Below are 72,089 nucleotides of genomic sequence, written 5' to 3'. Positions count from 1 at the left end.
CCACTGCCTTTTGGGTGTCACTGAATCATCCTACTCATCTTCAGGAAGCCTGGCCCTTCTCCAGTCAATGCAGCAAAAGCAAACTTGTTAGAAGAACAGGGGAGGGGGTCATCTCCCTCCCTCCCAGAAACTGAAGCAACCAGCCAAACAGTGCAGCACTGGAGTAAAAATAAAAATATGAAGGAATGTGGCTGCACCTGGGTAGCTCAGTCTGTTAAGCATCTGCCTTTGGGTCAGGTCCTGATCTCAGAGACCTGGGATCTGAGACCCACATCAGGCTCCATGCTCAGTGAGGAGTCTCCCTTTCCTTCTCCCTCTGCCCCTGCTCCTAGCTCATTCTCTCTCTCTCTCAAATAAATAAAATCTTTAAAATAAGAAATTTAAAAATGAAGGAATGAATCAAAATGCAGAATTCAGAAACAGAACTACAGATATAAAAACTACATATAAAAACCTGAAATATGACCCGGTGAATGAGGAAGGATTATTAAATCATGATACTGTATGAATTGATTGCCAATTTTTTCTTAGAACATAGAGCACACTGCACTACACGAAAACGAAAACACAAAATTAGGATTGAATACAAAAACAAAATTATCAGTGTTATTCCATCAAGTGTTTCTCTAACCTACTGATCAAAACCTCAGTTCATCCTCCAAAAGAATCTGGGCACCACCTCAGCACACATGAACACATTTTCAGGCCAAATTTCACACTGCTCCAGTCCTCACTCTAAGTCCTGAGCCATGGGCTCCTCCAGGCAAAGCCACCACCAACTAGGCCCCTGCCCTAGAAATCCCCAAACCCAACCACTTCACAACAGGGAGACTCAGGGAGATTCAAATGGGCAGAAACGTGGGACTTTGACTTTTTTTTTTTTAATTAAAAGAAAAATACAGCAAGAAACATTTCTAGCACAAAGTAAAGAGCTAATCTTTCACAATGTCGAGAGTATTAGAATTATCAATACACCATCAGTAGTTTGATAGGTCAAACAGGCCAAAAGCTGGAAACACAAGAGGAAATGCTCACAGCAAACAGACCTGAAAGCCAGGGCCTGGACCGGCTGACATGGCTCTGCCACTTACCACAGCGAGAAAGTGTAACTTTCCTGGGCCTCAACTTCCCTCCTGGCCAGCAGGAAAGTGGCAACACCACAAAATTCATATCTGGTCGGGGATTACGTGAAAGGAGAATGCTCAGTGAGAGCCCCGCCACACCGCCCGTCCAGCCACAGTCTGCGCCCAGTGAATGGGAATTTCCTCTACTGCAGCCACACGAAGAGCTGAAGGATCTGCACAGGATGCCTGTTTATTTACCAGTCACAAAACCACGTTCTGCCATAAACAGAGAGGGCAAGAGACCCCAAGAGATGGGAATATCCCTCACCCTTGCCTGGACCAGGCTTTCAAGACAAGTTGGAAAGCCCACAGCAGCTCTGCCATTGACTCTGAATGAGCCTTTGGAAGACAACACCATCCCAAACAACAGTTTAATTTACTTCTCTTTAAAAAGCAGTGAGACAAGGTCTTGGCCACATCTTCATAAATTAACAGCTTAGGAGGCTAAACCCCAATGAGTTAGTTATGTCCCCAGCAGGCACACCTCCACTCGTGGGCAGCTTCAGGGAGAAAGGGTGCCTCCCCATCCATGAGGACACCCTCTGACATTCATCTGAAGATGCTTCCTACCCATGGGCATTTACTCCCTGGAACCCCCCCCCCCCATCTAAGTTCCTCTCTGGATGCTGCACGAGGCAACTTCCTCACACCCCCATCACCACTGGTGACACCGCAGCTACCCCCGAGCCTTCAAGCAGGGTGCGCCTGTCTTTGCTGCCAAGCGTCCCATCAGCCCAGCTCCATCACTGATTTCTGTACCCATAATTAATTAACTTATGCATGTATGTATTTATTTATTTTTACAGCTTCATTTATTTTAGGGAGAGATAGACAGAGAGAGAGAGATACAGAGAGAGCACACACACACAAATACAGGGAGATAGAACCTCCAGCAGATTCTACACTGAGAGCAGAGCACACCTCAGGGCTCAATCCCACCACCCTGAGATCATGACCTTAGCTGAAACCAAGAGTTGGATGCCTCAACGACGGAGCCACCAGGCACCCCTCTGTACCCTTAATCTTAAGACAGACACCGCTTCTTTCTGTCAGCCATGGCCTCATAAGCCATCTGTCACACAGCCAAAGTTTCCAGAGGGTAGGACCAGGTCTGCAACACCAGTGATGCCAGAGTATCTCCATAAAACTACAATCTAGTGAGTACCAGGCTCTGCTCTAAGCTCCTAATATGGCCTTCTATTTTGTACCCGTCACAGACCTACATGCTAGGTATTATCCACAGTGCACAGAAAAGGACACTGAGGTCCATGGCTTACCCAAGTGATCTACTTTTATGTGGCAGCAGCAGGGGCCTGAACCCAAGTCTGTGACTCCAAGGCCCCTCCGTCAACTCTGTTACTCATGCAGCCCAAACACAGTCATCAAATACCTCCCTAAACCCTCATCCCTCCTGTGAAAAAGCATGGTCTTCTGCCATTTCCCATATGGGAAGAAAGCCGGCGTGAGCCAGATATAGTGACCTGCCCATGATGGTACAGGCGATGTCCCCTCTGTTCTCCCCCCAACACCCATGTCATTCTGCACGAGGCCCCATGGGGTCCTTCATGCTTCCAGTGGAAAACTCTGGTGAGACCACCAGTCTCCTGGCAGGACTTCAACTTGACCCTGGAGGACAGGACCAGTTAGGAGAAAGCGGCTAGTTAAGCCTCTGAAATGAGGTCCTACCACCCAGGAAAACCCCCTTATCTCCAGGGCATCGCCCATGTGAATTAACTGGATTTGTAGAGGGCTCCACAAGCACCAGCCTTGCTGAGTCACTTTCTCTAAGGTGGTGGCTGAGACAAAAAGGACCCAGGAAAGAAAGGCATAGGCTGTTGTGGAACTCCAGTGCCTTGGCATCAACAATTAATGTGAGCAGCTGCCTCTGCTCACCAGATCTGCATTTTATGTGGGGCACACTGTTCAAAGTTTACACCCCCCATCTCTGTAACCTTCACGACAACCCCTGGAGCTCCCTGCACCATCATTACCACCTCACAGACAAGGAGACAAGGCATGAGGGGTGTGTAGAATGATGCAGCTCTGTGCTGGGGCCAACCGGGGGAGGACTCCCACAGGCTTGCTCTTCCCACTGCTGCAGAAGCAGCTGAAAACAACGAGTTTTTCAGTTTGCATTATGTAGAGTGGAAAAGTCAACCATAAAGGTCATTCAATTTTTAAATGGGTTATTCCTCAGGATAAAAACAGTTCCAAAAAATAATTTCCGAGAAGTTCAACATATTTCTCCTTCCAGGTGCCTGGAATGTGATGGAATGTTGTTAAAATAAGTTCTGGCCCATCAGTATGCCAGACAGAAACTGGAAGTAAGCTGTTGCAGGTCCCCAAAGGCTCCGTCACAACCCTAAGGAGAAGACATATAACTTTCACTGTCCCAAAGTGGTTATGTTTAAAAAAAAAAAAAAGGCACAGGTGGAACATTTAAAATTACAGACTTTCAACGCAGGGGCAGTGGGGGCAGGGGGGTTGTCCCCCAACTACCCCCAAATGTTTCAGCTATATATAGTGACTTACCAAAGTGACTCATCACAAGTACCTACAAGGCGACTGACAGGCAACTGACAGATGAGGAAGGTATTCGGACTGCTTAACAAAACCAACACAACTTAGAATTTTCATTATTAAGAAGAGAAAACCATTTATTAAACACTCGCCAGGCACCAAACCCGCTAGGCACTGTCACACGCTCTACTCATCACAAGGCTGCCAAACTCAGTGCAGAAACTGAGGCTGAGTAAGTCACCTAAGATCATGCAGCACCAGAAACTGGATTCCAACCAGTTCTGACATCATAGCCCACCCCAGCTTGCTGCAATGCTTCAGAACCTAAGCTTTGTAATGATCAATAAACTGCATGCTTAACAATGTTTACACATCTCTGTTAGAATTCAGGGAAAGGTTTTTAAAAATGACATACACAAGGGGAAAAAATAATACAGTTTCTGGAGGCAGGCTGCCCAGGGTTCAAATCTTGGCCCCTCCACTTGCAAGCTGTGTGACCTTGGACTCCTTTAGCTCCCCTGTGCCCATATTTCCATGCATTAAAATGGTAGCCATAACAGACCCTATCTCCTAAGGCAAATAAAGCATTTTGGTATTGTTGTTCTTGTTTTAAGATTTTATTATTTATTTGACAGAGAGAGAGAGACAGGGTGAGAGGGAACACACACAGGGGGAGTGTGAAAGGGAGAAGCAGGCTTCCCACTGAGCAGGAAGCCTGGTGAGGATTAGATCCCTGTACCCTGGGAGCATAACCTCAGCTGAACAACTGAGCCACCCAGGTGCCCACAAATAAAACATTGAGAATCATTCCTGGCATGAGTTAAACCTCAGAAGGTGTGGGCTGGTGTTACTTCTTGCTGGCCACTAGATAGAGTCAGCAGCCTCAGGCCCACTGTTTTAGCAACTCATTTGCATAAACAAAGCCCAGGCTCAGCCACTTTGTGCTTACCCTATGACTTCTTCCTGTCACTAACATCTCTCCTCACTCCTGCTCTGTGGCACTAAGCTCTGGGCCTCAACTTCCCATCTGTCAAATGAGGTGAGGAGCCCAGCTGATCTATCTGAGGTCCTTCCAGCTGGGCAACCTAGGGTTCTTGGTAACTCAGGGCCCAGAAATTTCAGAACCATCCTAACACAAACATTACCAGATGACACTCACTCAATTTCCTCAAATCTTCTCTTCCGTGTTATGTATAAATGCTTATTTTCATGGCAAATCTTCTCCAAGATCCCAGAGCTCCACGAGCACCCAGAATAGGCTGGGCAGGCATCCCCAGTGCTGAGGCTGGGGACATGATGGTCAGAAGCTCTGACCTCCAGGGGAGATGGATTCCAAATCAAGCTGCTCTGATAAGCAGGTCGTCCCTGTTAGAGAGGATTTCAACAGAGCACAGTTAAGAGGAAGTGCAGGTAAGAAACTCAGAACTTGGCCCACCGGACAGAGGGCAGTAGGACAGTGGGCCGGAGGGGTGACAGAGGGATTGAGAGGAATGGCACGATCAACAGAGGCCAGCCAAGGCAGCACTGATGCTCAATGTGAGAGGGTGGGCTGGGGATACACTGTGAAAATGGCTTCAAAGGCAGGAAGCAAGCCCAGCTCAGCACAAAGCAAAGTCCTGAGCAGGAACCTTCTGGGACCAGGTTGGACACTAAGGTGAGCTGAAAATGGCTGTGGCACCCAGTGCAGTCTGAATCTCACCCATGCCTCTCACAGGCTGGGTGACCCCGGACCAGTTATGCTATGTTCTTTAATGTTTCCTAAAGGGTATATTCACTCCATAACCCTGAGCCATGTTCTCATTTCGGTGAGTGTGGGAGGCCGCAATAAGGCTTGAGACGAGAACCAAACCAGACCCTGACTTGTGCCTCCTTTAAAGTCCAAATAACCTAACAAAAGGTTTAGGACGGGAAAAGTTCAGTAGCACTGGGCAAGAGTCTGTGCTATGTGTTGTGCGCTCGCCTACGTGACTTCCCACACGCTTACTAAACAAATGAGAACAATTCGGTTGGGCTAAAAAGTTCGTTGCTGGTCCTTGCTGCCTTAGTACAACCCATAATTTACTTTCAGGTTTGCTGTATTTGTACTGGCATCAGCCATTTGGCGTCATGAGGAACCATAGTTGCTTAACTAAACACAGATGTAATGTCACTATATATATGGCCTTAAGGCTTTGAATAAACTTAGCACTGTTGGACATCCTCCTCAGTGCTCCTCCTGTCCCCCATCTCTCTGCTTCTCGAGTTCTTTTCTTCATCCTCTTACCCTCATGTTCCTGGTTGATTTGTTGCGCCGGCCACGACAGGTGAGGATCTGATGGTGCCCACTATCTACAGAGATCCAATATATACAACTAGGACAGCCTGGAGGGGGGTGGGCAACCCAGGCTGGACAGGGAGTTAAGAAGGAGTCAGGAAGGGCGCCTGGGTGGCTCAGTGGGTTAAGCCGCTGCCTTCGGCTCAGGTCATGATCTCAGGGTCCTGGGATCGAGTCCCGCATCAGGCTCTCTGCTCAGCAGCGAGCCTGCTTCCTCCTCTCTCTCTCTCTCCGCCTGCCTCTCTGCCTACTTGTGATCTCTCTCTGTCAAATAAATAAAATAAAATAAAAAATCTTAAAAAAAAAAAGGAGTCAGGAAGAAGTCATTCCCACACTTGAGGCATGGGTTGGTACTGACCAGAGACACTGGGCAAGAGACAGTGTCCTAGGACTGCTGTAAGACTAGCCGGGTCCAGGCAAAGCGCCTAACAGTGTGTAGATGTAACCCATCTGTAAAAGGTGGACGGGGGGTGGTGGTTGCAGCTGGTTGAGCATCTGACTCTTTGTTTTGGCACAGGTCCATTCACCTGGCCCATTCACCTGTGCCTGCATGTGTTCTGTGGTGTGCTCTTTATCTCTCTCTCTCTCTCTCAAATAAATAAATCAAAAAAAAAAAAAAAGGAAGTCAGGAAGGATCAGGAGACCTGCTGTTAAGGTCCCAAAGACTCCACCCTCCTCAACTAGCCTCCGGAAATAAAGTAAGTGGATGCCCAGGAGCCTCCTGGACACAAAACTTTCCAAAGCAAAGCTTTCAATTTCATACTGGAGAAAAGGTTGCTGTGCAAATTCAAGAAAAAAAGCCGGCCATGGTGGGGTGGGTTTGGACAGGGTTGGTCCTGTAGGGCTCTGGCCACTAAATGCCCACTGCCCAAGCCAGGAGCCTGGAGTCTGTGCAGCCAGTGCTTGCTGAGGCTTCCACATCATAGCCTCACTCTGAAGTTTCCTCCTGGAAGCTCCTTACCCAGGGAGGCCACCTGTGAGCACCCCCTCACACACACCCCAGCTTCTGCCCCTCCATCCAGCTGGAGTGAAGGATCCCCAAGCCTGCTCTCTCTGGTCTCTCCTGCACAGAGAGGAGTATGTGCCCCGGAAAGGAGGGTCCCTGAGGATACCTGAGTCCTTGGCCCAAAGACAGCTGGCTTGAGAATGTGGGGTTTCGGTGCTCTAGGCACAGCAGTTCCTAGAGGAAACAGGGTAGGGAGCTCCAAGGTGGAGGGGAGTCCCGGGTGTCTGGGATCACAGATGCCAGTGGCCCCCAAGTGGAAGGGTTTCAGTAACTCCAGAGGTGAGAGGGGCCAGGGGTCATGCCTGGAGGTGGACAAGGACCACCAACAAGGGGTAGGGGGCCGGAGATGGAAGTGATCCCAGGGTGGTTGCAGGCCCAAAGTAGAGGTGTGGGGGTGGGGGTGGGGGAAAGGGGTCCTTGGGCCAGAAAAAAATGGTATCCTGGGGTTCCTGGGTAAAAGGCACTTGAGGTGGAGGGGGCCCAGTGGGGCCCAGGCTGCGCGGGCAGAGCCAGCGCCTCTCAGGCTGGGGAGCCCGGCGATTCTGAGGGACAAAATTTTCCATCAAGTTCTGGAAAAGAAGCCTGTCAGCACAGGCGTCTCTCCGGGGTCCAGACGAGCCCAGTGGTGCTGGGCCCCTTGATGTCAGTAGGGCCCCACGGGTTCCCTGGATACCGAGAAGTGGAGCGAGGGCTGTGGGGCAAGGGCTACGGGGCGTAGGAGCACCAGGCCGCCAGGAGCCTGTCCGCCAGGCCCCCCTCCCGCTCCCTTGGATGAAGCAGCAGGTGGCAGCGGGCAGCAGGGCCCCAGTCTCCCTCTCTCCCTAGCGCCCCTACCCCTCCCCAGCCCCTCAGTACCTGAGTCAGCGGGCACCGATGCACTCCCCCGCGCCTTGCCCAGCCAGCCCAGAACCCCTGCCTTCCCCGGAGGCGCTACTTGCGCAGTGAGTTTGCTGGGCCCACAGAAGGCGGTGGGCGGGGCAGGCAGGTGCGGGCGAGCTGTGGCGGGTGGGGGGCGGCAAACAGCAGTGCAGGCCTCTCTGCAGGCCCGCGCGCCCTCGCCCAGCCTCCTGTTCTGTCCTGTCCGGTGAGGGGGCTGGCCGCGCCCCCTGCTGGTTCCCGCTGCTCTTCTGCTGACTCCAGGACCCCAGGCCCTGCCCAGTCCTGGCTTCCCTGCCGCTCCCTGCCGCTGCTTGAGCTCCAGGCTAGGCCCGCTGCTGCTCCTGGGCGGCCGAGCTGTGGCCCCGGTGAGGTGTGGCTGGCCCTTTTCTCTCCCCAGGGCACAGTGGAGCCACGAGGGAAGGCCTGAGGGGATCTTCCGTCTGCTCAGTGCCAGTGGACACTCTCCAGGGGCCTCTCTACCTGGTGGGCTCCACCCATGGCCATCTTGGAACCCCTGGAATCCCCTTCAGAGACCAGGTGAAGCCCTCCTTGGGGAATCCAGGCTCCTGGGACCAAGGCGAGTTGATCTTGTGTACTGCTGTGTTTGTTCCCTGGCCTGGCATGGATTGACAGTTGCTGAATTGATCTATTCTGGGGTCATCAAGGGCAGAGCAAAGAGTTCAGGGCTGGGATCCCCAGGCCTGGGGTCCACACAGGCTTGGAGCCCTCTTGGCTGTCCCTGACAGAATGACCAAAGAGGAACCCTCAGAAACATGGATCTGCCTTGAACTGGCAGAGCATTCAGGGACAGGAAGGGGAATGTCTCCTTCGCAGAGTATCTGGAAGCCTGAAGTGGAAGATGGATTTGTCTGAGCCATGGTCATTAGTGTTGGGCCAAGAAACCCCTGGCTTGCTTCTCCTACCTACATCCTAGGTCTAAAAGGGTGTCTGGGTGGCTCCCTCAGTGCAGCATCTGTCCAGGGTCCTGGGATCCAGCCCTGCATCTGGCTCCCTGCTCAGTGCAGATCCTGCTTCTCTTTCATCCTCTCCCTCTACTTGTGCTGTCAAAAAAAAAAAAAAAAGTTAAGAGGGGGGACAAAATGGCGTGGAATTAGAAGGCGTCTTTTCAACTTGTACCCCAAAATGAGCTGATTACCTACCAATCACCCATGAACTCCAATCACCCATGAAATCAGCCTGAGATCAAAATTATACATGTGTGGATCTCTACAGGGGGAGAAGAAGCCAGTGGGCAGGTAAAGCGGAGTGGGAACTGTGAACTGATATCAGAAGATAAACAAAAGGGGGAGGGAGCTACCAGAGGCAACCAGTTGGAAAGTAATACCCCAATACAAGCGAGAGTGCCCTGCGTCTGGGGACCAGCATTAACTCGGAGACTGGTTGAAAGCACTCCAAAAGAGCAAAGCATCTCTGGGGAAATTGTGGGAATCGGGGCAGCTAGGGACAAGGGCTTAAGTCCCTGGTCCCAGGACAGCCTCCCTTGGCACTGAGTCAGAGAGAGTGCGGCAGAGAAACCAGCTCTTGGTCCCTAAGCTGCCAGTGCAAGGAGAATGCATGGGGTCCGCTTCCTGTGAGGGAATGGGAGCCACACCAGGTGGCAGAATGCAAGAGTCCTGCTATAGAGCCTGAGATACTCCCCTGAAAGAGGTATAAAGGCCCAGCCGGTGCCCTTTGATAAACGCCCTTGTTTCAGAGCCTGCATCAAACTCTCGCCCCAGAGAGGTGCGCGAAGGCCCAGCCTGGTGCTCTCGGACCTGTGCCTCATTCTCAGAGCCTGAGACCCGCGCGCAAACCTCTGCCTTCCCTGAAATTGGTGCATGTAAGGTGGGCGCTCTTAGACCCAGAAAGACCGGGAACTCCCAGCCCGGGCAGCGGGAAAATCTCAGTGTGCGATTGCTGCTTGGAACCTCTCTAGCAGTCTAGAGGTGCCCAAAGCTGCTGCTGCCGTGCTTTTGGGTACAAGCAAAATATCCTCCATCCCCAGGGACAGCGACTTGGAACCTGCTCTGCCAGCGGCCAAGGGGGAACTTATTTGGGCTCTGCAGCCAGACTGAGGCTTCTCTCTGAGAGGGAGATCAGGGTGCGGTTTGTTTTCCTCTAAAACTACAAAAACCATCAAAAGCGGTCAAAGTGAGAAAAAAAAAAGTGAACAAACAAAAAACCGCCAGAGAACAAAAGCCTGAAAAAAAAAAAGTTTCCTCAGAGCCCACCCCCTTGAGGGGGGCGGTAGGACTTAAGTCAGGGAACATCATTGACTGAAAACCCACATGTCAGGTCATGATCCTAAGGTCCTGGGATCCAGGCCTGCACCGGGATCCCTACTCAACAGGGAGTTGGCTTCTCCCTCTCCCTCTGCTTCTCCCCTCCCTCTCAAATAAATACATAAAATGTTTTCAAAAAATAAATTTTAAAATAAATTTGAAAAAAATTAAGCAGTTGTTCTCAGCTGCAGGTGATTTGGCTCCCCAGGGGACATATGGCAATGCCTGGAGAAACGTTTGGTTGATGTAATTGGAGGAAAGGGCGCCACTGGGCATTTGGTGGGGAGAGGCCAAATTGGAGGTGGCCAACATCTGGCCATGCACAAGACAGGCCTCAGCAAAACATCACCCAGTCCACGAGGTCGACAGGGGAGACCCGCATCTAATCTAGGACCTGGAAAACCTTTTCCTAGGTTTACATGATCAAGGGAAATGTATCTGTCCATCAAAACCACAAGAATGTCTAAAGCAGCTTATCCTCGGAAGCCCCAAACTGGATGCCATGTAAAAGACCATTAACAGGAGAACGGATAACTGACTACAGTACCTACGTGATGGAAGACAACAGACGATAACGAAATTTAAGATGCCACATACGCGACAACAAGAAGGAATCCACAGATGTCCTGAGGAACCGAACCACCAGAGCAAGGTAACAGGCAAACTTGATCGCTGGTGATGGAAGAGAAGCAGGGGGCAGGGAGTGACTGACTGGGAAGGAGCAGGAGGGAACCTCTGGTGTGCTCAGAATGTTCCTGATCCTCATCTGGGTAGTAGTTACACACAGCGTGCCGCATGCTAGGACTCATGTGCTGTGTGTGTGTATTACACCTCAGCAAGCTTTACCAAAGGCAACGGTCCTCTAAGAGCCCCGGCGGGCAGGATTCACACACTGGAGCAGGTCCTCCGAGCATGACTTTCTAAGGATTTCAGTGCACAGCCGGCAGGAGCATTGTAGATATGTTTATGGAGACCTATTTCACCACAGACACCAAAAACCTTACAGTGGGTCCTTGATTCAATTCTGCTTCGGTCATTTTCTGCTAAGGATTGTGCTACAGATGTGCACACAGACTTAGGTTTCAAGAATATTTATCACAGCAGAACAAATACAAGAGGGAGGCAGCAACAACACGGACCCAGAGGAAACTGTGTGATACCGCGGACTCATTAAAATCGACATTTAAAAATGTAAATGGAAAACGACTACAATATATTAATTACAATTAAAGAGCAGGTCACCCAACAAGCTGACACCTAAGATATATGAAGAATATACTCAATATGATTAACTATGATTAGCTAAGGTCATGAGGGGTTATGGGATTTCTTAAAATTTTATCATTTTCCCCTAAAATGTACATATATTACTTATTAATAAGAAAAAATACACAATCACACTTCTTAAAAATAAAGGTGAGTTTTCAACTCTAAAACTGAGTACCAGGGGCGCCTGGGTGGTTCAGTGGGTTAAAGCCTCTGCCTTCGGCTCAGGTCATGATCTCAGGGTCCTGGGATCGAGCCCCGCATCGGGCTCTCTGCTCAGCAGGGAGTCTGCTTCCTCGTCCCTCTCTCTGCCTGCCTCTCTGCCTACTTGTGATCTCTATCTGTCAAATAAAATAAATAAAATCTTTAAATAAATAAAATAAAACTGAGTACCAGACCCCACACAACTCCCAGATTCCCCATGGATTCAGAGCCCTGCTGCCTGCAGAAGCGCTCTATTGACGCTCAACACAGTGGCTGAGACAGATTAAATAAAGAGATAACATTGCAGATTTCCTGTCTCTTATCTGACTGTGCAGATTGGTTACACAAATCCAAATCCATACATGCATTAGATCTCACTGAACTGCGTACACCCTGAGAAAAAGACCCTGTAAAGCAATTCCCTGTAAAAATACAAAAGTATTTCTGACAGCAAAAGTTTTCAGATGCTGTAAAGAAAAAAAAAACTAAAAAGGCACGACCTTCCCTGATTAATCAAGTCTCCCTCGAGAGAAGGCTACCACTTCCCCAGGTAATCTCATCGCCTCAGACGAAACCATGTTTCTCTGTGAAGTGGAGGTGATCGCAGCTCTCTCGGAGTACTCGCAAAGGTTTGGCGTGATTATAAAACGAAACACTATGACCGGGGCCCGCTGGTTGTGGTCACCGTCATGCCCACAGCCTGAACACCACCTCCCTCCAGAAAGCTCCCTTCTCTGAATTCTGTGTGGTAGGGGCACGTGGCTGACTATTAGGGAGCACTGCATAAGGCGTACCCTGTCGCTTGCCCAGACGCCCAGCTCCTCCCGGAGCCACCGAATGCCATACAGAGCTAAAGCTGGGAGCAGTGGCTCACCGTGGACACCAATGATGAGGGCTCAGGTACCTCAGCTCACAAACCCATTACAAGCATATACATTTAACTCTAGCTTTAAGATGTTTCTCCTCTTACTTCTCAGTCAAAAAAGACTTTAAGCCGAGTAAACCAACAACAAACCCTAAGATAAAACATTTAACCGTGTTAATTTCCTAAGGCCTACGGTCGTCTTCAGCTTCTCAAGGTCACACCTCCCTGCTGAATGATTACCGAGGGTTGCTGACAGGGTACAAAGAAAAAAAAAAAAACTCTTAGGATGTCCAGCCTCTAAGAGAAAAAGCAAACAGCTCAGAATGCAGCCAGCCACGGCAAAGGAACCACCGACAAAGCCAAACACAGAGGAGCCCCTGAGCATCTGGGAATCTGCCTGTTCCTTTGCCTCCTCAGAGGAAACGAGTCACAAGACTGCTCAGAATGGGAAATGAGAAGGGCAGAAGCCCGGAAACCAGCGCGTCCGTCCTGAATTTCGTGCTGCTTCCAAAGAGTGAGCCCGCCTGCTGTGCTGCTGTGTCAGTTATTTACACAGTGGGCAGGTGAGGCTGACAGCTTGAAGGGGTTATTTTAGAGGGAGAGCTGTAAGTCTGATCAGGAGAAGGTTCTGGACCCTGGGGTCCCAGCACGCATCTCCAGCTTCCAAGCTGACCCTCCCTTCAGACAGGGTTTAAGAGGCAGCAGGGCAAGCATGGTCTTTGTATTTAAATCACCTCAAGGGGGCCCATATCTCCAGGCACAACCAGAAGCCAGGGAGGAGAGGGAAGGGGGAGAGGGAGAGGGTATCTCCACTCCTATCTGCTGGCTGCACTTCTGGAGCGCCTGATCCAGGAAGCTAAATGTGTGGACAGAACAGAAGGAAGAATCTGGGAAGACTGGAAGACTAGAAGAGCTGTTCGTGGACTAGTCTCAACCTGAACCACAGAAACACCTCTGCCTCCCTGCCCTCCTCCCCTCGGCTGGGCACCAGGTGCCTCCCTACTGCACTCCAGATGCAGATCCAAGCTCAGGGGTGCCCAGTGCCGATGCCTCTCTCCGGCGCAGGGACTCTAGGGCATCAGCGGGACTCCTAGACAGCACCTGTGATCTCTAATTTAAAACCAAAACCAAAATCCCCAACCAGCCCAATTCAGCACAAGAAATACATATTTATGTGTAAGACACCTATGCACACATACACATTCACTTATCTACACACACACACACACACACACACACACACACGCTTTTGCAGCAGAAGGCAGGCATGAAACCTGTTCCCTAAGTCCTTTGCTTTCCTCATCTGCTTCTAGCAGCAACAGCCATTTCTGCTATGGATTTTCCTATTCGAGGGTTGATCACAGATCCAAATGCCACCATCCTGTTTGCCACCCTTTCCTACCCCACCGGCCCGCTGACGTCTGTCAGTGAACCAGGGAACAAAGATGGAAGACAGGCCCAAGCTGCCTTCCTAAAGTGGGGTTATATTTGACACTTTAATAAACCTCAGAGCCTGAGCCTCTCTGCTCTCAGACTGGCCAGGGTGCAGCTCTCACTCTTACCAAACCCGTCCATCTCTCCTCCCCCCACCGCGGGGCACAAGGGTTTTCTCTGCCCGGCATCTATTTCCAGGCCCCATAAATCATATCCCATTGTTCCAGGCCATCTGAACTCATGCTTAATAAACCATCCACCTCACCCTTCCGCCACCACCCCGAATTTCCCACAGGGAAAGACTGTTTCAAGAAGAAAAGGAAATTCTTCATTAGGGCTGGATTTTAAAAGCAAGCTTCCACAAAAAACCAGAAAACAAAATTGGGTATAAATACCACCCAATAACCACTAAATGTCTTTGGTTAAAGCACCTGCCTGCCTGTGATTCTCAGGTCCAGATGTGAGCTCAGTGCACATCCAAAGGAAGCAGAATTTGAACCTGATGCTAAATGACAAATGATCCTGAACTTCATGACCATTTAAGTGCCACAGTGGCTAGACTAAATTGCTCTGATGCAGAATTTCTCCCAAGTATAGGTTACTGAGAAACAGAATATTGCTTGAAAATGTATTTAGGTGCGCTCATCCTTCTCAGACCAACACTCATGGGCTCTTAGTCATAACCAGGCTTAAGCAAACACGATTCCCCTATTTTCCCCAGAGAGGGAGGGAAACAAGAGGACATGTCTCTCATGTTCCAAGATCAAAAACTGGATCACAGCACTCACAGCATCAAGTCTGCCAAACCAGAGCTCTGGGTACGTACAATTCTTAAAGAGCTAATTGAATGGAAAACAGCCATCTGGGGCTGGAAACCCTTATGACATTCTGGGAAATGTATGGGCTTTAAAAGGATTATGCAGGGTGATGTGACTTTCAAAATTCCCAAACTCTGAACTGAAGCCTAAATGAGAATATGTTAAATTCACCCATTCCAAAACACAGCACAGTTGACTCGGACCCTAGAGCCCAGCTGTAGCTCAGGGTGTCCACACTGCAGCCTGTCTGTGGGAGGTCTGCAGACCACTCCCTGCTGAGAGAGTCCAACCAACCCAATCAGCCTACCAGCAGGCTGTGGCACAAGGTCCAGATCCTAGCCCAGGCACCAGCCAGGGGTCCCTTTGGCCTGCCCTCTTATGGTTGAACAACAATCATGGAGAGCCACAGGGAGAGCGGCATTGGGTCCAGTATGGCCACTCCCTGGTCCTCCACAACACTGGTTGCACACTCTTCAACACAAGAAAATGGTGTGCAGAAACAAGGGCCTGCCACAGTAGGCTGTCGAGCAAGGAACAGAAAGCATCAGGGGACAGGTGGGACTGCTGGCTGGTCTCCACCTCTCCCAGAGGGCAGAGGCCGCAGAGCTTCTGCAGGCTAAGCAGAGACGTGTCAGAATTACCTTCCCAAAAAGTAGGCAGTAAAGGAGGATTTCAAGCAGCCACAACCACCAGCAGGCCTGCGACCTCCAGATATCAGGGGCTTGACCATGACCGTGTCGGTAAGCAGAACACACAAGTGCCTTCTGGAGCGAGAGAAGACAGCTTAACGCTGATAACTGGTCCTCTCATTCTTCTCTGCTCTCAGCAAGTGATCCTGAAAGGGATGGACAAAGTTGGTCAGATTCACTGGAGAAAACACGAGCCAGTGAAGACGTCCCGGCTCGCACTAGGCCTCCCTCCAAAGGCTGGCTGCCCCACCCCTGGCACCTGGGTAACGCTGCTCTGGGGCCATCCACACAAAACGATTTACGTACCCCCCACCCGCAACAAACACACACACACACACACACACACACACACACACAAGCTGCATCGGGCTTTAGGAACCTAACTCAAACGCACCCCTAACAACAACCCCACAGGTGTGACTGGGTTGGACACTCCCAGCAAGGGAGGAAAGGCCCTCCCCTTGGGTCCTTGCCAGCGGCAGGGTGCCACCTGGGCCTCCGCCTCATCCTCTCCATCCGCGAAGAAGTCGGAGCGGCCCCCACCAACCACCACCACGCAACCAGATTCTCGCACTTCAAATCCCCGCTGCCAGGGCCCCATCTGTGTGCTGACCGAAAAGCCGCCCTCAAGCAGCCGGCCCGCGGAGCATCCGGAGTTCTCCCAGCCCCGCGCTCATGCCTCCCCAGGCAGCCCCCGCACCCGCGGGCCGCGCCTTACCGCCAGTGTCCACGAAGCGCGGGGGCGGGCGGTCCCGCAGCGTGGCACTCCAACCCGCGCTGGCCTCGTCCTCGTCGGACTCCTGCCCTTCGGGGGGCGTCGGGAGGCAGCAGGGGGCCGGGGCGCTTGTGTTTGGCATCCGAGGAGGCGGCGGAGGAGGAGCGCGAGGCGGCGGACGTGGAGCGCCAGGCGGCGGACGTGCTGTAGAAGGCGTTCCCGCCGCTGTCCGGAACGGACTCGCCGAACACTTCGTCCCAGATGTGCAGGCTCTCGTGGCGCGAGAGGGCCGCCTCCAGCAGCGCCGGCGCCCTCCTCCGCGCGCTCCCGCCGACCTGGGCCCTGGCCCCAGCCGCCGCCCGCGCGCCCGCCCCCCAGAGCGCCTCCCAGCCGCACGCGCCGGGCACCGGGCCCGCGCCGCGGCCCGCCGCCCCCCACCAGGTCAGCCCGCAGCACAGCGACTGCCGCCCCACGCCCGGCCGGCCCGCCATCTTGGCCGCCTCGGGCCCAGCGCCCTCGGAAGCGCCCTCGGAGCTCGGGCGCCGCAGGCTGCAGGCCGCGGAGGGACGCAGGGCGCGAGGGCGGGAGGCAGGGGCTGCGGCCGGGCCCAGGTGCCGCCGCTACCGCCGCCGCTGCGTCTCCTCGGCGCCCGCTGCGTCCCCGCGCGCCCTCCCGCCGCACCCCGCGCTCCCTGGCCGACCTTCCCGGGCGCGAGCCGCCAGAGACGGCCCCGCCTCCTCGCACATCCGGCACGCCCCACACCCCTCGGCCGAGCCGGGCGAGGAGAGCAGCTGCGGCGGCGGTGGCGGCAGGGGGGAGGGCGGCCGGTGGCTTCCTCGCCTGCGGGACGTGTGGCCCGGGACGGCCACCCGCAGGCCCCGCGCGGCCCCGCAGGGGGAAGGGAGGAACCGAGTGGGTGTCGGGGGTTGGGGGGGACGCAGCCGGTCTTCCCGCCGCCCCAGCCGGCTCACGGAGCGTGAAGCCCGCGCTCTCGGTCCCCTTTCGCAGTCGGCACCGGCGGCGGCGGGGAGCTGTCCTCCCCGGTGGTTCTGAACCAGGCGCTGCGGAAATTCCAGGTAGGCGCCGGGCCTGAGGGTCACGATTCCCGTGGCTGCTGTGGCTGCTGCTGCTTCGGTGCTCCACAGCCGGATGTACCTTGAGCTCTTGCAAGCACAAGGGCTATCTGGCTTCCGGGAGCCTTGCTCTAATAAGGAGCCCTCCTCGCTGGTTCATTCCTGGGGTCAGGTGGTGACTCAGTCTCGCTTCAATACCCCTGTAATTTGAGGGGGTCAACATCCGATCTTAGTCATTCCTTCCGTCTTTGACCTTTGACATCTTTAAACTCAAAATATTCATTACCTTCCAAATATTAATTACTCTAACACCACCACTGCAACATCTTCACCCATACATTTGACACACTTGTCTGTTAAAGTACGGCACAATCACCCAGGCTTCAGTGTTCTGATAAACAATAGATCAGAAAGGTTTCATCCATCCCTCTGCCTTGGCCAGGAGTGCGTGGCACTCATTCCATTGATGACGATACACGTGATCAGGCGTTTCTTGCTCCTCTCTCCCTCCCACAATAATGCAATAAGTCACAATGATGGTAATTGGGCCATAAAGTCACTTGCACTCTGAAATAAAATAAATCCACAGAGATGTGAAGGGCTTGCAAATCCTACTGGGTATTAACTAAATAAGGATTACACGACAGGGAAAGGCATATTGCTATTTCATGCATAAAGGATGCAGATGCATAAAGGGTGAAGATGTTGGTACCACCAGCTAAGGTCGTTCTAACAGCAGGTGAGCAGCTTCTGCTCTCGCCCTCCCCTCGAAAGCCCCTGTTTCCTCCTCCCAAACCAGAGTCTCTCTACCAGCATGAATTCCTGATCATCACTGAAAGATGATATATAAAAAGGAAAGGATTCACATGACATTGCTTTGTATATGAATTGGCTGATATACGTGAAATTGTTTGCAAAGCATTTCAACTCCGTTGGAAGAATTGTGTCACAGAAAAGAACTGGTTTCCAGCACTTCTCTATACTGTGTTAACCAGGGAAAGATTCTGAAGAGAGTTCATACAGGTAATCAGACTTAAAAAGGTCATTGACACATAGATTAAAGACGAAAAGTAAGATTGCGTAGCTCAAGTTCAAATTCTGCAATTAGGAATTCTGTAATACTCCTGTAAAATTTAATGACATATATTTTAAAAAATAATTGAAAGGGATCAAAACACTGAAATACATAGGCAAGAACTCCTTCTCTTCTCCAGGCAGCCAATGAAAAAGTCAGCAGCTAAAGTAAGTATTTTAAAAACAGTGGCTAGCTTTGCTACCCAGAGGAAGCAGGAAGTAGAGCAGTAACAGTTACAAGGATGGAATCAGTCTTCCATTGTGCCAAATCTGCATTTGTATGGTGCTAATCCCAAAGAAACCTTAGAGTCTTTGTGCTTATGAGCTCTCAAGTGCTTGTAGCTCACAGAGCATGCAACACTGGGAGAGGATTATATGGTCACAAAAGAAACAGACTGGGAAATCAAATTGTTATCCAAACCCTGGCCCAACAAAAATGAGATGGCTATGTCCATTTAGAATCAAGGGTTTAGCAACCAAGTGCTACTTTGTTTAAACAAATGTTTCTGACCAAGAACAGTAAAAATACTTCAGCCTTTAAAAACAGGTGGCTGATTCTCCTTGTGAAAGGAGGGGAGGAAAGGGAAGAAAACAACTGGAAAACAAAAACCAAAAAACTTTCCCATCTGCTTGGCAACCTCCTACTCGATGCTATGATTATGGTTCTACATCATTAAGTTTTACAAGTAATGTTTCCTGGGAGGATAATTATAGAACCAGCATTATACTGAGATCTTTTAACTTTGAGTCATTTAAACACATCTTCCAAATAATACAACTTTGTAATATAATTAATTTTAAGATTAATTATAATTAATATTGAGCTTTTGGTTCATAGTCTGCACAAAAGGCTCCAGGGTAGTAAGAACAACCCATTTCTGTAGTAGATTCCTTAGGCTTTGTTAAGCCAGAGAGGTTCATGCTCTTGTGAAACTGGGGATAATTGCCATATTTCATTGAGTCTTGGCTTCCTTTCCTGGTATAGTTTAATAAGAAACAAAAAATGCTACCATTCAAACTATGATACAATGTTTTCTTTTCATTAATATTTTAATTTAAATGTATTCAAAAAGCTCTTTGGTAAGTATTTAGACAGATTTTTATTACATATGGCCTTAATGCATACATAAAATAAAAGTTAAAATTTTTGCTTAACGTTTTTCCAAACCTCACATTAAGAATCTCACTACTTTTATTTACTTTCTAACTGAGAGATTTCAGTGCCCAGTTTTTTCTCACAATATGTTCCTCTGAGCCACCCAGAGCTTTTGTCATGCTGCACTTAAAAAATTATTATTAGACATATACCTGACATTCAATGTTAAATTAGTTTCAGGTGTACAACATAGTAATTTGACAATTCTATACATTACTCAGTGATCACCACAGTAAGTATATCATCACGTCACCATATAAACTTATTATAATATCATTGGCTGTATTCCCAATGCTGTACTTTTCATCTCCAGATGAGAACAAGAAATTATTTTATTTATTTTATAACAGGAAATTTGTACCTCTTAATCCCCATCACCTATTTCACTCATCCCCCATCCACCTTCCCTCCCATAACCACCAGTTTGTTCTTTGTATTTAAGAGTCTATTTTTGTTTTTTTTGTTTTTTTTTTTTTGTCTGTTCACTTGTTTCTTTTTTTATATTCCATATAGACGTGAAATTACAGGGGCCCCTGGGTGGCTTAGTGGGTTAAAGCCTCTGCCTTTGGCTCAGGTCATGATACCATGTTCCTGGAATCGAGCCCCGAGTCGGGCTCTCTGCTCGGTGGGGACCCTGCTTCACCTGCCTCTCTGCCTGTCTCTCTGCCTACTTGTGATCTCTCTCTCTTTCAAATAAATAAATAAAATCTTAAAAGAAAAAAAAAAGGAAGTGAAATCATATGGTATTTGCCTTTCTTGTTCTGACTTATTTCTCTTAACCTAATACCTTCTAGATCCAGCCATATTGTCACAAATAGCAAGATCTCATTCTTTTTTATAGCTGGATAATATTCCATTATATATCTATATGCACCATATCTTTACCCATTCATCTACTGATAAACACCTGAACTGCTTCCATATACTGGCTATTATAAATAGTGCTGCGGAAAACCTAGGAGGGCATATATCTTTTTGAATCAAGTGTTTTTATTTCCTTTGGGTAAATATCAAGTACTAGAATTACTAAAGCATATGGTAAATCTATTTTTAATTTTTTGAGGAACCTCCATACTGTTTTCCACAGTTGTTGCACCAATTTACATTCCCACTAAAAATGTACAGAGGTTCCTTTTTCTCCACATCCTGGCCAACACTTGTTCTTTCTTGTCTTTTTAATACTAGCCATTCTGACAAGTATAAGGTGATAGATCTCCCTGTGGTTTTGATTTTATTTTCCTGATGATGAGTGATATTGAGCATCTTTTCACATGTCTATTGGGTGTCTGTATGTATTTTTTGGAAAAATGTCTATTAAGTCCTCTGCCCATTTTTCAATTGGATTATATGTTGGGGTTTGGGTTTTTTGGGGGGTTTGGTGTGTGTGTGTGTGTGTGTGTGTGTTCTTTACATATTTTGGTTATTAAATCTTTATTTTATTTATCATTCACCACTGTATTCTCCCATTCTGTAGGTTCCCTTTTGGTTTTGTTGCGGGTTTCCCTTACTGTGCAAAAGCTTTTTATTTTGTTGTAGTATTAATAATTTATTTTTGTTCTTGTTTCCCTTGCCTAAGCAGACATACCCACAAATAATGTTGCTAAAACCAATCTCCAAGTGATTACTGCTTATTGTCTTTTAGGAGTTTTATGGTTTCAGGGCTCTCATTTATTCATTTAATTTTTTTTTTTAAGTAAGCTTTACACTGAATGTGGGACCTAAACTCACAGCCTCAAGAATAAGAGTCACATGCTGTAAAGGCTGAGCAAGACAGGCACACCTCACACTTCACATTTAGATCTTTGATCCATTTTGAGTTTCTTTACGTGTATGGTAAAAGAATGTGGTCTAGTTTCATTCTTTTGCAAATGGCTCTCCAGTTTTCCCAACACTGTTTTTGAGGAGACTTTCTTCTGTTACATATACTTGCCTCCTTTGTCAAAGATTAATTGACCATATAATTGTGGATTTATTTCTGGGCTCTCTATCCTGTTTCCGTTGATTTATGCGTATATTTTCTCCCAGTACCCTACTGTTTTGATTACTATAACTTTGTAGTATATCTTGAAATCCAAGAAACTGATACCTCCAGCTTTGTTCTCCTTTCTCAAGATTGTTTTGCATGCTACACTTCTTATAAAAGTATTCTGAGGTCATCCATTCTGCTTGGTTTGATGCTGGTAGGGTTTCTCTTTTTCTTTTTTCTTTTTTTTTTTTCCTTATCTGAGATTTTCATATAATAACCAGTTTATTTTCTTTCTTTAAATGGTCCTCAAAAGGCCTGTGGTTTGGCATGCCAAGGGATGTAGATGATCAGTTGTGCCCTAGGAGCAGTAACCACATGGCACAGGGTCAAGCTGTGGTAACTTTATAGGGACTTCCACCTGCTCAGCCCCAACTATAAGACAATTCCTGACATTGGAGATGTGAAAGAAAATGGGAGGGGAGGGGCATCTTAAAATCCATAAAATATGGCATATTGTCTCCTGTTTGTACTTTTACAATTTCTGATTTTGCAAATGGCCAAGCTGCCGCAGGGAACAAAAAATGAGGTCCTAAGGTGGCAGAGACTGACCTGGTCAGCCCTGTACTGCACAGGCTATGCGTTACTGGATCAGTATGAATGGAGAAAGCAGGGGTGAGTCAGGGAAGCTGCTGCTTCTCCCTACATTGCCTTCATCACCCACAGGAAGGGGGCCCAAAGCCAAGGAGGACCTCCTGGAACTGAGACAGGGGAGGGGAAAAGAAAGCTGAACGATGCCACAGCTGCTGAACCATGACCAAAATATGGGGGAGAAGGCTGGAGGCAAATGTGCATGGTACACCGTGACATTTGGAGTCCTAGGTGACATAGAAGCTTAAGGATCCAACCTTGCTCAAACTGATTTTACATGATGATTTTATCTACTAATCAACCCAGAGATGCAGAGAATGAAATAGGGCAATACTATAGAAAATGCTTGAGAGAAATCTCTCTTATGATTGAGATAACCTGATATTTCCATTGATTCATTCATTCATTCATTCATTCGTTCAACAATTATGTACTGAGTATTATGTATCAAATCCTCTTCTGAACACAGAATAAATAAGGAAAAAAACCCACAAATACCATTTTTATAGCACATGCATTCAAATAGAAGAGAGAGAACAGACAGTAAATAAATAAATATATAATATGTCAGCTGTTGATAAGAAGTCAAAAGTAGAGAGGGACAGAAACTATGTTGATTGTGATGGTGCTGGTGCTGGCTGTGTGTGCAGTTAGGGGAGATTACTCTGATAAGAAGACATTGGCAGATCCTTGAGTGGATTCAGAGAACAAGACGGGTACATTTAAGAAGAGGAAACAAGTGCAACGCCCCAAGAAAGGCACGCACTTGCTGTACTCTGTTAAACACTAAGGAGGCTGGTGAGCGGAGGCAGAGACAGCTGAGTGAAGAGGTAGGAGATGAATTGAGAAGGAAGTTGAGTGTTAAATTTTGTAAGACTGAATTTTGTATTGAGTGAAGTGGGGAGCCATTGGAGATCTTAGAGCAGAGAAATAACAAGGTCTGACTTTTGCCTTAAACGGATTGCTTTAACTGCTGAGTGGAAAATAAACTAGAACAGAGCAAAGATGGAATCCAGAAACCAGATAGGAGACTATTACAATAACACATAGAAGACGGTGTTTTGGACCACAGTGGGAGTAACTGAAATGTGGAGAACTGGTCAGATTTAGAATATATTTTGAAGATAGAATCCACAGCTTCTACCAAAGAATTAAACGTGGGCAGTGAAAGAAAGAGATGAATCAAGAATGACTCTACAGTTTCCTGTTTGAGCTATTGCAAGACCAGCAGAGCTCGAGAAGAATAAGAGCTTGGTTTTGAACATGTTGGGTTTAACTCATCTAGGTAGATCTGGAAAGCAGGCAGTGGAAGAAAGCTCAAAATCCAGGTCTGGACTGGAGGTGGAGATGTGGAGTCATCAGGAGATAGATGGTAGAAGAGGGACAGTCACCAAGGACTCAGTGTAGACAGAGGAGAAGTCTGAGGTTGGGTCCTGGAGCACATTCATACTCAGAGATCAGGGAAATGAGAAGAAACCCCAAGTGGAGGGGCTTGTCCTCACTCAGAAGGGATTGGAGTAAGGGTTCCACCCAGGTAAACTTAGTGGGATTCTGTGGGTCTTCTTTCCTTACCGATTTTTCTTTTCAAGATTTATTTGAGAGAGAGAGAGAGAGCAGGAGCACACACATGCAGGGGGAAGAGACAGAAGGAGAAGGAGAGAATCTCAATCAGATTCCCCGCTGAGCATGGAGCCTGACGTGGGGCTCGACTCCATAACCCTGAGCTCATGACCTGAGCCAAGATTCACACGCTTAACCACTTAGCCACCTAGACACCCACCCAGTTTGTTTTTCATTCTTTTTTTAAAATAATTTATTCATTTATTTATTTGACACAGAGAGAAAGAGAGAGAGAGAGAGATCACAAGTAGGCAGAGAGGCAGGCAGAGGGAGAGGGAGAAGCAGGTTTCCTGCTGAGCAGAGAGCCTGATGCGAGAGCTCGAGACCCTGAGACCAGGATCTGAGCTGAAGCCACCCAGGTGTCCTCAATTTACTTTTCTCAGTGAAGTCATCAGAATGGTCGGTCATCAGCTGTATCTGATGGAAGGTGTTCAATTCTCACTCTGAACAAAATGGCTGTACATTAGAATCACTGGGAGAATTTTAAAAGCACACTTATATCCAGACCCTAATTGGATATTAATCTAATTGGTTCTACACCAATTAGATCAGGTCCTTTGGAGGTGGGCACTCCTGTGTTTTAAATTCTTCCAGGTGATTCAAAAGTGTGGCCAGTGTTGAGAAGCCCTGGCTTAAGGTTGGAGGAAAGAAGATGTGAAATAGTCAAAATATTTCACGAGAAGACTGGAGATTCTGTCGGTCAGAGAAACATACTTGGATTTGTGGCTGAGAATTTAATGTGAAAGGGGCGCCTGGTAGGCTCAGTGGGTTAAGCCGCTGCCTTCGGCTCAGGTCATGATCTCAGGGTCCTGGGATCGAGTCCCACATTGGGCTCTCTGCTCAGCAGGGGGCCTGCTTCCCTTCCTCTTTCTGTGATCTCTTCCCTTCCCTTCTCCTACTGTGATCTCTCTCTGTCAAATAAATAAATAAAATCTTAAAAAAAAAAAGAATTTAATGTGAAAGCTTCCAGCATTGTTGCTTTTCTCACCAACCACCTTCAGCTGCCAGGGGCAGACATAGGGTGGACAGAAGTTTGGGTTTTTACCAGGGTGGGGTTTTATCAGGTATGTATGATGTATGATGGAGGTGAGAGTATGGGACAGGGATTATAGTTATGGGAGTGGACTCTGTGCCAGCTGCGGAGGCCTGTGAGAATTTGGGGTAAGGATCAAGAACCACAGAAAATGAAATAGGGGGACGCATGGATGGCTCAGTTGGTTAAGCAGCTGCCTTCAGCTCAGGCCATGATCCCAGCGTCCTGGGATCAAGTCCCACATCAGGCTCCTTGCTCGGCAGGGAGCCTGCTTCTCCCTCAGTCTCTGCCTGCCACTCTGTCTGCCTGGGCTCGCTCTTGCTCCCTCTCTCTCTCTGACAAATAAATAAAATCTTAAAAAAAAAAAAGATTCTCTTCAAAAAAAGAAAATGAAATAGGTAAATGGATTCTTCTGTATGACTTAGATAATTAATACTTCTTGAAATAATTTAGTGCAGCCAGACCCCTGCAAAGCAGCACAAACAACTCTGATGAGTGCTTCAATCTACCACTTCTTCCCAGGGCTTCAATCAATTGCTTTCAACAAGTGAACATTGAGATATTTAGAGCAAAGGAAAAAAAATAAATATTGGAAGTTCGCATTTTTTTTAAGATTTTATTTATTTATTTGACAGAGACACAATGAGATAGGGAATACAACCAGTGGGAGAGGGAGAAGCAGGTTTTTCCTCTGAGAAGGGAGCCCGATGCGGGGCTGGATTCTCAGGCCCCTGGGATCATGACCTGAGCCAAAGAGCAGATGCTTAACAATTGAGCTACCCAGGCTCCCCTGGAAGTTAGCTTTTTACATTCTTGGAAAATGGGATTTTGTACATTTATGTCCTTTTTCTTTCCCCTGGTGGATATTTTCCCTCTTGAAACACACCCAACCCCTGCTCCACAGTTGTCCAGTAAAAGAAAGGGATCTGAGTGCCATCCCCAAAGTTCACTTGCGTTTAAAGGAGAAACAATCCTGGGAAGCTGTTTTACACAAAAGAGTAGATTGCTCAGTTGTAGAAACTCAGGTATTATAAGAAAATGGGAGAGATATTCGTTACTAGAAGGGGGACTTGCTCAGCGTTTCTAAATTCACATTGGTAGATTGTTGAACTGTTGTAGGCTGAGTGTTAAAATCACATCTTTCCCTCCGTTTTCTTACAGAGACAATGATGGTTCTTCCAAGATTGTCTGTGAAAGGCTAGGCACCTGCAAAACCACACATTTGACCTGAGCCATCACCCAAGTAGAATGTAATCCGCTCTCAGATCATAGGAGAAAAAAGAGAGAGAGAGAATCCCAAGAAGAAACACTCACGTCAGGATTTTCATCAAATTTAGTGCACGTCTCACCATTTATCTTCATTTGCGGTAATTTTTTAAATAAACACTAATGTCGAATTGCCCTGCGTTACAACGAGCAACTCAATTATCAGAAAATCACGAGTCTCCAACGTTTGTTCTAATTACTAAAGCAAAAGAGTGGACAGAGTTTAGAAAATTTTCAACAAGGCTTAAACAAGAGAGATTTTCCACTTTTTTCTAATCAGGTCAACATAGATACCACTTTCCCTACAACCTTGTAGGCAGTTGGTATTTTTCAGAGATATCATTTGGTTCTTTATAGAAGGCTTAAAGTTGGAGGTCCATAAAAACGATAATCAACTTTTATGTGTGCCTTCTATAGGCCAGGAACTGTGCTAAATGAACAGTATCTAACTTAATCCTCCTAACAAGCCCTGTGAAGTCAACACTACTGACTATTCTCACTCCAAGGGGGGGCAAAGCAGATGCTTCGAGAGTTGAACTCAGTTTTCCGAGTTCATACAGCTCGTATATGATGGAATCAGGACTTGAGCTCAGTCTAATGCCAGGTTGGACCCTCAGTGGCAGCTACTGTACTTTTTTTGACCGTCACCTGCTTCCCTCCCCCACCCCCGCCCCCATCTCATTCCCATTTATAGGGATAATCAGCCATACCTAAATGACAGTGGCCAGGCAGGAAGGGTGGCTACTAGGTTTAATTATTTATATCCAGGGGGAAGAGCCGCCTTGCCCCATACGTTCTGCTTCAGCTCTTGCCCTGCCAGGGGAGTAGCCATCCTTCAAACCATCAGTGTTAATGGCTGGTGAGGGATGAATTAGGCGGCAGGGGTCACACACAGTTTACTAGTCATGCATATTTCTTTCAGAATACCTAAGTACCATTCCCTTGGAGATGAGAAGAAATGATGGGAGGGATGTTAAAAGGGACTCCCAGAAATATTTCTGGACCAGTCATGATCACTAGCCCTTATGATACTCTTGGAGTCATTTTACTGGTTCTTGAAATGAGTGCACTTGCCCTAGGATGGCTTGGCCCCTCCCAGTAATCAGAAGCTCCCAGGATGGGTCAAAGATTACTTTATTTGCTATAATTCTGCAAGTTGAATGTGTCTCTCAGCCATTTCCTGTGAATGCTATTATGGGGCAGGCACAGGAAGATGACTATGGGACAGAAACATATCAGGAGAGAGGGATTCTATGCTTTTGTATGAAGGAGAAGCCCATTCTCCTTGGTGATGGGAGTTTTCCTTCTGCTCTGACTCCTGCCCAGCCGGGATCAGTGGGGAGCCTCCTCCTTTGGGCGACAGGTCTCTTTCTTTCTAAATCTTCTTTTTTTGGGACAAAAAGCAAGACTACCCTTCTTTTCATCTTTCAGCTTTTTCATCCTGGCCAACGACACTCAAACACCCTCGCCCCCAATTTGGGCTGCTAGACTATGCCAAGAGGCCACATACTGGATATATTACCTCAGGCCCAGTGTTTGGACTTCACTGAACCTTAATTGTAACATCTGAGAAGGGTTGGGGTGGCGGATGTTGTGAGGATTCATTAAGACAATGTTAAATTTTTATCACGGAGTCAAGAAAGATCTCTTGTTAGGAATGTGTTCAATCTTACCAGGATAGAGGGCAAAATAGCATTTTACATATATTTTTTTTAATAAAGTATTTCTTTTTAAAAAATTATTTATTTGACAGAGAGACAGAGCAGGAATACAAGCAGGGGAGTGGGAGAGGGAGAAGAAGTCTTCCTGTTGAGCAGGGAGCCCAATGTGGGCCTCCATCCCAAGACCCTAAGATTATGATCTGAGTGGAAAAACGACGCTTTAAGGACTGAGCCACCCAGGTTCCCTGCAAAACAGCATTTTTTTAAAAGATTTTATTTATTAATTTGACCGACAGAGATCACAAGTAGGCAGAGAAGCAGGCAGAGAGAGAGGGAGAAGCAGGCTCCCCGCTGAGCAGAGAGCCCAATGAGGGGCTCCATCCCAGGACCCTGGGATCATGACCTGAGCTGAAGGCAGAGGCTTTAACCCACCGAGCCACCAGGCACCCCGGAAAACAGCCTTTTAAACAATATTTTTATTTTTATTTTATACATATATATGTAAACAGAGAATTGAATGTATACATATAAATAAAACTTGTAAACACATTTGATATATATTTATGTTTATCCTAGGACGCAACACTGCCCTCCTGAGCAGCGCAAGAGGGTGGGTTTTTACAAAGAATCACCAAACAGCTTGACCCAACTGAACGGCCTGCCTTGCGCTGCTGCTTAAGAGAAAGCCTTGAGTTGGTTAAGGTTTGACAAATACTGAGAAAAACCAGTCAATTAATATGTTAAAAACACTACCCAACCACAGTATGAACCATTTAGACATATGGATTTAATTTTGACTTTAGTCTCCAAAGCCTAGGGGTCCCTGGGGAAAGGGGGCAGAGGGAGAGAAAGGACCAGCTTCTCTGTGGGCCAGGTTTCTGGGGTTGCTCCCAGCCCTGCCCCCAGAGGGAATGCCCCCACCCAGGGCTTTGCTCCCAGAAGGGCCCCTCCCCCAGAAAGCCCCTTCCCAAATGGCCCTGACCTTTGGCCACACCCTCAGAGGTCCCATTATCCACCCCCAACCCCCTCACACCCCCCTACCCTGCCAAGCACCGCGCTCAGAAGGGTTCTAAGGTGAAGTCAGTGTGCTTCTCTCTCAATGTCTAGGAATTACTCAGTTTTATTTTTGACTTTGTGTTTTTTGAGCGAAGTGGGTGGTGTAAGGACCTACTTTATATTTTTATATTTTAGCCAGAGGCTTCCATTGAGGTTACACAATAACCTTGTTGTTTAACCCTTAAGCTGTCCCTGCTCTCCTTCTCCCAGGGGACTTACTTAAAAACAAGTCCCGGAAATCAACCTCAGGTAACCAAGCCCAAATACAAGGGTGGGTCAGGCCAGGTAAGACATCTGATCAGTGGAGGGCTGCATACTGTCTCCCTAGCTACCAAGGAGTATGGGTCCCGCCCTTTGTGAGTCTTTTGGGCGAAAATCCTAACCAAGGTGATAGGCTAGGTCAAATATCTACTAAAAGGTAAGTTGTAATTCAATTGGTCACCTAGCATCACTGTGCAGCTTTCTCTGTGTGTTACAATTTCATTGGCCACCTGTGCATGACCAGGCCCAACCGCATGGCCTATGTCCTTAAAAGCTAGTCTGTAAAGGAGAGAGGGGTTGACTTCTCTGTAAGAAAAGCGGCCCTGGCTGGTCAGTTTGATTCTTGATGCTTGGTGCAAAATAAAGCTTTGTTTGACCTTCGCTTTGTATCAATCTTGCTCTTTTAATCATGGACCCATTATTGGGGCATAACAGGTGGGATAGTGGAGCACGTACATAGTGGAGGGGACAGCCCACTGTGGGTATCCACCATTCCTTGCCTGTACTGCTCATTTGCATGTACTGCTCGCCCTGCCTGGTGAGCACAGCATGGAAATGGACACCTCGTGAGTGGTGGTCAACGAGACTCACTGACCACGTGATGTCTATGACCGAGTCAACCGGAGCTCGCCTTCCCTACAGACCAGAGCTTGCTCTGAGCACCGGCAGGAGGTGGTGGCCTCTTGTGAGCAGCCCAGAACCCTGTCTTGTCCTTTCTCACTCATGTCACCTCCCTGTGTTAGCCAAGCCTTGGAAGTGGTGACTTAGGAGGGAAGGGAAAGAAAGGCAGCCCCTGGCTCCTGATCCTGTCAAGTTTCGTACTCATCAGGAAGCCAAGGGCAGCAGGGTTGGTGGAACAGGTGTGAGTCCCCAGGTGAGGTAAAGATGGCAGAGCTGGTCTTGTGCAGGATTTCTACGGTTCTGATAAGAAGAGGGCACGTGGGTGTGCCCCAGCTGTGGAATCCCTGCGTGAATTATTTAACACTGACATTGCACCCTGCGAAGATGAATGGCATAAATCATGCCCATAATCACATTATAAAATTTTTATTTGCTTGGAATGACATTAAATGCAAATAGAAAACAGCAGCCATGCCCCTTCAGAAGACAGATGGTGGAGGAAATGAGCTTTCTATTTTAGTACCTTTAACAAACACTTCCTCCCTGTTTTTGCCCAAAGGGCCCTATATCTTCATTTTGCATGGGGCTTGTAAATTATGTAGCCAGCCCTGGGGACAGCTGTGCAGTGTCTCAATGACCCAGTGCAGGGAATGGCAGGAGCCTCCCTCCTTGATACAGTAGTATTACACAAGCCCCTGAAGCTGAAACAGAACTTCAGGATAAAGTCTGGGGGGGAGGTCCTCAAATTTCTGAGTCATGGGCTGTTGTAAACAAAATAACAGCCGGGTGGCTTAGGCAACATACAATTTATTTTCTCATGGTTCTGGGCGCTGGAAGTCCAAGATCAAGGTGGCAGTAGGGTTCGATTCTTCAAACGTCTCTCCTTGGCTTGCAGATAGCTGTGTTCTCCACTCTGTCTTCAAACGATTGTCCTTCAGTCTGTACTGTCTGTGTCCTAATCTCTTCTTCCTGTAAGCACACCAGTCCTGTTGGCTTGGTGCCCACCCCCAGTGAGCTCGTTTTCCCTTTATCACCTCTTTAAAAATCCTGTCTCTGAATACTGCCACATTCTGAGATGCTGGGTGTTAGGACGTCAACGTAGGAATCTGGGGGCATCCAACTAAGCCCATAACAATAGTCAAAACTGGATCTGAAACTGAAATATAGACACATTTTAAAATGCTAAAAGTGTATATATATAATTTTTGTGGTAGGCCTGAGATGGTTGGTAGGCTGAGATGTATTTGTAACCTTTGAGGGAAACATCCTTTGGAATGATCAAAGAGAGCTTCTATGTAATTCCATACCTCCACAATTAAACCCCAGAGCTTTTTAATTTGGAATTTGGCTGTTTTGTGCTTGGTGGTAACCAAAACCAGCCTAGGGCTTTTCTTTTGTTTTGGCAGAAAAGTAGGAGGCAGAGGACTTGAGCATTTAGACATCTTGCTGCTCTTTGGTTTAATCATACTCTACTGAGTTGCCCGAAACTAATTAAGCTCTTGGCTCTGTAGAGGAGAGATGATGTTCCTTACATGTCATTGGCCACAATGTTCCTTTTTTAAATTGTTGTTAACATTTGTGTTATTTTTCAGTATAAGAGACAAGCTTTACCTTAGTTTGGGCTGATGTAACAAGAGCACCATAAACTAGGTGCTTTAAAGACATACTTATTTCTCTCAGTTCTGGAAGCTGGGAAGTCTACGATCAAGACCCTGGAAGATTCCGTGTCTGTTCAAGTGCCCACTTCCTGGGTCACAGATGACCATCTTCTCCCTATAACCTCCAAGGTGGAGGAGGCGAGGGATCTCTGTGGGGTCTCTCTTATGGAGACACTAATCTCGCCCATGAGGACTCCACCCTCATGACCTAAACATCTCCCAAGGACCCCATCTCCTAGTTATGTCCCTTTGGACATTGAGTTTTCAACTTATGAATCCTGGAGGGATACACTGTCTACAGTGAGCTTCGTCAAACATCTTTTATGTTCAAGGCACTGTTTTTTGGCAAAATTAATCATTTCCTACACATCCTTTGAAGCAAGAGTATTTCTGCACTTTGCCTTCCTTTAGAACCTTTCTCTAGAGAGGATCCTAAAAAGTTCAGAAAAGATGCAGAAGAAACCTGCTGGTTAGCTCGTTTTTCACAGTAGAGCAGAATTCATTTTGAAGTAGGTGAATCTTAGAAATCCAGGCGAAGACACTTCGCTTGAAAATCATCTCAAATGATCAGTTAGTTTTGTTAGTAGGAGTAATAGTAACTATAAGATCAATAGAACAACTTTTTGTTCTACTGTGGGCCTACTGTGTGCTGGCTACCTCGGAGCACCTGAGTCGAACCATCTCGTGATCCTTTCAACAGCCCACTGAGGGTCACACTGTCTTCTCCTCCACGTTATGGATGAGCCTTAAGTCTGGGCCAGAAATGACACAACTTTCCCAAAGCCATATTGCTACTGAGGGGCCAGCTGGGATCTACGCCCACTCTGGTGCCAGAGCCTGTGATTGCAAACGTGGGCTGCACTAGCTGTTCAGAACAAAGGACTGTTCATGGAGGTGACACAGCTAACCCGTGAGACCCACCACCCTTTTCCCTAAGGTCATCCCGGTACAGCCTGCAGTGATGGCCCGAGTTAAGCATTTGCACTTGGTGCTGCAGAGGGCGTGTTTTAGGGACAAGATTGGTGTTAAGGGGGTCTAATGAAGCCCAGAGGGAATGGAAGGAAACAGGACTTGGGGAAATATATGGGTCCCTGGAGCAGTGATCTCCTTTTATTACTGTGCACCTCTCTTTCACAAAAATAAATACATACATACATACATACATACATACATACATACAAAAATATTTGCGGACATAGCACAAATTTAAGCAAATTTTTGATAAATTATAAACTCTACTACTCTACTAAATTATTATAAAAGGCATGCAAAAGCTAAACAGTTAAATGGATGACATGAAATATGAATAAAACTTATAATATTTTCTTCCAGCCCCTTACTGGACTATTTGTCAAACTCCCTTTGGAGAAGACTTTTTAAAGATTTGTTTATTTATTTATTGAGAGAGAGAGAGACAACACGTGTGTGCACATGTGAGTAGGGGGGGTGGGGCAAAGGGAAAAGGAGAGAAGCAGACTCCCCATTGAGCACAGAGGCCTCACAAAGGGCTCAATCCCATGACCCTGAGATCATGACTTGAGCCAAAATTTTGAGTCAGACATTTAATCAACTGAGACACCCAGGTGCCCTGGAGAAGACTTTTTAAGAAAGAGATAGGACACTGGATTTATAGCAATAATTCCTAGAATTAATCTTTAAAAGTGGGAAGATAGAAATGGTTTTTTAAATTTTTTTTAAAGATTTTCTTTATTTATTCATAAGAGATGGGAGGCAGAGACAGAAGCAGGCTTCCTGCAGAGCAGGAAGTCCAGAGTGGGACTTGATCCCAGGACCTGAGATCATGACCCTAGCTGGAGATAGACGCTGGAGATACTGATAAACCAAACTTTAGGGAAAAATACTGAACTTTACTGGGAAGATGAAGCAGAACAACAGCATATGGCAGCAACATGAGTTTTAGATAGTTGTTGGTCACCCAGAAGGCTTAAGGTGGAGAGAAAAACAAAAGGCTGTAGTGACCCAAAATTGTCCGAGTTGTGACCCAGGAACTTCCGGGTGACATAAAGATTTGTTTATTTATTACACGGACAGCGCCATGTGGGGACTGAGCGAGGGGGAATGAGAATTCCATACAAACGTGTGAGTGGCTCTTCTCCCATCTCCAGGGGGGAAGGAAGAGATTGGGTTTACTCCAGTAAGCATGGTGATGAGTTGGTGAGGTAGGTTGACTAGATGTCTGGACACCTGAAAAAGCCAGCTAAGGGGGCTTCCTGGCCATCTTGTCAGCGTCTTATTGAAAGCTTGTCATGTGCAAGACTTTCTTTTAACAGGTTGCCAGGTGAATTGATGTACAAATCAGACTACCGGCCGCCATGTGTCATTGCTCAGGTGGTCCATGACACAGTGCCCTGCCACTAAGGGGATGCACTTAGCATTACAGACATCGTTCTGTCTTTGTTATTTTGAAATTTAGAAAATATCTTATTAATTTGTTCACCCCAAAGAGGCAATTTATTGCTTACTATGACAGTCTTTTGGTAGAGGACACAAAACTGCTTTCTTTGTTATGAAAATCAATGTGTTACACCAATTTTCTGAAAGATAGAAATGAATTGCCTCCTTCCAGCTGGGTCAGGACATAAGTGTACCCTATGTACTGGTTTTTCAATAGATTCCATTTACAGATTGTACATGTCTCTCAATACAGAAGACATTTGCTCACATTTATGTGTAGAACATTCCCGAACCTGGTCCAGGTTGCGGATGAAACCGTCACTCTGACTGGCAAGGCATAACGAAGAAGAGTTTTCCTGTAAACAATATGTGGTCATGGAAGGAATCAGCACTGCAATTCGTGGCTGATTCCAAAGGCTCTAAGAGGTGGTAGATGCACAGGCAAAGTGGTGACTTTTGCAGAGGAAGCAGGCTGGGGAGAGATAGCAAAACAGAAGTTTGAGAGGGCCCTGAAATCTCCTCCTGTGGGATTATTGGCCATTGAGCTTGAGAAAGGCTATGGTGAAAACTTGAAAGAGCATCAGATCAAACCCTTGGCCACTGGAGGTTGAAACTGACATGAGCAGCACTATCTCTATTCTTGACCCAAGGCCACAGGATGACAAGCTTTGCTTTTTCAATGTGGTCTCAAGTCTCTATACTGCCCTATAAAGAAAATAATACAAATAAATGCTGAGAGTGTAAAGTGTAAGCAGAGCTTCCCTTGGCCATTTCCTAAGTTTTGTCCACTCCGAAGTGAGTATCACTTTGGTGAGTGCATTGCAGGAAATGGCCTTAATGATCAATGGCAGACCTCCACTCCAGAGTGACATAAAAAGCAATCTGCACCTCCTTCCTGATTTGTCTGTAATGAAACTTGCTTTCCTCAGGTCCCAGCATTCGAGGCAGATAAATATGTTCCCTTTCGTTGGCTCTTACTCATACTTCAGCAAGATTTCCCATGTGCTTTCCTTGGCTGGCTGGGAAACTGGACCACAATTTATGGGATCTTAGGGGACAGGCGCGTAGAATTCCAGTGGGATCCCGCAACAGAACCTAATTGGAGATTAGAGACCATTGCGGTGCAAAGCTTTTCTTTAAGATCGAAAGAGGTGCATGTTATGCAAATATTAGCAAGTGTAAGTTCACACTGTCTATTGAAAATTTATAGACTCATTATGGTCAAGAAGGCTGGAAGATAAGTAGATTTTGGGAAAGATTCAGGTAAATTCAGGGAGGTGGCAAATTACCCCAGGGAAAGTAGAATGGCTAAAGAGTATGGCCAAAACTTTTTAAAAAAATTTTATTCACTTATTTGACACACAGAGAGCCAGAAAGCACAAGTGGGGGGAATGGCAGAGGGAGAAGGGGAAGCAGGCTCCCCGCTGAGCAGGGAGGCAACTGTGTGGGACTCGATCCCAGGACCCTGGGATCATGACCTGAGCTGAAGGCAGACACTTAACCGACTGAGCCACCCAGGCACCCCCTGGCTCCAACTTCCAAAGATGGTGTATGAGATACCTTTGGTGGGAAGGAATGAAGATCAGCAACTGTCCTTGATTCTGCTTCTCAGGAAGGCATTGTGATGTGGTGCCCAGGACTTTGGAGACAGACACATGCTTGGTGCCCTCTGGCTCTGCCGCAAAAGCAACACCTTCCAGAGGGCAGCTGCAGGCACCGGGTGGCGTCACACAGGGTCAGACCCAGGAGGCACTCAGCCACGTACCCATTCCACCATCCTGCTGGGTTTGGAAGAGCGCTATCTAAGTCCCTGCTGCTGAAGGACCATCCAGAGTGACATGTCCCATGGGGCATGCCGGCATTCCTTTAACCCTTCAGGTTGTTGGCAGCAAGGCTGGAAATTTTTTTAATTGCCTGGGAAAATGATAGCAAACAGCTCCAAAAAGGAGTTTCAGAACGCAGACTTCATACTATGGTTTGAGTACATTTCATTCATTTGGCAGGTACTGACAGGGTGCTTAAGTGCCAGGTGCTGCTGCATTAGAAACGGACTTGAGAAGTTAACAGGAGGGGGCTCCAGCCCTCAACCAGCACAAAGTTGATCAATGGATGCATGTGACAGACAGAGCACTGTGACGGGGAGTACTAGGTGCTGTCATAAGAAGGGTATGCCTGGAGTTAAAGGAATACTCGGGGGGAGCCAGCACCAACACTCGGGGAGAGCTGTGGGAAATATGATGGATGCAGATGGCTCCAGGGGAAACCAGAGAACTGCTCAGATCCCTGCTTCTTAACAGCTCCAAGTGCCCGCCGCTTCAGAGTGGGGGCTGGGCGAGCAGGGAGCTGGGGTGGGCACAGCGATGCCTAAGTTCCGACCTCAAGCCCCTGCGCTGTTTCACCTGTCCCTTTAGGAGTACAATGACATAGGATGTCACCAACGGAGGATCTACCCCTGCATCCTGGTACTGGGAAAGCACGCGAAGGCTGCGGAGCTGAAAGCAAGAGTTGGTAGTTCCAGTAATGTGTGCAGGGTTTTAAAAAACTATATACCGGAAAATATCCGGTCTTATTTGCATGTGTTTGTATCATGCACAATTTTTAACTGCAATCCTCCTTTTACCTTCTTCCCTGTTGTTAAGACTCTCCTCTCTTCACCGCTGCCTTTGTCCCTATAATACCTGTTGACAGCCTGGTGCTCATCCATGAGCTCATTCACCTCTATCCATGCACGCATGGGGCTCTGTCACTGTTTAACAAATATGGGCTCATTTTATCTACCTCTTGATCTAGTGCTTCCCAGTTAATAATCCCTCCTGCATAACGTCCTTCTGTTTTTATCTTCGTTTTTATAAAGAATGGTTGCTCACCTTTTATCAGGTGCCTTTATTTTTTTATCAAATGCATTTATTGCTATGGTCTTAAGAGTTTTTTCACAGTTAATTTAGTGATGAGGTAAATCTTATTGATTTTCTGGTCTTGAGCTCCCTTTATTTTCCTGGAATGAATCCAAGTTGGTCTCAGGATATAGTCCTTTGATAGATGCCTGACTTCTGTTATTTGCTAACATTAGTTCAGTTTCTGTTATCTAATCTGTCCTAAGCCAGATTTGTTAATAGCTTCCTCGTTCCTCCCTCTCAGGTTTGGGTATTAAAATTGTGCTCAGCTTCATCAAGTGAATTGACTTATTATTGTTTAATTGCCTATTGCCATTTAACAGTAGAATGACAGTTATCCAGCTGCAAACCTGTCTGATCTTGGAACTCATCTTCTTAATTTTTCATTCTTGAATCATTTGGATGATTTTGTTTTCCTAGGAAATCATCGTTTCTTCTAGGTTATCAAATTGATTAGTATAAAGGGCCTTGCAGTTTAGTGATTCTTTTATATTATGCATTTGCCTTTATATCTCTGTTCCCAATCCTTATCTGTTTTGCAACTCTCTCCCTCTCTCTGTCCCCTCCTCCCTGAAACCCCCCTTTCCCCATTCCCCTTCCCTCTCCTCCCCTCCTCCCACACCCCATCTTCCCCCTCTCTTATCCTTAATAGGGCATGTGAAGTTTTTTTTATTATTATTATTTCATTAGTCTTTCATAGAAACAACTTTGAGTTTATTTGCCCCTGATATTTTTTATTAGTTTAAAAATTTATCTTTATTATAACTACTTCCTTTCTTTGGATTGAGCTGCCCTTTTCTGATGGCTTTAAATGAGTACTTTCTTTTATTTAAAAAAATGTTTGAAATTGAAGACATTTGACACTAAAGTCTCCTTAGAGTATAACTTCTGGTGTCTTCTGTAAGTTTTGGTATGAAATAGTCTCCTTTCCATTGCTTTCAAGATTTTCTTCAGTCGTCTTATGATTTCTTCTTTGACTGAAGACTGTATTTCTTAACTTGTATGTAGTTTCAATTTTTTGTTACCAGGTTATCTAATTCTGGTTCTACCGGATTGTGATCAAAGAACTGTTCTTTAAATCTTTAATTTGGAAGGCTTGTAAAGGTTTCCTTTGTTGCCTAGTATGCAATTAATCTTTACAAATATGGCTTTCCTTAGGTGTAAGAAAGAAATGTTTTCCGAGGGAAATAAGGATGTCTATTTTCTTTTTTTTTTAAGATTTTATTTATTTATTTGACAGACAGAGATCACAAGTAGGCAGAGAGGCAGGCAGAGAGTGAGAGAGAGGAGGAAGCAGGCTCCCCGCAGAGCAGAGAGACCGATGTGGGGCTCGATCCTAGGACCCTGGGATCATGACCTGAGCCGAAGGCAGAGGCTTTAACCCACTGAGCCACCCAGGCGCCCCAGGATGTCTATTTTCTGTGTGTCCTTGTTTTTCCCTCCTTCTAGTAGATACTCCCATTTGAAAAGCTAAAATTTTACCTTGTTATTGCATTTTTAGAGTCTTCAGGTATTATGTTGTTAGATGTATACCTGCTTATACCTTTTACATCTTCTTTCCAAACTCTGCCTTTAAAAATGTCCCTCTTCATCTTAGTACCTATAACTTTAGACCCAACTTGTCTGCGATGAATTTTGCCATTCCGGCTTTCTCTTTTGCATGGTATCTCCTCACCTGATACATTCTCAATCCCTTTTGCATTTTAAGTGTGTTTCTTGAACAGCGTGGATCTGTAACCTCCTGATAGGCGCTTTAATAGAAAAAGTCAGTCTGTACACATTTAAATTAATGATAAACAGTCATAATTTTATTCCTCCCATCTTATTTTGTTTTTATTTTCCCCATTTTTGATGTTTTTAATCAAGTTCATTCTTTTTGTACTTGATAAATAGAGAAGTTCTTTGCATTTTTCGATGACAGCTTAATTGAGATATAATTCACAGGCCATACCACTCACCATCTAATGTGGACAATTTAATGGCTTTCACTATATTTAACTATACTATACTGAACTACCTACACATTTTCATCATCCTCAAAAGAAAACTTTAGCCATCACCACCAGTCTTAGGCAACCGCTAATCTACTTTCGGTCTCTGTAGCTAATAGCTATTAGCTATTCTGGAAATTCCATATAAATCAAATTATGCAATACGTGGTCTTCTGTGACTGACTTCTCTCAATCAGCAGAATGTTTTCAAGGCTCCTCTGTGTCGTGGCACATATCAAAATTCTATTCCTTTTCAAGGCTGAATAATATTCCACAGGCTGGATGGATCACATTTTATTTATCTCTTCATCAGTTGATGAACATCAGGGTTGTTCTCACCTTTTCACTATTACGAATAAACCCTAAACCTTCATGCACAAGTTTTTGTGTGGGCATAGTTTTTTTCTTGGCTCTATACACAGGAGTGATATTGGTGTGTCATATGGCAACTCTGTGTTCTGCATTTTGAGGAGCTACTAAACCATTTCTAATGTGGCTGTGACATTTTCCAAGCCCACCAGCAATTTACAGGTTCCAGCTCTTCACATCCTTCCAACACCTGCTTTTGGGGTTTTTGATAGTAGCCATCCACGTGGGTGGGAGGTGGTATATCACCATGGTTTTGATTTGCATTTCCCAAATGATTAGTGATGTTGAGCATATTTACACGTGCTTATTGTCCCATATATTTTATATATACCTTATATGTATCTTTAAATATATATTATATATTTCATATTTTATTTATATTTAAATACATATTTAAGAATGTAAATATATTTACATAAATATGTTTATATAAATATATGATCATGTAAAATATATTTATATATACATTTATATATTAATGTATACATTTGAATATTAGAGAAATGTATATTCAAGTTCTTTGCTCATTTTTTAAGAGATTTTATTTATTTATTTGAGAGAGATTTATTGAGAGAGATCACAAGCAGGCAGAGAGGCAGGCAGAGAGAGAGGAAGAAGCAGGCTCCCTGCTGAGCAGAAAGCAGGGGGCTCGATCCCAGGACTCTGAGTTTAAGACCTGAGCGGAAGGCAGCAGCTTAACCCGCTGAGCCACCCAGGCGCCCCTCTTTGCTCATTTCTTAACTTGGTTGTCTTTTTATTTGAGTTGTAAGAATTCTTGGGTGCCTGGGTGGCTCAGTGGGTTAAGCCGCTGCCTTCGGCTCGGGTCATGATCTCAGGGTCCTGGGATCGAGGCCCGCATCGGGCTCTCTGCTCAGCAGGGAGCCTGCTTCCCTCTCTCTCTCTCTGCCTGCCTCTCCATCTACTTGTGATTTCTCTCTGTCAAATAAATATAAAAAAAAACTAAAAAAAAAAAAAAGAATTCTTCACACAGTCTGAATGCATGTTCCTTATATATGACCTGCAAATATTTTCTCCCATTTAGTGGCTTGTCTTTTGACTTTGTCAATGGGGTCCTTGGAAGCACAAAACTGGGATATTTTGGTTGAGTCCCATTTATTTGTTTATTATTTTTTTTAAGTTGCTTGTACTTTGGTGTTTGGCTGAGGAGCCGTTGTTAGATTCAAGACCACTAACATTTACCTTTGTGTTTTCTTCTGAAAACTTTATCATTTTACTTTATTTTTATTTTTTAAAAGATTTTATTTATTTGAGAAAGAGACAATGAGAGAGAGCATGAGCGAGGAGAAGGTCAGAGGGAGAAGCAAGCTCTGTGGAGCTTGGAGCCTGATGCAGGACTCAATCCGGGGTCTCTGGGATCATAACCTGAGCAGAAGGCAGCCGTCCAACCAACTGAGCTACCCAGGCATCTCGAACTTTATCATTTTAATGCTTACACTTATGTCTTTGATGCATTTGGGGTTATTTTCTCTGTATGGTGTTAGGCAGGACTCCTGTTTTATTATTTGCATGTGGCTGCTTGGGAGTAAAATACTGTTCTTACCCCCATTGAATTGTTTGGGAGTCTTGTCAAACATTAGTTGACTGTAATTTATTTTCCTTTTTTTTTTTTCCCCATTGAGGCATTTCACGTGCCATGTATATTATATTTCTAGGAAAAAGGAATCCCAGGATTTTCCCTCCTGCCTGGATTCTTCCTTCTTCATGGTGCATGATGCCAGAAGAATTTTTCCATGCAGTGAAACCAAACTGAGGGGATGGAAATATTCTGCCACTTTTCTAGATCTTTCAGTTATACAAGTCTAGGGCTGGTCATGCCACACTTGTTTAACTTGCCCGTGAGGTTCACAGCAGTTTTCCCAGCTCTGTGGTCATCAATAATTTCAAATTTGCCAATGTACTCATGCTTCGTCATCACAGTGAGGAAACGGGACGATGACTTTGGTGCAGGGCCTCCTAAGAACCTGACCTTCGCCCCCCCTTTCAGCAGTGTTAATGTTCTTGAGGGCATCTGTGGGACATTTGTTCACACACGGAAAGATGGCAGAAAAAGCTTTTTTCCCTTTTATTAATATTTGGTCTTGTTCTCCTTCCCTTTCTCATAACCGAATGCGTATTTCCCCTTCGTCATTTGAAAACTGCATACTGTTCTCCAGCTGTTTTCCCCAGACAAGACCTTGTGTATTAAGAATCCTTATTTCACGGTTATTATACACAATCTTAAAGATTTATGACTGTCCGCTTATTTTACACATGCATACACACGAAGCACTAAATACGGACTTTATCTGAATGGCTAAATGTTGGCAAAGACAGAAGCCAGTTGTAGTGGGAACTGATAGGATAAAGATATAGTCTGAAGTTTTTGTTCTTTAAAAAAAGCCTTCATGGGGCGCCTGGGTGGCTCAGTGGGTTAAGCCGCTGCCTTCGGCTCAGGTCATGATCTCAGGGTCCTGGGATCAAGTCCCATGTCGGGCTCTCTGCTCAGCGGAGAGCCTGCTTCCTCCTCTATCTCTCTCTGCCTGCCTCTCTGCCTACTTGTGATCTCTCTGTCAAATAAATAGGTAAAATCTTTAAAAAAACAAAAAAAGCCTTCATGGGGCGCCTGGGTGGCTCAGTGGGCTAAAGCCTCTTGCCTTCAGCCCAGGTCATGATCCCAGGGTCCTGGGATCAAGTCCTGCATCGGATTCTCTGTTCAGTGGGGAGCCTGCTTCCCCCTCTCTGCCTGCCTCTCTGCCTACTTGTGATCTCTGCCTTTCAAATGAATAAAATCTTTAAAAAAAAAGGCCTTCATATTTTATTAAAAATTTTAGGTGTCCGAATTCAAAAGGTTAACAATATAGTACAATAATAATAATAATAATAATAATAATATATCATCTAATAATAAAATAATAATAATTTCTCCTGCATAGTCACTGCTGCACACTAGTAAAATGAGATGTTTCTTTTCTTTTCTTTTTTAAAGATTTTATTTATTTTATTTATTTGACAGACAGAGATTACAAGTAGGCAGAGAGGCAGGCAGAGAGAGAAGGAGGGAAGTGGGCTCCCCGCTGAGCAAAGAACCCGACGTGGGGCTTGATCCCAGCCAAAGGCAGAAGCTTAAACCACCCAGGCGCCCCGAGATGTTTATTTTCCTTTGGGATTATGGTTGGGCAAGGTGTTTTTGGCTCTCCTGCTGAAGTAGGGACTCAGTCAGTATTGTCTCCACCTTTTTCCCTAATAGTAGCTCTGGAAGATGAAGACGTCCCTCCATCTCCCAGACATGAGGGTTTGACCAGGACATGGGATGTTATAAGCTCATTGACAGTCTCATGAACTAAGCCCTGGTTTATTGGTCACAGTCGTTCTCCAAGTATTTTCAGGAATAAACTTCAGGTGTTGCCCTTACTCTAATTTTTCTTTCTGAGATTTCTGACTGCAATCGCTACTTCCTGCAGTCACTCAAGGAGAAACGAGGCATGTGGCAGCGCAACAGTGTGTTTTTCTTTCAAGATGACAGAATCACTCTTGATTTCTGTACGCATCTCGGATTTTCATATACGAACATGGATTTTGGTGTCTACCCTGAGGAGATAATACATATGGTGTGAGCTACACATGTATTCTCATGACACGTCACCTGGGTTACCCAGAACTTTCTGGGCCCAGCAGAAAGGCAGAAACCCAGGTGAATTCCTCATTGTTCCAGCAGGCTGTCAGCCCTCAAAGGCCTTCTGGATGTGTTTGTGCATCGCAGTGTCTGCTGTGTAAGATACAGAAAGAGCACAGTAGTTCAGGGGGAAAATATTTAGGAACACATTTTCCAGGAGGAACCAGGATTCAGTTTGGGTGACTCTTGACCAAATTTTTCATCTTCTGACGACTGAAAGTGGTAGTTAATCTACAGTCATGGTTTTAAGATGCATTTCGAATGTAATGTGAGTTTCTATCAACATAAAACTATAAGAACTGTCTTCCTAAAGGGCATTCATGTAAGGCCCGTTATTTTCCAGCTTGATTAATGAAAACAAAATTTTTCTGTAATGCTTTCTTCCTACTCTGTATTAGTTTTCAGGACTGGATTGAAAGTGATTTATTGTGGATAGGGTTATACCTGCTCGTGGAATTTTTTTCTGTTCCTGGGTTTTTAAAGGTGGCAGAGTTGACTTTCTGATTTTAATTCATCTTCACTAGATGAAGAATTCACAAATAGGACTTTTTCTTGAAATAACCATAGCCTGGGGGCGCTTAGGTGGCTCAGGTCATGATCTCAGGGTCCTGGGATTGAGTCCCACATCGGGCTCCCTGCTCAGTGGGGAGCCTGCTTCACTCTTTGCCTCCCCCTCTGCTTATGCTTTCTCTAATAAGTAAATAAATAAATAACCTAAAAAAAAAGAAGTTGTATTTGACTGGAGCTTCATGTGGAGTGACAGATCAACAGAAATACAAAGGAATAAGAGACAGGAAGCAATGAAGGAAAACACAGAGGCGCACAGTATAGACAGATGTTCCTTGGCTTATGACGGCCTCGGCTTCTAATAAACCCATTGTTCAGCTGGAAATCTCTTTAGTTGAAAATGCATGGAAAACACCTAAGCGACTGAACATCAGAGCTTAGCCCCGCCAAACTTAAATGTCTTGAGAACACTTACAGTATTGCACAGTTGGGCAAAATCCTCTAACACAAAGCCTATTTCACAATAAAGTGTCTGGTATCTCATGTAACTTACTGAACACTGCACTGAAAGCCAGAACAGGACGGTTCAAGTGTGTTGGTTGCTGACCCTCGTGATCACGTGGTTTGCCTGGGGGCTGTGCTCGCTGCCTCTGCCCAGCATTACAAAAGAGGACCCTACTGTAGATCGCCAGCCTGGGAAAAGATCCAAACTAAATGCATATCACTTCTGCACTATTATAAAAAGTCAAAAAACCATAAACTGAACCAAGGTGAAGTCAGGGATCTTCTGTACCAGGTGTGTTAGGGAAGGTCAAGTGCTCCTGTCTGGCCAGGAACCATAGTGGTATGGGGGAAAGTTCCACAGTAGAAAGTTCTACAGCGGAGAACCACTAGGACTCAAGCACCAACGGTCACAGGTTACACCAGGAAGACTGGATGCTCTTCTGTGGGCGATGAGAAGCCACGAGCGACTCAGGAAGGCTGAAGAGCTCTGGGCAGGTGGGACAGCTGAGGGCTGCAATGAAGAGGGACAGGTGGAGCTGGGAGACCAGGTGGGGAGAGCCCGCTACCCTCGAACAAAAGGCAACAAAGGTCTGGACTGGGATGATGGAGATGGTGGAAGGTAATGGGATATTCATGAAACAGAACTGGAAAGCCATGGAAATGAAATAAGAGAGGGAGGGAAAACCGTTCATGACTTTAATTGCCATCAGTATAAAACATGTTGAATTAAAATGAATTGGTATTTCTAGACCGAAGATGACATCACAATAATGGAAGGAAACCAATTTTGATTTTGAGCCTGGTTAAGGAGACAGTATAGACAAGAGAAAAGCAGAGGCTCTGGAGTCACACAAATGTCACCATTGAGATACGTCCCCACTCTTCATTCCCTTCCCTGTAAACCCAGGCAAGTGACACCTGCCTCACAGCACTGGTAACAAATAGGGAAGAGCACACGTTCCCACGTTCCCGGGTCAGACAGGACAGCCAGGGATCAGAGGCACATGAGGAGGTGACAGGTGGTCACTAAACTGAGCTCAGGTGCATACACAGCATTTTACGTCACCTTGAGATGGCTCCTCTTGTGACCTCTCGAAGAAGGTGGCAGTGGTGAGGAACGAACTCCAGGAGCTTATTAGCATACATGATCTTCAGGCCGTCTGGATGAGACTCAGCGATCTGCTCTACAATCACCTACCAGAAGGAAGAGCGTTTTATTTTTATTTATTTATTTGTTTGTTTGTTTGTGTTTTTGTTTGTTTTTAAAGCACCTAAAAGAGAAGTATGAACTATACACTACAGAGAAAAGAATCGTGTAAACCTTAAAAATGCACTTCGTCCTTCCTCCTCCCCACTCAGTATGCTTTCTAAACAGGAGGTAAGTAACATTGGCATGAAAATCTAGGTCCTGGGATTTGGGAATACTGCTCCAACCCTGGGGGACACAGAGGCTGAGGGACAGAGACTGGCCTGAAGCTAAAACATCACACACACTCATCTGCTTCCCTTCTGAGCTTAAAAGCAAAATACTGTATCTGCAGACAACAGCTCTGTATCATCTTCACCCTGGCCTTATCCTCTACCGTCTCCAGAACAGGGAAAGGGCTGAGATGGAAAGTGATGGAAGAAAACACATCTTATTTTGCTTTAGTATTTAATTTTTTTTGGTGAGGCTGAGTTGCAGGAGGTGAATGACAAGCATACAAACTTAAAATACAAACGTGGCCACAGTTCATTTAATGACATGGAAACGTAAAGTACTTCCCTAATTTAGCATATTAGATTCAGTTCAATGAAAAGGGCATAAATTAAATAACTAAAATATTTTCATTTAGTGACAAAGAATAATGTGATCTTTTTCACCCCCACAGAGAGAGCTATGAACTATAATAGGATACATACAAAGAACTGACAGATCATTTACTTTTAGTAGTCTTAATGAAGCTGAGAAGATTACTGAAATTAATCCTTCAATTTCACTTCTATCACTGGGATACTGTCTCGTTTTATTTTATTTTATTTTTTTTAAAGATTTTATTTATTTATTTGACAGAGAGAAATCACAAGTACACTGAGAGGCAGGCAGAGAGAGAGAGAGAGAGAAGGAAGCAGGCTCCCTGCTGAGCAGAGAGCCCGATACGGGACTCGATCCCAGGACCCTGAGATCATGACCTGAGCCGAAGGCAGCGGCTTAACCCACTGAGCCACCCAGGCGCCCCTACTGTCTTGTTTTAAAATTGGAAGCCTTTCATCCTGAAGTCATGGTGGGTAGCTTTATACTTACCAGACAGAAAGAACACTCGCACTGGCAGGTGACTGGAAGAAAGCCCTCAAACGCTGAGACTGGCTTCATGACTTCTGTCCGCTTGAACTAGATGAAACCGACGCTCTCTAAGTTGGAAGCTGCTGATTGCTGGCGGCCTCACATGGTGCAGCCCATACTCCGGCCGCTCAGAGGCAGGATACACTGACTCCCTGTATTTTACTGTATCCTTATAGGTCAAGAACACTGGGTAACCAAGTTCCGGACTTAAGGTACTACCCCGCTAACTCGCCCTTCAAAGCCCTTTATCTTTGAATATTCCCTCCCTCCCACCTTCCTAGCCTGGCAAACTCCCCCATGGTCTTCAAGACTTAGGCCACATCAATTCTGCGAAGACGCTTCCCCTCACAGACTTTCCCTGCGCACAGAGCTGTCTTCCAGCTCCTCCAGTGGGCACGGGCGCCTTGGTGGGGTCACGCTTTTCGGCAACTTCATTAACGTATAACTTATGGAAATGGAAATTGACCTGAAAATGTTCTGATCCGTACCTTCTTCCTAGGCAAGTCCCTCACTCCTACTAAATTAAGATGATCCCTGAGTTATGGCATCACTGGAAGAGACCAGAGCACATGCCTGATTCCTGCCATGCTGATGGGCACCAAGCGGGACCAACCTTTTTTACAACCAGAAGATCAGGAACTAAGAGCATCTTCAAGGAAGAGCCCTGAGCTCTCTCGCACCCAGTCAAGAAACAAAGCCAGATTAGATGCTCTGTGTTTGTGGAATGAGGTGCATGGGGGCACAAACCTCATCCATGTATGGTTTCACCAGTACTTGACCGACTAACGCCTCTGCATCCCGTGTCTTGTCAATTGTAGCGTAAGTCTGGAGGCAGTGTCGTATGATGTCCACATTGGAAGTCTGAAGCCCTTCAAGCAGCAGGCCTCCCAGGGACTGCTGCAGCATGGCCGTAATGTGGGCTATACGCTGCAAGAACAGAGAGACCAGGAAAGAAAGTTCAGGTACCACAGTTTCTAAAAGCTCAAATATATGTGTATAATTTATATACATATGTGTTATATATATAAAGCGAGCCTCTAATTCTACCAGAATATATGTAAGATTAAAATCCCAACATTTCCTAGAGAATAACAATGAATCTCTTCTTCCCATGATTGCTTTCTTTCTTTTTTTTTAAAGGTTTTTATTTATTTATTTGTCGAGAGAGAGCACAAGCACACAAGGAGACACAGGCAGAAAGAGAAGCAGGCTTCCTGCCAAGCAAGGAGCCCAAGGTGGGACTCAATCCCAGGACCCTGGGATCATGACCTAAGCCAGAGGCAGTGGCTTAACTGACTGAGCCACTGAGGTGTCCCCTCCCTATGATTTCTTTGAAAGTAAGTCGGCTTCATCAAAGTGAAGTTCAGACAATTACGGAATCCCTCTTAAGCTACGGAGTAAATCTGACAAACGTGCATTTAAACCCAGTCAAGGGCTTTGGATAAATGAACTCTGACTACATCATATGATGTGTCAAGTTATATGAAATTCAGAATTAATTTTACTTGCATAGTTTGGAGACTACGCTTGTGTCTTTACACAAAATCTATCTAGTGTGACATAATGGAAGCAGGGTCCCAAGCAGGAGACACTGAAAAAAAAAAAAAAATTCAAAGCTACCTTCAAAATCTTGTAGAGTAGCAATTATCAGGGGCAATGCTAGGTCAAACCAAAATCATCCAGGAAATTCGCAAACAGCAAATTGAAAATCGAAACCAACACTTGCTGGTCTTACTTTGTCCAGAAGAGGCATGCCTTTGCTCTGAACAGCATGAAAGTGTAACTGGTTAAATTCTGTGGCAATTCTCTCCAAAATCTGTCTAGTCCAGAGAGGGCTAGTAGAGACAATTAGAGAAATGTAATTCCCAAAGTTAAAAACCTGCCACCCCCACCGCCCCACATGCCTTACAGCGCTCAGGCACCTGCACCTGAACGCCATCAATTTTCATGACAAACTGTCTGTGCAGCAGGCCCCAGTGCAAGGGGTGAGGAGCGGGGAGGTCGTAGAAGCCACCGACGCAGCCTGGCCCGGGCCACAGGGCCCAGGCAAGGGGATGGAGCTATTTTAGGTCAGTGTGGGTACAACTGCATGATTCCTCCACGTTCCTCGGGCTCTCCCATTTGTGCCCTTCTTCTCCCTTCTTCTCCCATTCTCTAACCCCCTCCTCTCTCTTGCCCTGTCCTACCGTTCATACCCGAAGCCCCCTCTTCTTCTCTGCCTGCCTCATTCTCCCTCCCAAGTACCTCCCCAGTACCAACTACTGCTGTCTCCTCAATCAGCTAAAACTGACCGCCTAGCAGCAACCTGGGAAATCGCTCAGAGCAGCGGACTCCAAGTTTAAATTTACCCAACGGCAGAAAGAGCAAGCTCGGTGCTCCGGGAGCTGGTGAGAAATCACTCACAGTGCATCTGCCATCAAGTGGACTGGATACACTTCCCTCTTGCCCCCCACATTAGAAAGCGTCAACCCCATTCAAAAGGAAGTCGAACAGTGAAAGAAAAAAAAACACACAACAAAGGCCCCAAAGCCCCTGCTGGGCTCTATGAGGCATCCCACATCTGAGGATGGGCAGTCAGGTAGTAAGGAAACACACTGTAAGAAAACCCAAAATCGCTGGAGACCTGCCATGGTGTGCCCCGTCCCAGAGCATCAGAACTGGTGTGGAGGGAAGGCAAGCGCTTGGCATGACCAATGCAGAAGCCTAATCCCAACCTCTACTGACTGATCCCATGTGCATTTCCTATTTATCCTTTTCTCTGCATTTCTGGGCCTGGCAGAGCATGATGGATTTACTGTGCACTGACGCTGCTCTGGCTTTCCTGACTCTAGAGCTCAGAGCTGCTCTTCTGGAGAAAAAAGTCCTCCAAGGTAATTCTGAGCAAGAAAGTGCACAATGTCTGTTTATCAAGGACAGTGTTGCAAAGGGACAGGATTGTAGACACAGAGCTCACTGAGGTGTTTCTATCCGATGAGCACAGCAGCAACAGCAAAGACGGGAAGAACACTGGAGGGCCAGCTCCCCAGGGGCCGAACGTGGACATGGCTGGAGGGGCTGCAGGCGCTGCCAAGGGCCGCAGTGAAGCAGAGCCGCTGGAGACACACGGGCTGCAGAAGGGCCGCGTGCAGACTGTCTGCTAAGTGTGGACGAACGGGGCAGAAGCACGAGTGCAACGGGCTAGAGACACAAGCACAGTGGAGGCTGACCACTTAGTTGAATGCCTTGATGTGAAAGGGGACAGAACCTAGGGCCAGAGAATCACTTCCTTTGGGATGTGTCCGTTCTTAATCTCCATCATGAGACATGCGGAGCATATGGTCTCTCAAGTTCCTTCCAAATCTAAAACCTTAATTCCTAAAATTTAGAAACCTAACTCCGCCTGCAAGGGGAGGGACTGTTAGCGTCACACAACAGAGCACTCAGGGCACCAGGCAACTTTGACGCAGGCAGCCCAGCTGGTATGTGTAGGACCAGCCCCGGCTACTCCCACTGCACCACTGTGCGTCTCACAGTGCTGACAGGACCTAACTACTCATTTTCTGAGTCACTCATCTACCCTGGATGATTGAAAATTCACACCAGGAAGGGAACAAGACAATCACAGTGTAACAAAGAGAGCCATCATCTTTTTCCTATTTCATAAGTTTTTCCTTTCCTGTTTGTAAATTTCAACTGGATATGTCCTATACAGTTTCATAATAATATAATGCTGGTGCAAAATACATCAATGGTAATACTCTGGGCATGTCTAGGAAAAAAAATGAGATGGAGAAAAACCAAGATGAATGGTAGGTATGCCTTAAAGATCAACAGGACTTTGCTAGTCCTCAGGGAAGGTGATTCCAAATATACTTTTACACTGCAAGCATAATGACGTGTTGGAACTGTGGTCTATAACCAAAGCATTTATAGGAACGTGTTATAGATTTTACCATTTCATGCTCTCCACTCTCCTGGAGCTACATTCTAGCCACAAACCTGGATTTTCTTCTTGTTCAGAAATGAATTCTAACTAAGCCGTCCCCGCCTAATTAGATTGGATGTGAAGTATTAATTTATGTGCTACTTAGTTAAAAAAAATGCTTACCTGCTTGCTTCTAGTGCAGAGGTTTCTTTCGAACTTTGGGAATTTAAGATTTTTTCAATCTTTTCCACTGATCAAATAACTTGTATAAGCCTCAACACACACATCTATAAAAATAAAAATTAAGCAAACAAAAAACGTCACCATCTTTACTCTTAATCATCTTTATTTCCCATGCTAAATGCAGGAAAATATAAGACCAAAAGTTAACTTCAAATATATAGGGCATGCTATATTTTGAATATTTCTATGAAACACAGAATTCTCAAGAATGCAAGTCTTAGTTCTAGAATAAGCATACTTCCATATTCTATTGCAAGTTTATAGAGGAAAAAAAAAAAACCCTAGACTTTGCTTTCTCATATTCTATACTCTTATTTCTTTTTTTCCCCATCCTGAATCTTTCTATGGGCATTTCTTTCCTATTTTTTTTAAAAAAGATTTGTTTATTTGAGAGAGAGAGAGACTGCATGTGCGCGTGCAGGGGAGGGGCAGAGGGAGAGAGAGAATCTCGAGCAGACATCCTGCTGAGCACAGAGCTCAATGCGGGGCTCAATCTCATGATCCTGAGATCATGACCTGAGCCAAAATCAAGAGTCGGACGTTTAACCAACTGAGCCACCAGGCGCCCCTCCATTTGTTTTCTTATGGCCCTTTATTCATGTTTTAACTTTGGCTTCCGATTGTACTGGCCCTCTCAGTTTACATGTGCATATACCTATATGCCCAAGCACCAAATCATTAAAGACCTTTTACACTACAAATATTATCAAAGAGGTTGAGGGACATTATGAAAACTCTCATCCTTAAAGAACAAAAAAATACAAAGTCATCCATTCAATAAATAATAATAATAATGAACACCCCTGGGAGCTCGATATTCATTCCGATGGGGGGTGGGGGGGGCACGAGAAAATAAAGCAAGAAATACACCCTGCTCTCACAAAGCTTACTGTTTTGTCTGGAAGCGCACGACGAGCATTCTTTGGACAAAAGCTGTGAGGAGATCCAGAGGCGAATTAAACAGAAGGTCCCTCAAACAGGCTTCTCCCCACTGAGATTTTAACAAATATGCTAATAATACACATAGAAAACATTGTACAGAGCAGCAGGCGAGAGTCAGAAGCCCAGACTCCCAATGCCCGCTGTGCCCCTACATCGTTATGCTCATGAATGATATCGGGGACACTTGGAACTGGAGATAGCACTAAGGGGCACACTCCCGGGGTGAGCCCTCAGATGTACAGAGCCATTGCCTGTCTCACACACCTGAAACTAAGCCAACACCGCATGCTAACAACTGGGAATTGAAAAAATTAAAGTGAACACCAGAACATAAAGAACACAGGATCAGAAAATAACAGCAAACCTACGGCAGAATCCTGAGTTTGCTTTGGAAAGCCCACTTCTCCCCTAGTCTCTAATATAGGCCTATTTTCTTTACAGGGCCGCTGACAATTTATACAGTCATTAACTGTCAAGCGCTGCACTGACAACAGTTATCACTGTTTCTTGTTCTGGAAAAAGTGGGTGATCTTGAGATCGTGTGGGTACCTCTGAAATTCTGTCTTCTTATTTCAGGTAGATAACGTGACATAATGCATAAAATGCACATGCGTGAGAGCTTTGAAAAAAAGCTAAATTTAAAAAAAAAAAAGAAAAAAAGCTGAATAGTGCTGACAAGTTCGCGGAGACAAGAGGAGAGGGCTTCAGCTGGCATGCAGCATAAGAAATCTACTGGAGGGTACCTTTTTCTTCCTTATGTCCTCTTGTTTACACATTCGTTCATCTACTGCCCGAATTCCTTCACTGACTGATGACCTGAGACTCTTTAAAAGAATAATAAAGAAAATGTATTACAGACATTGTTTTGTCACATTATCAATTTCCTACATCTCATTCAATTCCACAGAAATTAATACCTGTGCACCAGTACTATGCAGATATTGTAAAAAAAAAAAAAACATGATATACCAGACACAGTTACTGTTGAGGGGACTCATGACCTGGGGGCATAATGACACGAAGGCAGGGTCGCATGGCTAGAAGAAGAATGACATATACAGTGAAAGTTATGGGGATGAGGGGGCTTAGAATGGAGAACAGATAATATGAAGCAAAGTACAGGAGAGTCTGGAAATGCGACGGGGCTCGAATCGGACTCTGAAAGCCATGTGTACACAGCTGCCGAGGTGGGGAGGGGATGGGGAGCAGATGTAAGTGCACACACACTCAGGGGCAGGGTCAGACAGGCACACAGCCATGTGCACTGCAGGCTTCCTTCTGGAGAGAAGCAGAAATAGGAATGGAGGGCCAACTTCACTGAGATGAAGTCTTTAGATTCTGCATATTTTGGAGAACGAAAGAATGTCAAAGCACTGATGCATGATGATGAAATGTGGGTATGGAAATACCAGGAATCAAGAATGAAGAACAGAAGACCAGAAAAAGGCAGAGCACAGAGGTAGAGAAACATGTCCAGAAGCTAATGAATAAAGAGATAATTAGGAATTAGGGCCAAAACAAAGGTTAACAGAAACAACTAGAATGAAGTAGGCAGATCACAAAAATTCCACAGGAAGGTGAATTAATTCACTCCATCAACATTATGAAACACCTCCTAGACGTCAGTATTGTGGCAGCCTACAGGGATGCAATGAAGACAGATATAGTCGTATCCCTCAGTGATCTGAGAATCTCACAGAACAGCTTCAGAGTTGGGACCAGAAAGGCAGGTCAGGCCTGTGGCTGAGCAGGACCAAAGTGGCCATAAAAACGGGCCATGGAAAAGGGAGGGGATATGGTGATGGCAGGGGGTGAGGTGGGACGGGAGCCTGTGTGAGTAGAGCAAATCTGCCTCCAGGGAGGGGGTTCGAGAGAAGAGTGGGAGGCCAAAGGAAGGCTAGGCTTGGGAAACAACACCACTATGAGGCCCCGGGAGGAAGAGGCACACCAAGGAGGCAGTGGGAGAGCCCCACAGCGGCTGGTGTGGAATCCAACAGCGGACCATGAAAATCCCTTCCATTCCAAGGAAAAGTATCTTTAACAAGATTTTGTAAAATTCAAATGAGACATAAACCATGGAAAGTATTGGCTACCTCAAGGCACAACTCAGGATTTTTACCTGTTTCACGAACTCTTTCCTGCCTGCCCCTCCCCTAGGCTTCTCAGCACTGATATTTCCATTACTTCACATTTTTCTTGGTTCTAACCATGTACTGTGTCTTCCCTTAAATTATGTTCTCTTTATATTCTCTCTAGGATGCAGGCACTGTCTTAGGGGAGGGACGCAAGAGGCCACTCAAGCTAGAGGAGACACACAAGGAAGGATGGTGTTGTTTTTGACAAGTTTACGACAGGGCATCAGAATGGACAGAGGCCGTAAGTCAGGGCACCAGACACAGACGGGGGTGGGGGCAGAGGGGAGACAGGGCAGCACAGTTTTCTGTTAGACGTGATGCCACAACTGCCCCTCCACTGTTCACCCAGGTGGAGTTCCTATTCCCAATGGCTTAGAGGTGGGGAGTCCCATTCCCACAACAGAGATTTTTCTGAGAGAACATGCAAATGTAACATTTATTAAGTATTACATTTTATTTATATTATCCTTCAGTTCCATTAGGGAGTACACAGTTTTTGTAGATCAGCCCAGGAACCTAACCACACGTAGCTTACATGCAGTGGGGGCGGGGATCTTTACAAGATTACAAACTGTTAAAATACAAGTCATTTGTAAGTTAGAAACCACTTACATATGACCAAAGTGGCATTAATAAGTTGAATTTGGAAATATGCTTCCTCTCCCCTGACATTTAAAGGTTGTCTACTCTGAGAATAGGTCTTCTTCAAATCGAACATGTTTTTTTAGGTTTTTAGCATATACAAAAACAAAATCATTTACAACACTTCTGAAGGTGAATATTATAATCATGAACCGTTAAAATACAACCACAAGTACCACCAAACTAACAGATGAAAAGAATTCTTAGAGAAAAGCCGACGAGGACAACAGGCGTCAGAGCAGACTGTTTTCATTAATTGGGGACTTACCAGAACTTCTCGTAACTGTCGCAAAGGCACAGAAAGTTGATTGAGGGCTTTGTCCATGCCAACCTAAAGGGGCACTTCCCCTCTACCACTGTTGTCAGACTAACCTTACCTATCCTGCAGGGTCAGGTCGGCCTGGCCCTTTATATGTTGCTCTCCTCTGAGTGGTTAGTTTTTCATAGAAACCGATTCTCTCAGTGAGTTGTACTATTGGTTTAAACAGCCAACTGTCTCTTTAAAAAGACTTTTGTTTAAATTCCTTTAAAAAAAAGTCCTTTCAAAAAAATCTTTTTTTTTATTTTTTATTTTTTATCCCATATGTTTACTCTGATCGTGGAACTTTGTCATTTTGACCTTCTCTGCTGATTAAAATATTCTTCATCATCAGCACCTACTGCTCTCCTCTCCTGGTGGTCTCTCCGGAAGGGGTCTTCTCTAGCTCTTCTAGCAGGAGATGGGCACTTCCCCTCTACCCCTGTTGCCAGACCAGCCTTACCTATCCTGCAGGGTCAGGTCAGCCTGGCCCTTTATCTGTTGTTCTCCTTTGAGTGGTTAGATTTTCATAGATCCCGTGCTTTGCTTTTGTCAGGATTTACCTGGATTATCAAAACCCTTTTCTTGTGCCAGTGAAGCCTAAGAAACAGTCCTAATGAGAGAACCAGGAACTCAAACAGATCATATTTATCCTGAATGTTCTGTCCAAAATGAAAAATTCATTTCAGAGGAACCTCAAGATCTCTGAGAAGGGAAGTTTCACCAACTCTGTCATGTAGGGGCATCAATTCCGATTCTGTGTCAATTGTCCTACTTTCCCAGCTAGTAATTCTCTACAACAGAAAGCCCACTCTCAACCGTTTCCTCTTTCAAAGGCAGTTGCTCTTAGAGTCTGCACATGGCACTTGGGGCCTGCTGGTCGTTGGCTACTGCCCTCTGTACCTTGGGTCTAACAGCTCCAGGGCATCAAGATGAGCACGTCTCTTGTTCTAGGACTTTATATAGTTTGGGGAACATGGAAAGCAATAATCACTTCTTTAGTTGATCCAAGTGTTGGATCTTTCTTAATTATTCTACTACCACAATTTACTTGTTCTAAGATTGGTCCCCCCCCCATTTTAATATCTCTTAAGGTGGCACTCACCTTGCACTTGATGACATATCGTACTTTAACTGACAGCATTTCTCTTTCTTAGTCGAACGTAAACTATAGTGCATCTTACACTTGATGAAAGCTAGGATGCAATGAAATACTCTATTATGGTTACGATTCTGATATTTGAAATCCTCCGGTAGCTCCCTGTGCCCCCACAGTGTAGTACCTCACCTCCTCGCCATAGTATACAAACCTTCTCACCCCCAGTGTTAACCCCGGGGCTCAGCCTCCATCCCCAGGTGATTCTGCCAGACCAGCTGTCGGTTGTCATGAACTTGCTGTAGTTTCCCGAATGCACTGTGCTGCCTCCTGGCACTCTGAAACTTGACACACTCATCCTCATTCTTCGCTTTGCCCTTGTCTATCACCTCCCCTGAAAATCTGTTCCTAAGAGGCTTTTCCCAGCTCCCACCTACCCTTGGCAGTCTATTATCTCCCTGTGGTAAAGCCTGTCACACTGCATCATGGACATGCCCGTTGTCCCCCTGAGAAGAGAAAAGGGACAATGAGGGGCCCAGCATTTGCAGCTCTAGTGCAGAGCCCCATGACTGGCTTGCAGGAAATGCCAGATCATGAAGACAAACGGAGATCATCCTCTGGCTAAAACCAGCTCTTCTTTGCCTATCGCAGGATCTGGTCAATAAAGAGCAGCCAGTTATTATTGCTGTTTTTTCTAGGGATTTTTACCCCATATATTTCCCAGGTCTCTACTCTTTTTGAGGCACTTTAATTCAGGCTTCAACCACTTCCTAGTCAGATCAGGTGAAATCATTTTCCTTCCCATACCCTCGATGTATTTCACATCTAGTAATTCTTTATTTAAAGATCTTATTTACCCATTTGACAGACAGATCACAAGTAGGTAGAGAGGGAGGCAGAGAGAGAGGGGGGAAGCAGGCTCCCCGCTGAGCAGAGAGCAAGATGTGGGGCTCCATCCCAGGACCCTGAAATCATGACCTGAGCCAAAGGCAGAGGCCTAAACCACTGAGCCACCCAGGAGCCCCCATATCTGGTAATTTTTAACCAACGTGGATTTGCTGCATCAAATAGTTCCTTCTTCTTCAAATATAAATATATAAATAAAGTGATCAAGTCACTCGCATGTCTTAGGAGAATGTCATACCTTTAGTAGCAAACTTGAAATCTTGGCCATTGGTTTTGATTTTTGTTTTGGTTAGATTTGGTTCGGTTTTTGTCATTTTAAAAATCCCTCCAGCCCTTGGCTCTGTCTGACCCGATTGCTTTCAGCTGTTTCTGCCACAAAATTGTCCTGGCAGGGAAAACTCTCATTGTTTACAGTGGCGCCCCCTTCTGAACACTTTCTTAATAAAAAGCTTTTTTTTTTTTTTTTTTTTTGGCTATGGTATATGTGGAACAACAATGAGGTATTTCTTTTTTTTTTTTTTTAAAGAATTTATTTATTTATTTGCCAGAGACAGAGGGAGAGAGAGCGAGCGAGCACAGGCAGACAGAGGCAGGCAGAGGCAGAGGGAGAAGCAGGCTCCCTGCCGAGCAAGGAGCCCGATGTGGGACTCGAGCCCAGGACGCTGGGATCATGACCTGAGCCGAAGGCAGCTGCTTAACCAACTGAGCCACCCAGGCGTCCCAACAATGAGGTATTTCAAAGAGGTGAACCACAGATAAATTTCTCTAAGGGTGGGGTGAGGGTTACTCAAAAAGGAACTTGACAAGGCTTTTAAAGATATCGACAATCATTATAACATAACGTGACTGATTGTTACCGCGCTCTTAACTGGGCAAACACTTCTTGGCTTCCAAGAAAGACTAACATAGTTGAGATGGTTCTAGCGGCCTTCTAGCACAGGGTCTCATGAGGCAGGGATTCTAGCCACTGGCTGTGCAAGGCATGAGGCCTTTTAGTGATTCTATTTTTTCCTCTGCAGAATAGGTCTTTCTACATTCCAGGTCCTTTCTACCCCAATAAATAATGCGGCGATTCTCTCAGTGAGTTGTACTATTGGTTTAAACAGCCAACTGTCTCTTTAAAAAGACTTTTGTTTAAATTCCTTTAAAAAAAAGTCCTTTCAAAAAAATCTTTTTTTTTATTTTTTATTTTTTATCCCATATGTTTACTCTGATCGTGGAACTTTGTCATTTTGACCTTCTCTGCTGATTAAAATATTCTTCATCATCAGCACCTACTGCTCTCCTCTCCTGGTGGTCTCTCCGGAAGGGGTCTTCTCTAGCTCTTCTAGCAGGAGATGGGCACTTCCCCTCTACCCCTGTTGCCAGACCAGCCTTACCTATCCTGCAGGGTCAGGTCAGCCTGGCCCTTTATCTGTTGTTCTCCTTTGAGTGGTTAGATTTTCATAGATCCCGTGCTTTGCTTTTGTCAGGATTTACCTGGATTATCAAAACCCTTTTCTTGTGCCAGTGAAGCCTAAGAAACAGTCCTAATGAGAGAACCAGGAACTCAAACAGATCATATTTATCCTGAATGTTCTGTCCAAAATGAAAAATTCATTTCAGAGGAACCTCAAGATCTCTGAGAAGGGAAGTTTCACCAACTCTGTCATGTAGGGGCATCAATTCCGATTCTGTGTCAATTGTCCTACTTTCCCAGCTAGTAATTCTCTACAACAGAAAGCCCACTCTCAACCGTTTCCTCTTTCAAAGGCAGTTGCTCTTAGAGTCTGCACATGGCACTTGGGGCCTGCTGGTCGTTGGCTACTGCCCTCTGTACCTTGGGTCTAACAGCTCCAGGGCATCAAGATGAGCACGTCTCTTGTTCTAGGACTTTATATAGTTTGGGGAACATGGAAAGCAATAATCACTTCTTTAGTTGATCCAAGTGTTGGATCTTTCTTAATTATTCTACTACCACAATTTACTTGTTCTAAGATTGGTCCCCCCCCCCATTTTAATATCTCTTAAGGTGGCACTCACCTTGCACTTGATGACATATCGTACTTTAACTGACAGCATTTCTCTTTCTTAGTCGAACGTAAACTATAGTGCATCTTACACTTGATGAAAGCTAGGATGCAATGAAATACTCTATTATGGTTACGATTCTGATATTTGAAATCCTCCGGTAGCTCCCTGTGCCCCCACAGTGTAGTACCTCACCTCCTCGCCATAGTATACAAACCTTCTCACCCCCAGTGTTAACCCCGGGGCTCAGCCTCCATCCCCAGGTGATTCTGCCAGACCAGCTGTCGGTTGTCATGAACTTGCTGTAGTTTCCCGAATGCACTGTGCTGCCTCCTGGCACTCTGAAACTTGACACACTCATCCTCATTCTTCGCTTTGCCCTTGTCTATCACCTCCCCTGAAAATCTGTTCCTAAGAGGCTTTTCCCAGCTCCCACCTACCCTTGGCAGTCTATTATCTCCCTGTGGTAAAGCCTGTCACACTGCATCATGGACATGCCCGTTGTCCCCCTGAGAAGAGAAAAGGGACAATGAGGGGCCCAGCATTTGCAGCTCTAGTGCAGAGCCCCATGACTGGCTTGCAGGAAATGCCAGATCATGAAGACAAACGGAGATCATCCTCTGGCTAAAACCAGCTCTTCTTTGCCTATCGCAGGATCTGGTCAATAAAGAGCAGCCAGTTATTATTGCTGTTTTTTCTAGGGATTTTTACCCCATATATTTCCCAGGTCTCTACTCTTTTTGAGGCACTTTAATTCAGGCTTCAACCACTTCCTAGTCAGATCAGGTGAAATCATTTTCCTTCCCATACCCTCGATGTATTTCACATCTAGTAATTCTTTATTTAAAGATCTTATTTACCCATTTGACAGACAGATCACAAGTAGGTAGAGAGGGAGGCAGAGAGAGAGGGGGGAAGCAGGCTCCCCGCTGAGCAGAGAGCAAGATGTGGGGCTCCATCCCAGGACCCTGAAATCATGACCTGAGCCGAAGGCAGAGGCCTAAACCACTGAGCCACCCAGGAGCCCCCATATCTGGTAATTTTTAACCAACGTGGATTTGCTGCATCAAATAGTTCCTTCTTCTTCAAATATAAATATATAAATAAAGTGATCAAGTCACTCGCATGTCTTAGGAGAATGTCATACCTTTAGTAGCAAACTTGAAATCTTGGCCATTGGTTTTGATTTTTGTTTTGGTTAGATTTGGTTCGGTTTTTGTCATTTTAAAAATCCCTCCAGCCCTTGGCTCTGTCTGACCCGATTGCTTTCAGCTGTTTCTGCCACAAAATTGTCCTGGCAGGGAAAACTCTCATTGTTTACAGTGGCGCCCCCTTCTGAACACTTTCTTAATAAAAAGCTTTTTTTTTTTTTTTTTTTTTTGGCTATGGTATATGTGGAACAACAATGAGGTATTTCTTTTTTTTTTTTTTTAAAGAATTTATTTATTTATTTGCCAGAGACAGAGGGAGAGAGAGCGAGCGAGCACAGGCAGACAGAGGCAGGCAGAGGCAGAGGGAGAAGCAGGCTCCCTGCCGAGCAAGGAGCCCGATGTGGGACTCGAGCCCAGGACGCTGGGATCATGACCTGAGCCGAAGGCAGCTGCTTAACCAACTGAGCCACCCAGGCGTCCCAACAATGAGGTATTTCAAAGAGGTGAACCACAGATAAATTTCTCTAAGGGTGGGGTGAGGGTTACTCAAAAAGGAACTTGACAAGGCTTTTAAAGATATCGACAATCATTATAACATAACGTGACTGATTGTTACCGCGCTCTTAACTGGGCAAACACTTCTTGGCTTCCAAGAAAGACTAACATAGTTGAGATGGTTCTAGCGGCCTTCTAGCACAGGGTCTCATGAGGCAGGGATTCTAGCCACTGGCTGTGCAAGGCATGAGGCCTTTTAGTGATTCTATTTTTTCCTCTGCAGAATAGGTCTTTCTACATTCCAGGTCCTTTCTACCCCAATAAATAATGCGGCGATTCTCTCAGTGAGTTGTACTATTGGTTTAAACAGCCAACTGTCTCTTTAAAAAGACTTTTGTTTAAATTCCTTTAAAAAAAAGTCCTTTCAAAAAAATCTTTTTTTTTATTTTTTATTTTTTATCCCATATGTTTACTCTGATCGTGGAACTTTGTCATTTTGACCTTCTCTGCTGATTAAAATATTCTTCATCATCAGCACCTACTGCTCTCCTCTCCTGGTGGTCTCTCCGGAAGGGGTCTTCTCTAGCTCTTCTAGCAGGAGATGGGCACTTCCCCTCTACCCCTGTTGCCAGACCAGCCTTACCTATCCTGCAGGGTCAGGTCAGCCTGGCCCTTTATCTGTTGTTCTCCTTTGAGTGGTTAGATTTTCATAGATCCCGTGCTTTGCTTTTGTCAGGATTTACCTGGATTATCAAAACCCTTTTCTTGTGCCAGTGAAGCCTAAGAAACAGTCCTAATGAGAGAACCAGGAACTCAAACAGATCATATTTATCCTGAATGTTCTGTCCAAAATGAAAAATTCATTTCAGAGGAACCTCAAGATCTCTGAGAAGGGAAGTTTCACCAACTCTGTCATGTAGGGGCATCAATTCCGATTCTGTGTCAATTGTCCTACTTTCCCAGCTAGTAATTCTCTACAACAGAAAGCCCACTCTCAACCGTTTCCTCTTTCAAAGGCAGTTGCTCTTAGAGTCTGCACATGGCACTTGGGGCCTGCTGGTCGTTGGCTACTGCCCTCTGTACCTTGGGTCTAACAGCTCCAGGGCATCAAGATGAGCACGTCTCTTGTTCTAGGACTTTATATAGTTTGGGGAACATGGAAAGCAATAATCACTTCTTTAGTTGATCCAAGTGTTGGATCTTTCTTAATTATTCTACTACCACAATTTACTTGTTCTAAGATTGGTCCCCCCCCCCATTTTAATATCTCTTAAGGTGGCACTCACCTTGCACTTGATGACATATCGTACTTTAACTGACAGCATTTCTCTTTCTTAGTCGAACGTAAACTATAGTGCATCTTACACTTGATGAAAGCTAGGATGCAATGAAATACTCTATTATGGTTACGATTCTGATATTTGAAATCCTCCGGTAGCTCCCTGTGCCCCCACAGTGTAGTACCTCACCTCCTCGCCATAGTATACAAACCTTCTCACCCCCAGTGTTAACCCCGGGGCTCAGCCTCCATCCCCAGGTGATTCTGCCAGACCAGCTGTCGGTTGTCATGAACTTGCTGTAGTTTCCCGAATGCACTGTGCTGCCTCCTGGCACTCTGAAACTTGACACACTCATCCTCATTCTTCGCTTTGCCCTTGTCTATCACCTCCCCTGAAAATCTGTTCCTAAGAGGCTTTTCCCAGCTCCCACCTACCCTTGGCAGTCTATTATCTCCCTGTGGTAAAGCCTGTCACACTGCATCATGGACATGCCCGTTGTCCCCCTGAGAAGAGAAAAGGGACAATGAGGGGCCCAGCATTTGCAGCTCTAGTGCAGAGCCCCATGACTGGCTTGCAGGAAATGCCAGATCATGAAGACAAACGGAGATCATCCTCTGGCTAAAACCAGCTCTTCTTTGCCTATCGCAGGATCTGGTCAATAAAGAGCAGCCAGTTATTATTGCTGTTTTTTCTAGGGATTTTTACCCCATATATTTCCCAGGTCTCTACTCTTTTTGAGGCACTTTAATTCAGGCTTCAACCACTTCCTAGTCAGATCAGGTGAAATCATTTTCCTTCCCATACCCTCGATGTATTTCACATCTAGTAATTCTTTATTTAAAGATCTTATTTACCCATTTGACAGACAGATCACAAGTAGGTAGAGAGGGAGGCAGAGAGAGAGGGGGGAAGCAGGCTCCCCGCTGAGCAGAGAGCAAGATGTGGGGCTCCATCCCAGGACCCTGAAATCATGACCTGAGCCGAAGGCAGAGGCCTAAACCACTGAGCCACCCAGGAGCCCCCATATCTGGTAATTTTTAACCAACGTGGATTTGCTGCATCAAATAGTTCCTTCTTCTTCAAATATAAATATATAAATAAAGTGATCAAGTCACTCGCATGTCTTAGGAGAATGTCATACCTTTAGTAGCAAACTTGAAATCTTGGCCATTGGTTTTGATTTTTGTTTTGGTTAGATTTGGTTCGGTTTTTGTCATTTTAAAAATCCCTCCAGCCCTTGGCTCTGTCTGACCCGATTGCTTTCAGCTGTTTCTGCCACAAAATTGTCCTGGCAGGGAAAACTCTCATTGTTTACAGTGGTGCCCCCTTCTGAACACTTTCTTAATAAAAAGCTTTTTTTTTTTTTTTTTTTGGCTATGGTATATGTGGAACAACAATGAGGTATTTCTTTTTTTTTTTTTTTTAAAGAATTTATTTATTTATTTGCCAGAGACAGAGGGAGAGAGAGCGAGCGAGCACAGGCAGACAGAGGCAGGCAGAGGCAGAGGGAGAAGCAGGCTCCCTGCCGAGCAAGGAGCCCGATGTGGGACTCGAGCCCAGGACGCTGGGATCATGACCTGAGCCGAAGGCAGCTGCTTAACCAACTGAGCCACCCAGGCGTCCCAACAATGAGGTATTTCAAAGAGGTGAACCACAGATAAATTTCTCTAAGGGTGGGGTGAGGGTTACTCAAAAAGGAACTTGACAAGGCTTTTAAAGATATCGACAATCATTATAACATAACGTGACTGATTGTTACCGCGCTCTTAACTGGGCAAACACTTCTTGGCTTCCAAGAAAGACTAACATAGTTGAGATGGTTCTAGCGGCCTTCTAGCACAGGGTCTCATGAGGCAGGGATTCTAGCCACTGGCTGTGCAAGGCATGAGGCCTTTTAGTGATTCTATTTTTTCCTCTGCAGAATAGGTCTTTCTACATTCCAGGTCCTTTCTACCCCAATAAATAATGCGGCGATTCTCTCAGTGAGTTGTACTATTGGTTTAAACAGCCAACTGTCTCTTTAAAAAGACTTTTGTTTAAATTCCTTTAAAAAAAAGTCCTTTCAAAAAAATCTTTTTTTTTATTTTTTATTTTTTATCCCATATGTTTACTCTGATCGTGGAACTTTGTCATTTTGACCTTCTCTGCTGATTAAAATATTCTTCATCATCAGCACCTACTGCTCTCCTCTCCTGGTGGTCTCTCCGGAAGGGGTCTTCTCTAGCTCTTCTAGCAGGAGATGGGCACTTCCCCTCTACCCCTGTTGCCAGACCAGCCTTACCTATCCTGCAGGGTCAGGTCAGCCTGGCCCTTTATCTGTTGTTCTCCTTTGAGTGGTTAGATTTTCATAGATCCCGTGCTTTGCTTTTGTCAGGATTTACCTGGATTATCAAAACCCTTTTCTTGTGCCAGTGAAGCCTAAGAAACAGTCCTAATGAGAGAACCAGGAACTCAAACAGATCATATTTATCCTGAATGTTCTGTCCAAAATGAAAAATTCATTTCAGAGGAACCTCAAGATCTCTGAGAAGGGAAGTTTCACCAACTCTGTCATGTAGGGGCATCAATTCCGATTCTGTGTCAATTGTCCTACTTTCCCAGCTAGTAATTCTCTACAACAGAAAGCCCACTCTCAACCGTTTCCTCTTTCAAAGGCAGTTGCTCTTAGAGTCTGCACATGGCACTTGGGGCCTGCTGGTCGTTGGCTACTGCCCTCTGTACCTTGGGTCTAACAGCTCCAGGGCATCAAGATGAGCACGTCTCTTGTTCTAGGACTTTATATAGTTTGGGGAACATGGAAAGCAATAATCACTTCTTTAGTTGATCCAAGTGTTGGATCTTTCTTAATTATTCTACTACCACAATTTACTTGTTCTAAGATTGGTCCCCCCCCCATTTTAATATCTCTTAAGGTGGCACTCACCTTGCACTTGATGACATATCGTACTTTAACTGACAGCATTTCTCTTTCTTAGTCGAACGTAAACTATAGTGCATCTTACACTTGATGAAAGCTAGGATGCAATGAAATACTCTATTATGGTTACGATTCTGATATTTGAAATCCTCCGGTAGCTCCCTGTGCCCCCACAGTGTAGTACCTCACCTCCTCGCCATAGTATACAAACCTTCTCACCCCCAGTGTTAACCCCGGGGCTCAGCCTCCATCCCCAGGTGATTCTGCCAGACCAGCTGTCGGTTGTCATGAACTTGCTGTAGTTTCCCGAATGCACTGTGCTGCCTCCTGGCACTCTGAAACTTGACACACTCATCCTCATTCTTCGCTTTGCCCTTGTCTATCACCTCCCCTGAAAATCTGTTCCTAAGAGGCTTTTCCCAGCTCCCACCTACCCTTGGCAGTCTATTATCTCCCTGTGGTAAAGCCTGTCACACTGCATCATGGACATGCCCGTTGTCCCCCTGAGAAGAGAAAAGGGACAATGAGGGGCCCAGCATTTGCAGCTCTAGTGCAGAGCCCCATGACTGGCTTGCAGGAAATGCCAGATCATGAAGACAAACGGAGATCATCCTCTGGCTAAAACCAGCTCTTCTTTGCCTATCGCAGGATCTGGTCAATAAAGAGCAGCCAGTTATTATTGCTGTTTTTTCTAGGGATTTTTACCCCATATATTTCCCAGGTCTCTACTCTTTTTGAGGCACTTTAATTCAGGCTTCAACCACTTCCTAGTCAGATCAGGTGAAATCATTTTCCTTCCCATACCCTCGATGTATTTCACATCTAGTAATTCTTTATTTAAAGATCTTATTTACCCATTTGACAGACAGATCACAAGTAGGTAGAGAGGGAGGCAGAGAGAGAGGGGGGAAGCAGGCTCCCCGCTGAGCAGAGAGCAAGATGTGGGGCTCCATCCCAGGACCCTGAAATCATGACCTGAGCCGAAGGCAGAGGCCTAAACCACTGAGCCACCCAGGAGCCCCCATATCTGGTAATTTTTAACCAACGTGGATTTGCTGCATCAAATAGTTCCTTCTTCTTCAAATATAAATATATAAATAAAGTGATCAAGTCACTCGCATGTCTTAGGAGAATGTCATACCTTTAGTAGCAAACTTGAAATCTTGGCCATTGGTTTTGATTTTTGTTTTGGTTAGATTTGGTTCGGTTTTTGTCATTTTAAAAATCCCTCCAGCCCTTGGCTCTGTCTGACCCGATTGCTTTCAGCTGTTTCTGCCACAAAATTGTCCTGGCAGGGAAAACTCTCATTGTTTACAGTGGCGCCCCCTTCTGAACACTTTCTTAATAAAAAGCTTTTTTTTTTTTTTTTTTTTTTTTTGGCTATGGTATATGTGGAACAACAATGAGGTATTTCTTTTTTTTTTTTTTTTTAAAGAATTTATTTATTTATTTGCTAGAGACAGAGGGAGAGAGAGCGAGCGAGCACAGGCAGACAGAGGCAGGCAGAGGCAGAGGGAGAAGCAGGCTCCCTGCCGAGCAAGGAGCCCGATGTGGGACTCGAGCCCAGGACGCTGGGATCATGACCTGAGCCGAAGGCAGCTGCTTAACCAACTGAGCCACCCAGGCGTCCCAACAATGAGGTATTTCAAAGAGGTGAACCACAGATAAATTTCTCTAAGGGTGGGGTGAGGGTTACTCAAAAAGGAACTTGACAAGGCTTTTAAAGATATCGACAATCATTATAACATAACGTGACTGATTGTTACCGCGCTCTTAACTGGGCAAACACTTCTTGGCTTCCAAGAAAGACTAACATAGTTGAGATGGTTCTAGCGGCCTTCTAGCACAGGGTCTCATGAGGCAGGGATTCTAGACACTGGCTGTGCAAGGCATGAGGCCTTTTAGTGATTCTATTTTTTCCTCTGCAGAATAGGTCTTTCTACATTCCAGGTCCTTTCTACCCCAATAAATAATGCGGCGATTCTCTCAGTGAGTTGTACTATTGGTTTAAACAGCCAACTGTCTCTTTAAAAAGACTTTTGTTTAAATTCCTTTAAAAAAAAGTCCTTTCAAAAAAATCTTTTTTTTTATTTTTTATTTTTTATCCCATATGTTTACTCTGATCGTGGAACTTTGTCATTTTGACCTTCTCTGCTGATTAAAATATTCTTCATCATCAGCACCTACTGCTCTCCTCTCCTGGTGGTCTCTCCGGAAGGGGTCTTCTCTAGCTCTTCTAGCAGGAGATGGGCACTTCCCCTCTACCCCTGTTGCCAGACCAGCCTTACCTATCCTGCAGGGTCAGGTCAGCCTGGCCCTTTATCTGTTGTTCTCCTTTGAGTGGTTAGATTTTCATAGATCCCGTGCTTTGCTTTTGTCAGGATTTACCTGGATTATCAAAACCCTTTTCTTGTGCCAGTGAAGCCTAAGAAACAGTCCTAATGAGAGAACCAGGAACTCAAACAGATCATATTTATCCTGAATGTTCTGTCCAAAATGAAAAATTCATTTCAGAGGAACCTCAAGATCTCTGAGAAGGGAAGTTTCACCAACTCTGTCATGTAGGGGCATCAATTCCGATTCTGTGTCAATTGTCCTACTTTCCCAGCTAGTAATTCTCTACAACAGAAAGCCCACTCTCAACCGTTTCCTCTTTCAAAGGCAGTTGCTCTTAGAGTCTGCACATGGCACTTGGGGCCTGCTGGTCGTTGGCTACTGCCCTCTGTACCTTGGGTCTAACAGCTCCAGGGCATCAAGATGAGCACGTCTCTTGTTCTAGGACTTTATATAGTTTGGGGAACATGGAAAGCAATAATCACTTCTTTAGTTGATCCAAGTGTTGGATCTTTCTTAATTATTCTACTACCACAATTTACTTGTTCTAAGATTGGTCCCCCCCCCATTTTAATATCTCTTAAGGTGGCACTCACCTTGCACTTGATGACATATCGTACTTTAACTGACAGCATTTCTCTTTCTTAGTCGAACGTAAACTATAGTGCATCTTACACTTGATGAAAGCTAGGATGCAATGAAATACTCTATTATGGTTACGATTCTGATATTTGAAATCCTCCGGTAGCTCCCTGTGCCCCCACAGTGTAGTACCTCACCTCCTCGCCATAGTATACAAACCTTCTCACCCCCAGTGTTAACCCCGGGGCTCAGCCTCCATCCCCAGGTGATTCTGCCAGACCAGCTGTCGGTTGTCATGAACTTGCTGTAGTTTCCCGAATGCACTGTGCTGCCTCCTGGCACTCTGAAACTTGACACACTCATCCTCATTCTTCGCTTTGCCCTTGTCTATCACCTCCCCTGAAAATCTGTTCCTAAGAGGCTTTTCCCAGCTCCCACCTACCCTTGGCAGTCTATTATCTCCCTGTGGTAAAGCCTGTCACACTGCATCATGGACATGCCCGTTGTCCCCCTGAGAAGAGAAAAGGGACAATGAGGGGCCCAGCATTTGCAGCTCTAGTGCAGAGCCCCATGACTGGCTTGCAGGAAATGCCAGATCATGAAGACAAACGGAGATCATCCTCTGGCTAAAACCAGCTCTTCTTTGCCTATCGCAGGATCTGGTCAATAAAGAGCAGCCAGTTATTATTGCTGTTTTTTCTAGGGATTTTTACCCCATATATTTCCCAGGTCTCTACTCTTTTTGAGGCACTTTAATTCAGGCTTCAACCACTTCCTAGTCAGATCAGGTGAAATCATTTTCCTTCCCATACCCTCGATGTATTTCACATCTAGTAATTCTTTATTTAAAGATCTTATTTACCCATTTGACAGACAGATCACAAGTAGGTAGAGAGGGAGGCAGAGAGAGAGGGGGGAAGCAGGCTCCCCGCTGAGCAGAGAGCAAGATGTGGGGCTCCATCCCAGGACCCTGAAATCATGACCTGAGCCAAAGGCAGAGGCCTAAACCACTGAGCCACCCAGGAGCCCCCATATCTGGTAATTTTTAACCAACGTGGATTTGCTGCATCAAATAGTTCCTTCTTCTTCAAATATAAATATATAAATAAAGTGATCAAGTCACTCGCATGTCTTAGGAGAATGTCATACCTTTAGTAGCAAACTTGAAATCTTGGCCATTGGTTTTGATTTTTGTTTTGGTTAGATTTGGTTCGGTTTTTGTCATTTTAAAAATCCCTCCAGCTCTTGGCTCTGTCTGACCCGATTGCTTTCAGCTGTTTCTGCCACAAAATTGTCCTGGCAGGGAAAACTCTCATTGTTTACAGTGGCGCCCCCTTCTGAACACTTTCTTAATAAAAAGCTTTTTTTTTTTTTTTTTTTTTTTTGGCTATGGTATATGTGGAACAACAATGAGGTATTTCTTTTTTTTTTTTTTTTAAAGAATTTATTTATTTATTTGCTAGAGACAGAGGGAGAGAGAGCGAGCGAGCACAGGCAGACAGAGGCAGGCAGAGGCAGAGGGAGAAGCAGGCTCCCTGCCGAGCAAGGAGCCCGATGTGGGACTCGAGCCCAGGACGCTGGGATCATGACCTGAGCCGAAGGCAGCTGCTTAACCAACTGAGCCACCCAGGCGTCCCAACAATGAGGTATTTCAAAGAGGTGAACCACAGATAAATTTCTCTAAGGGTGGGGTGAGGGTTACTCAAAAAGGAACTTGACAAGGCTTTTAAAGATATCGACAATCATTATAACATAACGTGACTGATTGTTACCGCGCTCTTAACTGGGCAAACACTTCTTGGCTTCCAAGAAAGACTAACATAGTTGAGATGGTTCTAGCGGCCTTCTAGCACAGGGTCTCATGAGGCAGGGATTCTAGCCACTGGCTGTGCAAGGCATGAGGCCTGTTAGTGATTCTATTTTTTCCTCTGCAGAATAGGTCTTTCTACATTCCAGGTCCTTTCTACCCCAATAAATAATGCGGCGATTCTCTCAGTGAGTTGTACTATTGGTTTAAACAGCCAACTGTCTCTTTAAAAAGACTTTTGTTTAAATTCCTTTAAAAAAAAGTCCTTTCAAAAAAATCTTTTTTTTTATTTTTTATTTTTTATCCCATATGTTTACTCTGATCGTGGAACTTTGTCATTTTGACCTTCTCTGCTGATTAAAATATTCTTCATCATCAGCACCTACTGCTCTCCTCTCCTGGTGGTCTCTCCGGAAGGGGTCTTCTCTAGCTCTTCTAGCAGGAGATGGGCACTTCCCCTCTACCCCTGTTGCCAGACCAGCCTTACCTATCCTGCAGGGTCAGGTCAGCCTGGCCCTTTATCTGTTGTTCTCCTTTGAGTGGTTAGATTTTCATAGATCCCGTGCTTTGCTTTTGTCAGGATTTACCTGGATTATCAAAACCCTTTTCTTGTGCCAGTGAAGCCTAAGAAACAGTCCTAATGAGAGAACCAGGAACTCAAACAGATCATATTTATCCTGAATGTTCTGTCCAAAATGAAAAATTCATTTCAGAGGAACCTCAAGATCTCTGAGAAGGGAAGTTTCACCAACTCTGTCATGTAGGGGCATCAATTCCGATTCTGTGTCAATTGTCCTACTTTCCCAGCTAGTAATTCTCTACAACAGAAAGCCCACTCTCAACCGTTTCCTCTTTCAAAGGCAGTTGCTCTTAGAGTCTGCACATGGCACTTGGGGCCTGCTGGTCGTTGGCTACTGCCCTCTGTACCTTGGGTCTAACAGCTCCAGGGCATCAAGATGAGCACGTCTCTTGTTCTAGGACTTTATATAGTTTGGGGAACATGGAAAGCAATAATCACTTCTTTAGTTGATCCAAGTGTTGGATCTTTCTTAATTATTCTACTACCACAATTTACTTGTTCTAAGATTGGTCCCCCCCCCCCATTTTAATATCTCTTAAGGTGGCACTCACCTTGCACTTGATGACATATCGTACTTTAACTGACAGCATTTCTCTTTCTTAGTCGAACATAAACTATAGTGCATCTTACACTTGATGAAAGCTAGGATGCAATGAAATACTCTATTATGGTTACGATTCTGATATTTGAAATCCTCCGGTAGCTCCCTGTGCCCCCACAGTGTAGTACCTCACCTCCTCGCCATAGTATACAAACCTTCTCACCCCCAGTGTTAACCCCGGGGCTCAGCCTCCATCCCCAGGTGATTCTGCCAGACCAGCTGTCGGTTGTCATGAACTTGCTGTAGTTTCCCGAATGCACTGTGCTGCCTCCTGGCACTCTGAAACTTGACACACTCATCCTCATTCTTCGCTTTGCCCTTGTCTATCACCTCCCCTGAAAATCTGTTCCTAAGAGGCTTTTCCCAGCTCCCACCTACCCTTGGCAGTCTATTATCTCCCTGTGGTAAAGCCTGTCACACTGCATCATGGACATGCCCGTTGTCCCCCTGAGAAGAGAAAAGGGACAATGAGGGGCCCAGCATTTGCAGCTCTAGTGCAGAGCCCCATGACTGGCTTGCAGGAAATGCCAGATCATGAAGACAAACGGAGATCATCCTCTGGCTAAAACCAGCTCTTCTTTGCCTATCGCAGGATCTGGTCAATAAAGAGCAGCCAGTTATTATTGCTGTTTTTTCTAGGGATTTTTACCCCATATATTTCCCAGGTCTCTACTCTTTTTGAGGCACTTTAATTCAGGCTTCAACCACTTCCTAGTCAGATCAGGTGAAATCATTTTCCTTCCCATACCCTCGATGTATTTCACATCTAGTAATTCTTTATTTAAAGATCTTATTTACCCATTTGACAGACAGATCACAAGTAGGTAGAGAGGGAGGCAGAGAGAGAGGGGGGAAGCAGGCTCCCCGCTGAGCAGAGAGCAAGATGTGGGGCTCCATCCCAGGACCCTGAAATCATGACCTGAGCCAAAGGCAGAGGCCTAAACCACTGAGCCACCCAGGAGCCCCCATATCTGGTAATTTTTAACCAACGTGGATTTGCTGCATCAAATAGTTCCTTCTTCTTCAAATATAAATATATAAATAAAGTGATCAAGTCACTCGCATGTCTTAGGAGAATGTCATACCTTTAGTAGCAAACTTGAAATCTTGGCCATTGGTTTTGATTTTTGTTTTGGTTAGATTTGGTTCGGTTTTTGTCATTTTAAAAATCCCTCCAGCCCTTGGCTCTGTCTGACCCGATTGCTTTCAGCTGTTTCTGCCACAAAATTGTCCTGGCAGGGAAAACTCTCATTGTTTACAGTGGCGCCCCCTTCTGAACACTTTCTTAATAAAAAGCTTTTTTTTTTTTTTTTTTTTTTGGCTATGGTATATGTGGAACAACAATGAGGTATTACTTTTTTTTTTTTTTTAAAGAATTTATTTATTTATTTGCTAGAGACAGAGGGAGAGAGAGCGAGCGAGCACAGGCAGACAGAGGCAGGCAGAGGCAGAGGGAGAAGCAGGCTCCCTGCCGAGCAAGGAGCCCGATGTGGGACTCGAGCCCAGGACGCTGGGATCATGACCTGAGCCGAAGGCAGCTGCTTAACCAACTGAGCCACCCAGGCGTCCCAACAATGAGGTATTTCAAAGAGGTGAACCACAGATAAATTTCTCTAAGGGTGGGGTGAGGGTTACTCAAAAAGGAACTTGACAAGGCTTTTAAAGATATCGACAATCATTATAACATAACGTGACTGATTGTTACCGCGCTCTTAACTGGGCAAACACTTCTTGGCTTCCAAGAAAGACTAACATAGTTGAGATGGTTCTAGCGGCCTTCTAGCACAGGGTCTCATGAGGCAGGGATTCTAGCCACTGGCTGTGCAAGGCATGAGGCCTGTTAGTGATTCTATTTTTTCCTCTGCAGAATAGGTCTTTCTACATTCCAGGTCCTTTCTACCCCAATAAATAATGCGGCGATTCTCTCAGTGAGTTGTACTATTGGTTTAAACAGCCAACTGTCTCTTTAAAAAGACTTTTGTTTAAATTCCTTTAAAAAAAAGTCCTTTCAAAAAAATCTTTTTTTTTATTTTTTATTTTTTATCCCATATGTTTACTCTGATCGTGGAACTTTGTCATTTTGACCTTCTCTGCTGATTAAAATATTCTTCATCATCAGCACCTACTGCTCTCCTCTCCTGGTGGTCTCTCCGGAAGGGGTCTTCTCTAGCTCTTCTAGCAGGAGATGGGCACTTCCCCTCTACCCCTGTTGCCAGACCAGCCTTACCTATCCTGCAGGGTCAGGTCAGCCTGGCCCTTTATCTGTTGTTCTCCTTTGAGT

General features: G+C 45.5%; 1 protein-coding gene across 1 annotated transcript; it reads right to left on the bottom strand.

Moving 5' to 3' along the window:
- Nucleotides 1–30,022: 30,022 nt before the first annotated feature.
- On the bottom strand, nucleotides 30,023–46,387 carry LOC309840856 (uncharacterized protein). Its single transcript, XM_082683352.1, has 3 exons — nucleotides 45,847–46,387; nucleotides 44,629–44,756; nucleotides 30,023–30,520 (listed from the first exon to the last, which is right to left on the bottom strand). The coding sequence occupies exons 1-3, from the start codon at nucleotides 45,913–45,915 to the stop codon at nucleotides 30,367–30,369; spliced, it is 351 nt and encodes a 116-aa protein (XP_082539478.1). The 5' UTR covers nucleotides 45,916–46,387; the 3' UTR covers nucleotides 30,023–30,366.
- Nucleotides 46,388–72,089: the final 25,702 nt, after the last annotated feature.

Source organism: Mustela nivalis, assembly GCF_964662115.1.
Source record: "Mustela nivalis genome assembly, chromosome: 9".
Lineage (NCBI taxonomy): Eukaryota > Metazoa > Chordata > Mammalia > Carnivora > Mustelidae > Mustela > Mustela nivalis.
This window is presented reverse-complemented; position numbering and strand designations above follow the sequence as displayed.

Bases quoted from the DNA above. Each gene is read 5' to 3' on its own strand.
- LOC309840856 (XM_082683352.1), bottom strand. From the start codon at position 45,915: ATGAAGCCAGTCTCAGCGTTTGAGGGCTTTCTTCCAGTCACCTGCCAG. The intron at 44,757-45,846 runs GTAAGTATAAAG...TCCTTCTGGTAG, and splicing joins GCGAGTGTTCTTTCTGTCTG to GTGATTGTAGAGCAGATCGC. The intron at 30,521-44,628 runs GTGACGTAAAAT...GTGTGCTTACAG, and splicing joins ACAAGAGGAGCCATCTCAAG to GAAGAAGAGATTAGGACACA.